At 43.3% G+C, this 62,915-nt stretch overlaps 2 protein-coding genes across 2 annotated transcripts; one reads left to right on the forward strand and one right to left on the reverse strand.

Moving 5' to 3' along the window:
* Positions 1-16,103: 16,103 nt before the first annotated feature.
* Positions 16,104-31,678, reverse strand: LOC311115906 (carbohydrate sulfotransferase 3-like). The gene is made up of 4 exons (XM_084191028.1): positions 31,524-31,678; positions 21,815-22,047; positions 21,224-21,403; positions 16,104-18,700 (listed from the first exon to the last, which is right to left on the reverse strand). Exons 2-4 carry the CDS (start codon positions 21,892-21,894, stop codon positions 17,623-17,625), a joined length of 1,338 nt encoding a protein of 445 aa, XP_084047154.1. The 5' UTR covers positions 21,895-22,047; positions 31,524-31,678; the 3' UTR covers positions 16,104-17,622.
* Positions 31,679-32,418: 740 nt separating this feature from the next.
* Positions 32,419-57,264, forward strand: LOC311115908 (growth hormone-inducible transmembrane protein-like). The gene is made up of 9 exons (XM_084191030.1): positions 32,419-32,488; positions 34,251-34,407; positions 41,047-41,149; positions 41,389-41,500; positions 42,468-42,609; positions 43,221-43,329; positions 43,715-43,903; positions 45,153-45,324; positions 56,545-57,264. The coding sequence occupies exons 2-9, from the start codon at positions 34,273-34,275 to the stop codon at positions 56,627-56,629; spliced, it is 1,047 nt and encodes a 348-aa protein (XP_084047156.1). The 5' UTR covers positions 32,419-32,488; positions 34,251-34,272; the 3' UTR covers positions 56,630-57,264.
* The last annotated feature ends 5,651 nt before the right edge of the window (positions 57,265-62,915 follow it).

Raw genomic sequence — 62,915 nt, forward strand, 5'->3', positions numbered from 1 at the left:
GATTAAGGTCCTTATAGACATTCAGCTGTTCCTGAATATTTTACTGTAACCATGCTATATTGCACCATCTTAATCTTTTGTAGATTATAGAGGATGTTTTAACAGGCCTATTGTAGATTATAGAGGATGATTTAGCAGGCCTATTGTAGATTATAGAGGATGTTTTAACAGGCCTATTGTAGATTATAGAGGATGTTTTAACAGGCCTATTGTAGATTATAGAGGATGTTTTAACAGGCCTATTGTAGATTATAGAGGATGTTTTAACAGACCTATTGTAGATTATAGAGGATGTTTTAACAGGCCTATTGTAGATTAATGAGCATATTTTTATTCTGACCAGTGTAATTCACTATGAGCTCATATTACTGAGCTCATATTACTAATCCTTTTGGAGCTCATCATTATCATCTGAATGGAGCTGTCCATAGCCAGAAACATGTCATGGTTAATGTAGTAGTAGTCATGTAGATACCGATGCTGGGTTTCTGGGTCTCATCCTGATCAAATGTCCATGACATTCTGTTATCCTAACTCTATCTCGCCACCCAAAACCAGATGTCGTGTGTTGCTGAAAGTTATTTCAATGTGTGGCTTTCATACCAATTCTCTGCCCTGTATTTACAGAGTGATCGGTGCCCACAGACTTTCAAAATAGATTCAATTGAACTCTACTCATTCTTTCCAAGACTTTCCTTTAGACAATATATAGGGAACAGGGTGCAATTTTTCGACGCAAACCATTGACTTAGTCATACTATCTAAGGCTTGGTGGGATGGATTACAAAGATCATTGCTTCCTTTATTATGACAACAGAATGTGGAGCGACATTGACATGGCATTACATTACAGTCTGTAATTATTATTCAACTTCAACTCTAAATAAAATGTGGTTCCGTCCAGCTCTCTCTCAGCCAACAGCAGCATATTTGCAGCACTGCCTCTATGTCACACTGAGGTATGCCTCACACATTTAATTTGATCCCTCTCTTGATTATCGTGAAACGGTGTAAACAAAAAAAATAAAAAGATTCTAAACAGCGTCCAAGGTGGTCTAAGTAAAGTTATTCAGTCTAAGTAAGGATTTTCTGATTTCACATTGTCACTAACGTGACATTTGTGGTGATATATATAACTACTATTGTATGTGTAAATGACAACCACTAGTACATGTTTCTAATGTCATCTGCTCAAATGGATCTACCTGTACCAATAAATTATGAATAAATGCATATGATAAATTCCTCCCATCAACTGTTGTTGACCTACCAAAGCAAAACTGCACTGGTGTGTTGTGTCCTTGAGGCCTGTGGGTGTCTCCCATCTTTCAACCATGTGAGAGTAGAGGAAGAAAGAAAGGCCTGTGATTTCAGCCAGACAGACTGCAGAGTTGGAGGCTTCATTACGTCATTTAGCAGACGCTCTTATCCAGAGCGACTTACAGGAGCAATTAGGGTTAAGTGCCTTGCTTAAGGGCACATCGACAGATTTTTCACCTAGTCGGCTCGGGGATTAGAACCAGCGACCTTTCGGTTACTGGCACAACGCTCTTAACCACTGAACCACCTGCCACTTCAGCTGTCTGACTGCAGTTCATGAATATGTTCTCAGATCTTATTGGGGAATGTTTGGGATTCCCTGTTGACTCATGATTCAAAATGCTGTTTATGTTGCCGTTCCTTTTACATATTCATTGTTAAATGGTCATGTATATTACTTATGGATTTGAACTACAGTAATTTTTCTTAAAAACTTTTTTAAAAACAACGAAATATTTGTAATGTCAATTTCACAGACTTTTCTTGATATTTCCATTCAGTTTATTTATTTTTTTGTATTTTTTTCTAAAGCTACTCAGAATAGAAAACCAAGCATGATAACTAAATATCAACCAGCTGCAGAAGATAGGAACCCTGCACTACAGGAAGCACCATCCACCTTCTCTCAATCCATTGCAAAATGTACCAGTAGCGTGGGAGATGCGGCATGAGCATTACAGGAGAAACCCATTTCTAACACGCTTTTTAAGGCCCTCTGCTCTCCTCTCTTTACAGCATGCGCTCATTGAGGTGCTGGGCTCCTAGGTAAGGAAAAGACTGGAGCTTTGTATCAACTAACAGACCTGTCAGAGTGCAGGAAACGTTTCTTAAACAAACTCCATGCCAGGGTGGGAAAAGCTGCACTACATTGTGTACATTAGAAACACTGGAGACTTTAGAGTGTTATTGGTAATACTTTAAAAAATCAACAGACGGAGACTGAGGCCTTTTATCTGTTGTATTTGGCTGGTACAACTGGATTTAACTATCATAATATCCTGTTTAAGATACAAACCTTCAGTGTAATAAAATGTATGATAGACCATAAATTACTCTCAACCAATTTCAGAGAACTACCGAGGTAGTGACTAAATTACAAATTATTTGTTATTGTTAACGTGCTACAATATCAGGTATCGACAAGAGCATGTATTCATATAAAGCAATTCAGAGTAAGAGTGCTGATCCAGGATCAGCTTTGTCTTTTAGATCATAATAAGATTCCATGGACAGAGGGGGAGGGACCGGATCCTAGATCAGCACTCCTGCTCTGAGACGCTTCATGAATACAAGCCCAGGGAAGTGTCTGGAACATGAGAGTGTGAAGTTTGCCTGGCTGGTTTCCTGAGGAATGGCTGGGACCAGCAAAGATAACAGAACAGATGCGTCTGGGTGCAGAGTAGACTTCTAGAGACCAGAACACACACTGAATGTGCCCTGTTCTGAACAAATGTCATGGGCTAGTCCCACGGAGACTGACTGAACACCATGTGACAGTAGGTGCGTTCCTAGTTCTTCACAGTCCACACTGTGTGACAGAATGTGTGTTCCTAGTTCTCCACAGTCCACACTGTGTGACAGAAGGTGTGTTCTTAGCTCTCCACAGTCCACACTGTGTGCCATAAGGTGTGTTCCTAGTTCTCCACAGTCCACACTGTGTGACAGAAGGTGTTTGGTTCTCCACAGTCCACACTGTGTGACAGAAGGTGTTTGGTTCTCCACAGTCCACACTGTCTGACAGAAGGTGTTTGGTTCTCCACAGTCCACACTGTGTGACAGAAGGTGTGTTCCTAGTTCTCCACAGTCCACACTGTGTGACAGAAGGTGTGTTCTTAGCTCTCCACAGTCCACACTGTGTGCCATAAGGTGTGTTCCTAGTTCTCCACAGTCCACACTGTCTGACAGAAGGTGTGTTCCTAGTTCTCCACAGTCCACACTGTGTGACAGAATGTGTGTTCCTAGCTCTCCACAGTCCACACTGTGTGACAGAATGTGTGTTCCTAGTTCTCTACAGTCCACACTGTGTGCCATAAGGTGTGTTCCTAGCTCTCCACAGTCCACACTGTCTGACAGAAGGTGTGTTCCTAGTTCTCCACAGTCCACACTGTCTGACAGAAGGAGTGTCCCTAGCTCTCCACAGTCCACACTGTCTGACAGAAGGTGTGTTCCTAGTTCTCCACAGTCCACACTGTGTGCCATAAGTTAAATATTTAAAGGAGGGGTAGCTACATAATAGAATATGTAGCTACCATTCAGTGAAGGGTGTTGGGGAGAATGGGCTCTTTATTCCTGACCTGGGATCAGTTTTTCCTTTAAACTCATAATGAATAAGAAGGGGGACCTGATCCTAGCTCAGTACTCTGAAATGCTTTGTGCTTTGTGAAAGGAAGTCCAGTTCTTTGTCCACATTGTTTATGTGGTACCACCTGATTAAGCCTACCCTGGTTATTTACTTTAGACAACCCTCGTTTTTCTGAAACAAAACAACCCTCATTCCTAACATTCTGTAGGAACATTAGTAGATTGGTCAAAAAACAAATAAGCTGTTAAAACATTCTATGTTTGGAGAAAATGTATTTCTCTCATTTCAATGTGTCAGAACACTTCAATGCCCCCAACAAAGGTCTCTTGGATAGTTAACTTCCTGCTAGTTTGAAGAAACCCTGTGAAAATTATGATCATTTAAGTCACCGAGTTTGTTCTTTTCAGACCTGGAAGAGAGTCTAAATTAAATTGTTATTTTCCAAAAAGGGAAATCCCATACCACAGACAGGTTGGCATGGCACGGGTGTTAAAACATGATCCAACACAACCTACATTCATTAACAGTCTGAGGTCATGTGGGCGACAGGGAGATAAGCGTTGTGCTGAAAAACATTCTCAAAATGGTCAAGGTAATTGGTACAACACATGCCACAACAAGACCAGGCAGAGTGGAGGAACAAAATATATCATTAGAACAAGTTGGAAAGTTGGTGGGAAGTCATGTGTCATATGTCATCTGATGGACATGAACCTCTCTCTGGGACCCTGTAGTTATCCAGTTATCCAAAGCCCTGTTCGCACGGGACTCGAATTACTATAGAAGTTATCCAAGGCTACCCAAGAATAACAGCAGCCTCATCCAGTCCAGTCCAAAAAACCCTCGACCTGAATGCAACACTGTAGTTACTCAGCATACTTTGATGCCCTGAAAAATCACAAGACCTGAATGCAGCAGTAGGTACTTACTTTACTTTAATGGCTAAATAAGCTAATTTAGACTAGTTATACATCGACTGTGGGACGGGGACACACTCTCAAAATACTAATGAACAACATATAATATTAATAAGTGAAAACACTGCAGGCTACAGAGAAACAAGTCTCATAAAAGACAACAATGGGCCAGATATATCGTCACAATTCACGGTAAAGACAAAACAGTATGTGTAACACACCTACGGGTTGTTGAACCGGTGCCTGCCCCCTCAATCCACTTCTCTTCTAGCAGCTGCGTCCCAAATGGCACCCTATTCCCTTTATAGTGCACTAATATTCACCAGGGCTCTGGTCAAAAGTAGTGCACTATATAGGGAATAGGGTGCCATGTTAAGAGTTGCGGGCTGCAGTAACATTTCTACAACCGCCACAGGCACCTCAGATCGTGTTGTTGTTCTTTGACAAATGTACTTTTGAAGCTGTGTTAGTCAGCCTGTTTGAGTCACAGTACTGAGTAGACAGAGCCCACAACTCCTCCATGGCATTTTCCCCCTTGTTTTGCAGAATCTAAAGACAGCAGCAGCAGCAACAATATAGTCTATGGGAATTCACTTCCATCTATATACATTGACTTCCATGTCAGCAGGTTTGTACAATTTGGTCTGCCATAGTGGACAGAGACATCAAGTCAGTTAGAACATTCAGTGGAGAATCTCCATTGAAAATGCTTTTTAGTCCAGGATTAGGTTTAATCTGTGTCCGGGAAACCGTCCCTGTATGTTTATGTTCAGTTTGGGGTCCAACAGAAAATATAAAATATACAGTAAGCTAACAAAGTTGAGGGGTTTGTATATGTGGTCCAACTAAGATAGAAAATAAGATTCACACTTATTGTAAATATGCGTTAAGCTAAGGAAGTGGTTGGGTTTATGTATTTAAGGAGTTAGCACTGAATGAGAGATCAAAAATAAGTTTCAGCAACCACTTATTGTTAAATATACAGTAAGCAAACCTACAGTAGTTATTATGTATGTTTTAAGACGTCAGCAGTGAAAGGCTTGATATAGTTTTACAGTCCTTCCTGCACGCACAGCACAGACACTGAGAGGTGACCTAAGTTAGCTTCCTGTTGTACCTTGTACTGTCATGTTCACTTGTGTTCAGAAAAACACCCAAGCACTGTGCTCTCTCTCTCTCTCTCTCTCTCTCTCTCTCTCTCTCTCTCTCTCTCTCTCTCTGTCTCTGTCTCTGTCTCTCTCTCTCTCTCTCTCTCTCTCTCTCTCTCTCTCTCTCTCTCTCTCTGTCTCTCTCTCTCTCTCTCTGTCTATGTCTCTGTCTCTCTGTCTCTCTCTCTCTCTCTCTGTCTCTGTCTCTCTGTATCTCTCTCTCTCTGTCTCTCTCTCTCTGTCTCTCTCTCTCTCTCTCTGTCTCTGTCTCTCTGTATCTCTCTCTCTCTCTGTCTCTCACTCTCTCTGTCTCTCTCTCTCTGTCTCTCTGTATCTCTCTCTTGCTCTGTCTCTCACTCTCTCTGTCTCTCTCGCTCTGTCTCTCTGTTTCTCTCTCTCTTTCTCTCAAGTGGTTGCAACCACAACAACACTTTTCTATTCCTGTTCATGCCACAATTCAGGTCTGCAACTCTGCAACTAAAGGAGGTCGATTTTTGTTTTTACAGAAAAATGTCCTCAGACATTTACTGTGACTGCAAATGAAAGTGTGAACCAGTGTAACACTGATAACTCCATTTCTAGACATTTGATCTAAGAGTACGCTAATGAGATACTATTGTAATGAAACTTGATGTGATTTACTATCGCCATGGCTTTCGCTTAAAGCGGTATAAGAATAATCAAAGATGGGCCAATCTGGCTCATTAGCCCGGGCTTATAACTTACAGTACTTTATAAAAAATATTAAAAGTTTGATTCATTTAAAGATTTAACACAGTTGCTGTAAACAAATACCATTTCATTTCCAGGCTTGACATCAAATTGGCACGTCTGGCTTTAATAATATGTTAATAGTAAGACAGTAGCTCGCAAGATACTCGACTCTGAGTGATAAAAACCGACAATGAAAAACAGGTTTCATTGCCAAGCACTTTATTTGAAGCTACAGAGTGGCAGCCAACAATGACATCCAATGTAAAGGGTTCACAGTAGGCTCTAGCCTACATATTTCTAAGCTCTATAGTCTGATTCTGTCTATTCAAACATGACTTTATCATGTTTATAAACCTTTAATTAGCCTACTATTCTTCAAACAGTAATTATCTCTACAAAAACCCGGGCCCCTGTAATTTCATTATGTGCCACAAGTATTTGTCTGACGTGAGTCTAGCCAAGTCTAGATTTCCCCTCCATTTTGTATCCCTGTGACACAGATGCCAGAGGATGCTATGATTTTGACGTAATCCACCCCCTTCTCCTCCTAACCCAACCCCTTCTCCTCCTAATCCACCCCCTTCTCCTCCTAACCCACCCCCTTCTCCTCCTAACCCACCCCCTTCTCTTCCTAACCCACTCCCTTCTCCTCCTAACCCAACCCCTTCTCCTCCTAATCCACCCCCTTCTCCTCCTAACCCACCTCCTTCTCCTCCTAACCCACCCCCTTCTCCTCCTAACCCACCCCCTTCTCCTCCTAACCCACCCCTTCTCTTCCTAACCCACCCCCTTCTCCTCCTAACCCAACCCCTTCTCCTCCTAACCCACCCCCTTCTCCTCCTAACCCACCCCCTTCTCCTCCTAACCCACCCCCTTCTCCTCCTAACCCACCCCCTTCTCCTCTTAACCCACCCCCTTCTCCTCCTATCCCAACCCCTTCTCCTCCTAAACCCACCCCTTCTCCTCCTAACCCACCCCCTTCTCCTCCTAACCCACCCCCTTCTCCTCCTAACCCACCCCCTTCTCCTCCTAACCCACCCCCTTCTCCTCCTAACCCACCCCCTTCTCCTCTTAACCCACCCCCTTCTCCTCCTAACCCACCCCCTTCTCCTCCTAACCCCCTTCTCCTCCTAACCCACCCCTTCTCCTCCTAACTCACTCCCTTCTCCTCCTAATCCACCCCCTTCTCCTCCTAACCCACCCCTTCTCCTCCTAATCCACCCCCTTCTCCTCCTACTCCACCTCCTCCTCTTACTCCTCCACCTCTCCCTGCTCCTCATCCTCCTCCTTTTCCTACTCTTCCTCCTCTAGTTGCTTTGAGGAGATATAACCATATAACAGGGAGGAGGAGATATAACCATATAACAGGGAGGAGGAGATATAACCATATAACAGGGAGGAGGAGATATAACCATATAACAGGGAGGAGGAGATATAACCATAAAACAGGGAGGAGGAGGAGATATAACCATATAACAGGGAGGAGGAGGAGATATAACCATATAACAGGGAGGAGGAGATATAACCATATAACAGGGAGGAGGAGGAGATATAACCATAAAACAGGGAGGAGGAGGAGATATAACCATATAACAGGGAGGAGGAGGAGATATAACCATAAAACAGGGAGGAGGAGGAGATATAACCATATAACAGGGAGGAGGAGATATAACCATATAACAGGAAGGAGGAGATATAACCATATAACAGGGAGGAGGAGATATAACCATATAACAGGGAGGAGGAGATATAACCATAAAACAGGGAGGAGGAGGAGATATAACCATATAACAGGGAGGAGGAGGAGATATAACCATATAACAGGGAGGAGGAGATATAACCATATAACAGGGAGGAGGAGGAGATATAACCATAAAACAGGGAGGAGGAGGAGATATAACCATATAACAGGGAGGAGGAGGAGATATAACCATATAACAGGGAGGAGGAGATATAACCATATAACAGGGAGGAGGAGGAGATATAACCATATAACAGGAAGAAGGAGATATAACCATATAACAGGGAGGAGGAGATATAACCATATAACAGGGAGGAGGAGATATAACCATATAACAGGGAGGAGGAGGAGATATAACCATATAACAGGGAGGAGGAGGATATATAACCATATAACAGGGAGGAGGAGGAGATATAACCATATAACAGGGAGGAGGAGGAGATATAACCATATAACAGGGAGGAGGAGGAGATATAACCATATAACAGGGAGGAGGAGGAGATATAACCATATAACAGGGAGGAGGAGATATAACCATATAACAGGGAGGAGGAGATATAACCATATAACAGGGAGGAGGAGATAAAACCATATAACAGGGAGGAGGAGGAGATATAACCATATAACAGGGAGGAGGAGATATAACCATATAACAGGGAGGAGGAGATATAACCATATAACAGGGAGGAGGAGATATAACCATATAACAGGGAGGAGGAGGAGATATAATCATATAACAGGAAGGAGGAGATATAACCATATAACAGGGAGGAGGAGGATATATAACCATATAACAGGAGGAGGAGATATAACCATATAACAGGGAGGAGGAGGAGATATAACCATATAACAGGGAGGAGGAGATATAACCATATAACAGGGAGGAGGAGATATAACCATATAACAGGGAGGAGGAGATATAACCATATAACAGGGAGGAGGAGGAGATATAACCATATAACAGGGAGGAGGAGGATATATAACCATATAACAGGGAGGAGGAGGAGATATAACCATATAACAGGGAGGAGGAGGAGATATAACCATATAACAGGTAGGAGGAGGAGATATAACCATATAACAGGGAGGAGGAGGAGATATAACCATATAACAGGGAGGAGGAGGATATATAACCATATAACAGGAGGAGGAGATATAACCATATAACAGGGAGGAGGAGGAGATATAACCATATAACAGGGAGGAGGAGGAGATATAACCATATAACAGGGAGGAGGAGGAGATATAACCATATAACAGGGAGGAGGAGGAGATATAACCATATAACAGGGAGGAGGAGATATAACCATATAACAGGAAGGAGGAGATATAACCATATAACAGGGAGGAGGAGGAGATATAACCATATAACAGGGAGGAGGAGATATAACCATATAAGAGGAAGGAGGAGATATAACCATATAACAGGGAGGAGGAGGAGATATAACCATATAACAGGGAGGAGGAGATATAACCATATAACAGGGAGGAGGAGGAGATATAACCATATAACAGGGAGGAGGAGATATAACCATATAACAGGGAGGAAGAGATATAACCATATAACAGGGAGGAGGAGGAGATATAACCATATAACAGGGAGGAGGAGATATAACCATATAACAGGGAGGAGGAGATATAACCATATAACAGGGAGGAGGAGATATAACCATATAACAGGGAGGAGGAGGAGATATAACCATATAACAGGGAGGAGGAGATATAACCATATAACAGGGAGGAGGAGGAGATATAACCATATAACAGGGAGGAGGAGATATAACCATATAACAGGGAGGAAGAGATATAACCATATAACAGGGAGGAGGAGGAGATATAACCATATAACAGGGAGGAGGAGATATAACCATATAACAGGGAGGAGGAGATATAACCATATAACAGGGAGGAGGAGATATAACCATATAACAGGGAGGAGGAGATATAACCATATAACAGGGAGGAGGAGATATAACCATATAACAGGGAGGAGGAGATATAACCATATAACAGGGAGGAGGAGGAGATATAACCATATAACAGGGAGGAGGAGGATATATAACCATATAACATGGAGGAGGAGATATAACCATATAACAGGGAGGAGGAGATATAACCATATAACAGGGAGGAGGAGATATAACCATATAACAGGGAGGAGGAGATATAACCATATATCAGGGAGGAGGAGGAGATATAACCATATAACAGGGAGGAGGAGATATAACCATATAACAGGGAGGAGGAGGAGATATAACCATATAACAGGGAGGAGGAGATATAACCATATAACAGGGAGGAGGAGATATAACCATATAACAGGGAGGAGGAGATATATCCATATAACAGGGAGGAGGAGATATAACCATATAACAGGGAGGAGGAGATATAACCATATAACAGGGAGGAGGAGGAGATATAACCATATAACAGGGAGGAGGAGGAGATATAACCATATAACAGGGAGGAGGAGATATATCCATATAACAGGGAGGAGGAGATATAACCATATAACAGGAAGGAGGAGATATAACCATATAACAGGGAGGAGGAGATATAACCATATAACAGGGAGGAGGAGATATAACCATATAACAGGGAGGAGGAGATATAACCATATAACAGGGAGGAGGATATATAACCATATAACAGGAAGGAGGAGGAGATATAACCATATAACAGGGAGGAGGAGATATAACCATATAACAGGGAGGAGGAGATATATCCATATAACAGGGAGGAGGAGATATAACCATATAACAGGAAGGAGGAGATATAACCATATAACAGGGAGGAGGAGATATAACCATATAACAGGGAGGAGGAGATATAACCATATAACAGGGAGGAGGATATATAACCATATAACAGGAGGAGGAGATATAACCATATAACAGGAAGGAGGAGATATAACCATATAACAGGGAGGAGGAGGAGATATAACCATATAACAGGGAGGAGGAGGAGATATAACCACATAACAGGGAGGAGGAGATATAACCATATAACAGGGAGGAGGAGATATAACCATATAACAGGAAGGAGGAGATATAACCATATAACAGGGAGGAGGAGGAGATATAACCATATAACAGGGAGGAGGAGATATAACCATATAACAGGACATGGAGGAGGAGATATAACCATATAACAGGGAGGAGGAGGAGATATAACCATATAACAGGGAGGAGGAGGAGATATAACCATATAACAGGGAGGAGGAGATATAACCATATAACAGGAAGGAGGAGATATAACCATATAACAGGGAGGAGGAGGAGATATAACCATATAACAGGGAGGAGGAGATATAACCATATAACAGGGAGGAGGAGATATAACCATATAACAGGACATGGAGGAGGAGATATAACCATATAACAGGGAGGAGGAGGAGATATAACCATATAACAGGACATGGAGGCAGGAGGGGGGAGTTTGGAGTGAGATGCCATTATTTCACTTGAACTCATTCTAGGGAGGAAGAGATCTTTAATTGAGTGGAAAGCGGTTGTTTCTGTGCTATATTTGCCCCACCCGACCTTACAGTGGAGGACTCCACCCTCCCCACATAAAGCCACAGCTGTAATATAACAGTTTATGAATGCCTTGCTTCACCTTATTACGTTTCCCCCAAGAGGACTCAGGTCTCTGATTCCACGGGAATGGTGTGTGTTTGTGTGTGTGTGTGTGTGTGTGTGTGTGTGTGTGTGTGTGTGTGTGTGTGTGTGTGTGTGTGTGTGTGTGTGTGTGTGTGAGAGAGAGTGCTTGAGCTAAGGGAGGGATACATAATCAACCAGTCTACTTGAGATAGACCTACAAAAGGACCAGTGATTTTGTGAATGTGTGGTTGCATTGATTTAGGAGTGTTGCTCTGGTAGCCTATATATGTTATGGTGTACACAGGAACAGGCTGTCTATGACTCCATGTGTATGTGTCCTTGCCTGAGTGGTCCTCTGTAGCTCAGCTGGTAGAGCACGGCGCTTGTAACGCCAAGGTAGTGGGTTCGATCCCCGGGACCACCCATACACAAAAATGTATGCACGCATGACTGTAAGTCGCTTTGGATAAAAGCGTCTGCGAAATGGCATATTATTTTATTTGTGTGTGTGACCCTGCATGTGCATCTGTGTGGAATCAGTGTCCCAGACGACAGCCTCCCAGTGGTCTTTGTAGGCAGGCGTGGTCAGGTGGAGGCAAAATCAGTTATATGTAAAGCTGGAGGAAATTGCTAGGTTGGGAAGACTTAAATAGCTATGCCACCACCATAGTAAACATGCTGTTAGCTGAGCAGCTGGCTCCTACAACCATCATGCTTCCAGCTTCCTCGAAGGCAACGTTGGAGGGTTGGTTGGAGGGTTGGGCTAAGTACAAGCACATGCAGTGGACAGAGCCCAATAGAAGTGTGCCACAACCCCAAACTGTCAAGTCTCCTGTACCGGTTTTTACAGACCTCTTGGTCTGGGTTTCTTTTCTAGATCTTCCATAAAATTACATGTGATTACAATATTAGGCTACTGTTTGGTTCTACAACTTAGTCATAATAGGAAATGAATTGTATGGCTGAATCAGAGCCATATATTTAGAATGTATGTATTATTATTTAGAATGTATATATTATTATTTAGAATGTATATCTTCTAAATATATTGCTCTGATTCAGGGCTCTCCAACCCTGTTCCTGGAGAGCTACCGACCTGTAGGTTTTTGCTCAAACTAACCTGATTCCGCTTATTAACCAGCTAATTATTAGAATCAGGTGCGCTAGATTAGGGTTGGAGTGAAAACCTACAGGATGGTACAGGGTTGAAGAGCCCTGCTCTGGGATGGAACAGGGTTGGAGAGCCCTACTCTGGGATAGAACAGGGTTGGAGAGCCCTGCTCTGGGCAGGAACAGGGTTGGAGAGCCCTGCTCTGGGATGTAACAGGGTTGGAGAGCCCTACTCTGGGATGGAACAGGGTTGGAAAGCCCTGCTCTGGGATGGAACAGGGTTGGAGAGCCCTGCTCTGGGATGGAACAGGGTTGGAGAGCCCTGCTCTGGGATGGACCAGGGTTGGAGAGCCCTGCTCTGGGATGGACCAGGGTTGGAGAGCCCTGCTCTGGGCAGGAACAGGGTTGGAGAGCCCTGCTCTGGGATGGACCAGGGTTGGAGAGCCCTGCTCTGGGATGGACCAGGGTTGGAGAGCCCTGCTCTGGGATGGAACAGGGTTGGAGAGCCCTGCTCTGGGATGGAACAGGGTTGGAGAGCCCTGCTCTGGGTTTAATGAAAGGCTAGTTTGCTTCCAATCGGTTTGAGCTTTCTCCAAATGAATAAGCATTAGTACGCTACACATAGAATACATACAGTGCATTCGGAAAGTATTCAGACCTCTTGACTTTTTCCACATTTTGTTATGTTACAGCTTTATTCTAAAATTGATAAAATAAATTGTTTTCCTCATCAATCTACACACAATACCCCATAATGACAAAGCGAAAACAGGTTTTTAGAATTTTTTGCTAATGTATTAAAAATAAAAATACGGAAATACCTTATTTACATAAGTATTCAGACCCTTTGCTATGAGACTCGAAATTGAGCTCAGGTGTTTCCATTGATCATCCTTGAGCTGTTTCTACAACTTGATTGGAATCCACCTGTGGTAAATTCAATTGATTGGACATGATTTGGAGAGGCACACACCTGTCTATATAAGGTCCCACAGTTGACAATGATGGCGACGGAGAAGATGGCTGCTGTTTTACAGCCTTCTAACCAATTGTACTATTATGTGTGTTTTTTCGTGTTATTTGTAACTTATTCTGTACATAATGTTTCTGCCACCGTCCAAAAATAGCTTCTGGATATCAGGACAGAGATTACTCACCTCGTATTGGACGAAGATTTTTTATTCAACGAGTCGGACGCGAAGGATATCCTACAGACACCCGACAAGGCCCAAAGCCTATTCCCCCTCAGGAGACTGAAAAGATTTGGCATGGGTCCTCAGATCCTCAAAAAGTTCTACAGCTGCACCATCGAGAGCATCCTGACTGGTTGCATCACCGCCTGGTATGGCAACTGCTCGGCCTCCGACCGCAAGGCACTACAGAGGGTAGTGCGTACGGCCCAGTACATCACTGGGGCCAAGCTTCCTGCCATCCAGGACCTCTATACCAGGCGGTGTCAGAGGAAGGCCCTAAAAATGGTCAAAGACTCCAGCCACCCTAGTCATAGACTGTTCTCTCTGCTACCGCACAGCAAGCGGTACCGGAGCGCCAAGTCTAGGTCCAAAAGGCTTCTTACCAGCATCTACCCCGAAGCCATAAGACTCCTGAACAGCTAATCATGGCTACCCGGACTATTTGCATTGCCCCCCCACCCCATCCCCCTCTTTTACGCTGCTGCTACTCTGTTTATTATTTATGCATAGTCACTTTAACTCTACCCACATGTACATATTACCTAAATTACCTCGACTAACAGGTGCCCCCGCACATTGACTCTGTACCGGTACCCCCTGTATATAGCCTCCCTACTGTTATTTTATCTTACTGCTGATCTTTAATTATTTGCTATTGTTTTTTTGTTTGTTTTTTACTGCATTGTTGGTTAAGGGCTTGTAAGTAAGCATTTCACTGTAATGTCTACACCTGTTGTATTCGGTGGATGTGGCAAATAAAATTTGATTTGATTTGATTTGACAGTGCATGTCAGAGTAAAAACCAAGCCATGAGGTCGAAGGAATTGTCTGTAGAGCTCCGAGACAGGATTGTGTCGAGGCACAGATCTGGGGAAAGGTCCCAAAAACGTTCTGCAGCATTGAAGGTCCCCAAGAACACAGTGGCCTCCATCATTCTCAAATGGAAGAAGTTTGGAACCACCAAGACTCTTCCTAGAGCTGGCTGCCCGGCCAAACTGAGCTATCGGGGGAGAAGGGCCTTGGTCAGGGAGGTGACCAAGAACCCGATGGTCACTATGACAGAGCTCTAGAGTTCCTCTGTGGAGATGGGAGAACCTTCCAGAAGGATAACCATCTCTGCAGGACTCCACCAATCAGGCCTTTATAAAGTAAAAGTAAAAGTAAAAGGCACGACAGACCGCTTGGAGTTTGCCAAAAGGCACCTAAAGGACTCTCAGACCATGAGAAACAAGATTCTCTGGCCTGATGAAAGCAAGATTGAACTCTTTGGCCTGAATGCCAAGTGTCACATCTGGAGGAAACCTGGCACCATCCCTAAGGTGAAGCATTGTGGCGGCAGCATCATGCTGTGGGGATGTTTTTCATCGGCATGGACTGGGAGACTAGTCAGGATCGAAGGAAAGATAAACAGAGCAAAGTACAGAGAGATCCTTGATGAAAACCTGCTCCAGAGCACTCAGGACCTCAGACTGGGGGCAAAGGTTCACCTTCCAACAGGACAACGACCCCAAGCACACAGCCAAGACAACGCAGGAGTGGCTTTGGGACAAGTCTCTGAATGTCCATGAGTGGCCCAGCCAGAGTCCAGACTTGAACCCGATCGAACATCTCTGTAGAGACCTGAAAATAGCTGTGCAGCGACGCTCCCCATCCAACCTGACAGAGCTTGAGAGGATCTGCAGAGAACAATGGGAGAAACTCCCCAAATACAGGTGTGCCAAGCTTGTAGCATCATACCCAAGAAGACTCAAGGCTGTAATCGCTGCTAAAGGTGTTTCAACAAAGTACTGAGTAAAGGGTCTGAATACTTATGTAAATGTAATATTTAAGTTTTTTATTTTTAATAAGTTAGCAAACATTTCTTACAACCTTTTTTTTTGTCATTATGGGGTATTATGTGTACATTGATGAGGGGATTTTTTTTTGATCCATTTTAGAATAAGGCTGTAACGTAACAAAATGTGGAAAAAGTCAAGGGATCTGAATTATTTCCGAATGCACTGTTTTTGAAGAAATGTCACCTTACAGTTTAAAATACATCTGACAGCAAAACAAGTAAACGTGTCAATATTCAATTTACTTGTACAGTAAAAGGCCAAACAATCACACAACAATTGAAAATTCCACTGAAATGAAAAGCAAAGGATTTAACTTAACAACAGAAGGAGAAAAGACATTGACATACATATAGACAAACCCATCCTGCCTCCCAAATGGCACTCAATTCCCTACGTAGTGGACTACCTTTGACCAGAGCCCTATGTGGCCTGGTCAAAAATAGTGCACTGTATAGGAAATAGGATGCCATTTGGAACGTAGCCCCAGTCTTTTAGTCCCCTGGTCCTCTTCTCTTCCATTATCACCAGCCAGGAGACTAGTGTCAACGGACAGAAAGCTGCTGATAAACCTCACACAATTCTGCAAACCAGCTGCAGGAGGAATGTCTGTGTCTATTCCCTATAGTGCACTATGGGGAATAGGAAGCCATTTGGGATGCAGTCTGTCTGTACATACAAAACCACTGTAGACATCTGTTTCTACAGAATGAGTCGCTACACTCACCGTCGACTTCCACAATGTGAAACACTAACAGCCAATTAAAACTAAAACAGTAACATGCATGTACAGCTACTCAGCCACCTAGCCTATGTGTGCGTGAAGCAGACCTGGGTTCAAATAGTATTCAAAATAATAATATTATTTTGGCTAGGCTTGATTGAGCTTGCCTGGTGCTATTAACCAATAGACTAATCGCAATACTGCAAACACCGCTCCTGGCAGGCTAAAGCAAATGCTAAAAGTATATGAAAGATTTCTAATACTATTTGAACCCAGGTCTGGAAATATGGGTCCCATCAGTTAGCGGGGAGAAAACTACTATGTAGCATGTGCAAAAGCCATAGCCATAATCTCTCAATCTCAATACAAATAAAATAATATATTAAATTAACATGAAAGAACATCCCTTCTTTATGGTAAATGATATAGAAAATACAAGACCAAAACCTTGGAATGCCCTACTAGTATCCTGCTATCCACACACACAGAGCAAGTCATTCATTTAGCTACCTTCTCTACAGCTCAGTTCAAAAGCAGCTACTGTTATTAACCCATGGCTAGCTTGACAGAAAAAAAATACATTTCAATTGGCAAACTGTTCAAGGACTCAAGCTTGGCCACTCTACAACCAGATTTGGTTTAAAAAGCATGACTTGGTTTGGGGTGACAAGGTGACAAAGGTGCGTAACAAACAACTTTTATACCATCTAGTACTCATAAAACAAGGGTTTTCTTTTGTTAAATATCCCTGTAAAGCGTTAAAAGGTAGTACCTGTTTTTGTCTTCATTCAATCGTTTTTTTCTACAATTACACACATAAATGTGTATTTCTTTCTACACCCTGGAGTGTAACATGTTATCATTTAATATATATATATATATATAAAGGGTCTTATACATTACTCTGTTGTAGACTAGTACAGTCCCCAATAAATATCCTCACAACAATCACTTCATAATCGTATCTGTATGTCCACTTTGTCTGTTGAGCAGAGTTCAGAGTTACAGTAAAATGTCTATGAAAAGTTTTGTATGAAAACCTTTTCTTCGATCAAACTGATAGACTTGTCCGTCAGCATCGCCTCGCTGTTCACAAACCTGTACCCAAACAGTTTCATCGTGGGTCCACAAACTCTCTGCACCACCTGGGCTAGTTTGTACGGTATGCTGAACCTCCATTTCTCTACTTGCTCGGAGGAGTTCTTCTGTGTTGAATAAACTCCGCTTGTCTCATTGGAAGCCTGGGTGTTCTTTAGTACCCAGTCTTTCACCTGAGGAGTGAACGGGATCCCGGTGAACTTGTACATCTCCGCTGCCTTCCTCATAGGGAATCTAGCGATATCCTCGTACCGCACTAGCATGTACCTCCGCCTCAGCCACGACGGCTGCCTCAGGCCCACCTCCGCAGACATCCTGATGTTGTCGCAGTTCCCTTTCAGCTTCCTCACCTCGTCGTCGTCAATGGGCACGTCCCCGTCCACGGCCCACTTCTTCCAGTTGTTGTACTTTGCAGAGAATGCCACCATGCGCGAGGCCAGAACCGCCCTGGGGTCCCTCACCAGCTGGATGAACTTGATATCCAGACGAGGGTCCTCAGCGAGGGGTCTCAGGGTCTCCAGCTGACGCACCCGGACGGATTTAATGGCCCTGTGCTCCTTCTGCTGGCATGACTCGGACGCCATGGTCAGGTTGAGGGGACCACACTTCCTGGTCCGGCAGTGGTAGCGCTCAAATACTTTCTTAACAAACGGGCTACAGACGGACTCCTCACAGAGAGAGCTGCTAGATTCTCTCCTGAACAGGGCTGAGGTGACGTGGTCTACAGGAAGTGGGTCAATAAAGCTCTCCAGAGGGGTGAAGTCGCACAGGAAGAGCCCCTGGAGGACTTCTCGGTAGGCCCGGGCGGCGGCCGTGGCATTGGTCCCGCCGGTCTCTAACGTCAGCGATCTCTCGACGTGCCACAGCGGCTCGAACAGGTAGAACATGTTGTCGCCCTGCTGGTTGAAGAACTCGCCCACGAAGGAGGAGCCTGTCCGCGTGGTGGCCAATAGGAGGATGTGCTTTCTGTTTCCTGCTGATCCTATGACCTCTGACCTACAATACAGTACAAATTACAAAAATGTATTGTCCAATGTCAATCGGATCGGATAATTTTTTTAAAACGTTATTCCCAACCCCTTGGACACCACACATATAAATACAGATCAGGAGTGGGGACACCGTTATGCTAGCTTAAGGAACATCTTTACTGAGACAAAACAGGATATGTTACACACAGCATTATAGGTAATGTAGTATCAATCAATCAATCACATTTATTTGATGAAGCCCTTTTTACGTCAACAGTTGTCACAAAGTGCTTTACAGATACCCAGCCTAAAACCCCAAAAAGCAAGCAATGGAGAGGCAGAAGCACAGTGTCTAGGAAAAACACCCTAGATGGCAAGAACCTAGGAAGAAACTTAGAGAGGAACCAGGCTCTGAGGGGTATCCAGTCCTCTCTTGGCTATGCAGGGTAGAGAGGAACCAGGCTCTGAGGGGTGGCCAGTCCTCTCCTGGCTGTACTGGGTAGAGAGGAACCAGGCTCTGAGGGGTGGCCAGTCCTCTCCTGGCTGTACTGGGTAGAGAGGAACCAGGCTCTGAGGGGTGGCCAGTCCTCTCCTGGCTGTACTGGGTAGAGAGGAACCAGGCTCTGAGGGGTGGCCAGTCCCCTCCTGGCTGTACTGGGTAGAGAGGAACCAGGCTCTGAGGTGTGGCCAGTCCTCTCCTGGCTGTACTGGTTAGAGAGGAACCAGGCTCTGAGGGGTGGCCAGTCCTCTCCTGGCTGTACTGGGTAGAGAGGAACCAGGCTCTGAGGGGTGGCCAGTCCCCTCCTGGCTGTACTGGGTAGAGAGGAACCAGGCTCTGATGGGTGGCCAGTCCTCTCCTGGCTGTACTGGGTAGAGAGGAACCAGGCTCCAAGGGGTGACCAGTCCTCTTCTGGCTGTACTGGGTAGAGAGGAACCAGGCTCTGAGGGGTGGCCAGTCCTCTCCTGGCTATGCAGGGTAGAGAGGAACCAGGCTCTGAGGGGTGGCCAGTCCTATCCTTGCTGTACATGGTAGAGAGGAACCAGCCTCTGAGGGGTGGCCAGTCCTATCCTGGCTGTACTGGGTAGAGAGGAAACAGGTTCTGAGGGGTGGCCAGTCCTCTCCTGGCTGTACTGGGTAGAGAGGAACCAGGCTCTGAGGGGTGGCCAGTCCTCTCCTGGTTGTACTGGGTAGAGAGGAACCAGGCTCTGAGGGGTGGCCAGTCCTCTCCTGGTTGTACTGGGTAGAGAGGAACCAGGCTCTGAGGGGTGGCCAGTCCTCTCCTGGCTGTACTGGGTAGAGAGGAACCAGGCTCTGAGGGGTGGCCAGTCCTCTCCTGGCTGTACTGGGTAGAGAGGAACCAGGCTCTGAGGGGTGGCCAGTCCTCTCCTGGCTGTACTGGGTAGAGAGGAACCAGGCTCTGAGGCGTGGCCAGTCCTCTCCTGGCTGTACTGGGTAGAGAGGAACCAGGTTCTGAGGGGTGGCCAGTCCTCTCCTGGCTGTACTGGGTAGAGAGGAACCAGGCTCTGAGGTGTGGCCAGTCCTCTCCTGGCTGTACTGGTTAGAGAGGAACCAGGCTCTGAGGGGTGGCCAGTCCTCTCCTGGTTGTACTGGGTAGAGAGGAACCAGGCTCTGAGGGGTGGCCAGTCCTCTCCTGGCTGTACTGGGTAGAGAGGAACCAGGCTCTGAGGGGTGGCCAGTCCTCTCCTGGCTGTACTGGGTAGAGAGGAACCAGGCTCTGAGGGGTGGCCAGTCCTCTCCTGGCTGTACTGGGTAGAGAGGAACCAGGCTCTGAGGCGTGGCCAGTCCTCTCCTGGCTGTACTGGGTAGAGAGGAACCAGGCTCTGAGGGGTGGCCAGTCCTCTCCTGGCTGTACTGGGTAGAGAGGAACCAGGCTCTGAGGGGTGGCCAGTCCCCTCCTGGCTGTACTGGGTAGAGAGGAACCAGGCTCTGAGGGGTGGCCAGTCCTCTCCTGGCTGTACTGGGTAGAGAGGAACCAGGCTCTGAGGCGTGGCCAGTCCTCTCCTGGCTGTACTGGGTAGAGAGGAACCAGGTTCTGAGGGGTGGCCAGTCCTCTCCTGGTTGTACTGGGTAGAGAGGAACCAGGCTCTGAGGGGTGGCCAGTCCTCTCCTGGCTGTACTGGGTAGAGAGGAACCAGGCTCTGAGGGGTGGCCAGTCCTCTCCTGGCTGTACTGGGTAGAGAGGAACCAGGCTCTGAGGCGTGGCCAGTCCTCTCCTGGCTGTACAGGGTAGAGAGGAACCAGGCTCTGAGGCGTGGCCAGTCCTCTCCTGGCTGTACTGGGTAGAGAGGAACCAGGCTCTGAGGGGTGGCCAGTCCTCTCCTGGCTGTACTGGGTAGAGAGGAACCAGGCTCTGAGGCGTGGCCAGTCCTCTCCTGGCTGTACTGGGTAGAGAGGAACCAGGCTCTGAGGGGTGGCCAGTCCTCTCCTGGCTGTACTGGGTAGAGATTTAAGAGTGCATGTGACCATTAAGGCCAGACTGTTTGTCTTAATGTATGATAAATAGTATATGATGCTACACACACAGACCTCTGCTCGGTGTAGTTCTCCAGACGTCTCTTCATGAGGGTGAAAGCAGGGTCCAGCTTGCTCAGCGTAGTGAAGGAGGAGCCATTGAACTTCAGGAGACCCAGGGCTGAGGCTGGGGCAGAGTTACTGGGCTGGAGGGGTGTCTGGGGGGTCTGCTTTGGGGTGAGCTTGTCTGAGACCCTAAAAGACAGTGTTAAACAATGTATTTATATTTTTTTATGTTGTATAGTTTAGAAGACCATCTTATCCTCAGACAGTGAATTCAATCAAAGTAAGTAAACAACCAATGCAATTGAAGCCTTGACAGCATGACTACTTCATCCAATCAGACAAATTGGAAAAAAACCAGCATGTGAGTAGCTGAAACAAATGTTCCAAACACACAGCTCTGAATAAAGGTGAGTCTGTTCCAATCTGAGGGAGATCAGTACAACAGGCAGGCTTAACACACACATACACACTCTCTTTCTCTCTCTCTCTCTCTCTCTCTCTCTCTCTCTCTCTCTCTCTCTCGCTCTCTCTCTCTCTCTCTCTCTCTCTCTCTCTCTCGCTCTCTCTCTCTGTTGATCATGGAGATGGGCTTAGGTTTACCGTGAGATAATATTGTTTTCCTTCTCAATGATGACCAGTGCCACAATGAAGACAAGGGAGATGGAGTACTTCAACCTCATTCTGTGATGTAGCTGTGCTGGGATATGCTGCTGTCACGGACTGTCTTCTTAATAGGTTCTGCCAATCCTCTTCTCCAGACTCCAGCTGCCTGTTCATAGAGTCCTCCACTTGTTCGTTGTTGTATTTCCCATCGTAAAGACGGCTGTTTCATTCTGCAAAATGAAATGAGCATTAATAAACTGTCAGTCACACTTTTCAACGCTATAGTACTGTAAAATAGAACACAAACCTTAAATGACTTAAATTGTTATAGTAAAGATGACTTAAATTGTTATAGTAAAGTTGTGTTAGATTAAATCTAATCTGTTGATAACCAGTCAAATGGAGGAGAAAGTAGCACAGGTTCTACATATATAGCTTGATGTAAATGTATCAGTGCCTTGTTGCTTAGTCAGCATGTTGTAGCCTATAATAATAATATGCCATTTAGCAGACACTTTTATCCAAAGGGACTTACCGTCATGCGTGCATACATTTTGTGTATGGGTGGTCCCGGGGATCAAACCCACTACCCTGGCGTTACAAGCGCCGTGCTCTACCAGCTGAGCTACAGAGGACCACTAAGCCTGTGTAGCCTTAGTCAGCATGTTGTAGCCTTAGTCAGCATGTTGTAGCCTTAGTCAGCATGTTGTAGCCTTAGTCAGCATGTTGTAGCCTTAGTCAGCCTGTTATAGCCTTAGTCAGCATGTTGTAGCCTTAGTCAGCATGTTGTAGCCGTAGTCAGCATGTTGTAGCCTGTGTCTCCCGAGTGGCGCAGTGGTCTAAGGCACTGTGTCACTAGAGATCCTGGTTCGAATCCAGGCTCTGTCATAGCCGGCCGCGACTGGGAGACCCATGGGGCGGCGCACAATTGGCCCAGCGTCATCCAGGGTAGGGGAGGGACTGGCCGGCAGGGATGTAGCTCAGTTGGTAAAGCATGACATTTGCAACACCAGGGTTGTGGGTTTGATTCCCACGGGGGGCCAGTATGATAAAATAATGTATGCACTCACTAACTGTAAGTCGCTCTGGATAAGAGCGTCTGCTAAATGACGTAAATGTAGCCTTAGTCAGCCTGTTTGAGGTGGGGTTTTAATAGCTATTCTTTTTTTTGTGTCATGCTAGCTTCCCATCCATCGGTGTAAGACCCCTTTTCCGGGAGAGGATAATATAATTTCATATTTCAGTGGTGTAAGAATAGAAAGTGGCAGAGTGGTTTCACCGGGGGAATTTAATCTGCTACTTCCCTTGGGTCGGTCTGTGTTATCTTTAGGGCTACAGGGGGATTTCAAGAACATGCTTACAGTGGGCCACCCACCATGCTAGTGTTGAAAGCTGGTGACCCCCCAGAGATAAAACAATGTTCGCTCAGACTGAGTCTCTCTCTGTCTCTCTGTCTTGCATCTAATGGCGATAATAGCATAAAAATGTGTTTGTAACATGATCCATACACAGCGGAACAAAATATCTTGGCTTTGAATGCAACCAACACTGCCAAACACAAAAGGATGTGCTCGTCGAACATCTCATTTCAAAATCATGGGTGTTAATATGGAGTTGGTCCCCCCTTTGCTGCTATAACAGCCTCCACTCTTCTGGGAAGGCTTTCCACTAGGTGTTGGAACATTGCTGCGGGGACTTGCTTCCATTCAGCCACAAGAGTATTAGTGAGGTTGAACACTGATGTTGGGCAATTAGGCCTGGCTCGCAGTCGGTGTTCCAATTCATCCCAAAGGTATTCAATGGTGTTGAGGTCAGGGCTCTGTGCAGGCCAGTCATGTTCTTCCACACCCATCTCAACAAACCATTTCTGTATGGACCTCACTTTGTGCACGGGGGCATTGTCATGTTGAAACAGGAAAGGGCCTTCCCCAAACTGTTGCCACAAAGTTGGAAGCACAGAATCGTTTAGAATGTAATTGTATGCTGTAGCGTTAGGATTTCCTTTCACTGGAACTAAGGGGCCTAGCCCCAACCATGAAAAACAGCCCCAGACCATTATTCCTCCTCCATCAACCTTTACAGTTGGCACTATGCATTGGGGCTAGGCGCTTCAGCACTTGGCAGTCCCGTTCTGTGAGCTTGTGTGGCCTACAACTTCGCGGCTGAGCCGTTGTTGCTCCTACACGTTTCCACTTCACAGTAACAGCACTTACAGTTGACCGGGGCAGCTCTAGCAGGGCAGAAATTTGACGAACTGACTTGTTGGAAAGGTGGCATCCTATGACGGTGCCACGTTGAAAGTCACTGAGCTCTTCAGTATGGGCCATTCTACTGGCTGTGTGCTCGATTTTATACACCTGTCAGCAACGAGTGTGGCTGAAATAGCCAAATCCACTCATTTGAAGAGGCGTCCACATACTGCTGGTCAAGTAGTGTATGTCACCAAGGTACCCAACCCACTTCAGTCTACCGGCGGCTCCTTTATGTCAACACTCAATGAGGTATTTTCAGAGAAGACTCAAGAGCCACTCAGTGACATGTTCAGCCGGCTACTGGAATAAACCACCGTCTGGTGAAGACATACTGTAGCCTGGTCCCAGATCTGTTGGTGCTGTCTTACCACCTCCTAGTTGTTCATTCAATGACAATGAAAATAGGAGTTCATAAGTTAGCACCAACAGATCTGGCATCAGGCAGGTAGGAGCGTTGGGCCAGTAACTGAAAGGTTGGCTGGATCGAATCCCCGAGCTGTCAAGGTAAAAAAAAAAAATCTGTCGTTCTGAGTAAGGCAGTTAACCCACTATTCCCTGGGCTCTGATGATGTCTATTAAGGCAGCCCCCCCCCCCCCCCCCCCCCTTGCAGCTCTCTGTTTCAGAGAGGTTGGGTTAAATGCGGAAGACACATTTCAGTTGTATAACTGACTAGGTATCCCATATTCATGGGTTGCATGTTTCGTCACAATAATGTTTTGGACTGATGCCCGACTGAGCATTCTACTCAATGCATCGTCAATGAGCGTTGATAAAGATTTCATCACAAGTGCATTACAGTCGCTTGGAAATACAATAATGACATTCAAAAGGAGGCAAATAATTAGTAAAAAACCTTTTGTCATCATTTTGATGTTGCCAGATTGACTTTAAATGCAGTATAACGTTAGCTAGATAGCTAAGATTGAGGGGAAGCCACCGGATTTTAGCTAGCTAACGTTAGCATTGACAGCAATTTTTTTAAGGACTTTGCTAGCTAATGACAACACTGCCATCCATCTAAAGTAAATTTGACGACATGATAATGCTGGCAAAGATGTTTCCTACTAAATATTTGATTACTTTAGCATTGTAATTGTATTTCCAGACACTATAGTGTAATTTAGACTAAATAGTATTTAGCCTCCGTCCAGAAGGACTGGGTTTATCACCACTTTAGGGCACCACTATGGCGCCACCGGCAGAGGGCGGCTTGGGAATGTTCTTAACAATGGCATGACGCAACCGAGTGAAGGAGGTGAAACCTATGAATAGTGAAGAAGGGCTTTCAGTATTCCAACAGAGAGCTCCCAGACTGAGCCCCTTAAACAGTGACCTAAAACTGCACTAAAACAGCACAGAGGCAAAAGTAAACAGAAACTGAGGGGGAAAACCTGCTTGTCACAGGGCCATAAATTGTAGCCATTATGAGACTGTGAGAGTGTGAGCAAGCAGGACTGCAGTAGGATATGAAACCTGGTCTACGTCCCAAATGTTACCCAATACCCTTCATAGTGCACTACTTTAGATCAGGTCCCATAGGGGGAATATTGTGCCATTTGGGACGCACCCCTAGCTGTACCTGCTTGCAGAGTAGGTAGGGTCTATCCATTGAAGACAAAGACGGATTTAATGGGGCCTATTTAGGGATATCCTGCCCATTCTGTTGAAGGATTACTATAATGTTACTTTTGGGATAATGTCAGCTTGGCTTTAATCCCTGACTAATGCTCCAGGATGAAAGGGGCATTCTGGGATTCTAAGTAAACAAAAGCGGTCAACCCGCCACTCATTTTTTTGTAAACAACTGAAGGGTGTGGGCTGGAGAAATGTAACCACTCTTAAATGAAGTTATATTCTTCAAATATCAATGGCTATATATAATTCATCTAAAAATCCAAAAATGGATGTACCAATCCCAGATTGCCACTTTAAACAGTAGAAAGGGTACCTTACATGACGAGAGACTGTGGCCATTCACCCACAGTAACAAGTACTACATTGATTGAGGTGATGATTGAGGTGAAAATGTACATCACTATTGAACCGGTTTGATATAATGACCCATTCAATGAGAAGACACAGGTTAACCGTTGCTTATGTGTCTGCCACCACAAAACCAGCTGTAGACCAACAACACTATGGTATCTTTCTATTCAAATGTCCATCTACTATCGAGTCAGGAAAAGTGTATAAACATGAAGCAGAACTTGTAAACCATCTGATTTAACCGTATATATAGCTGGTGTTAATACATTTTTCAAAAGGCACATCTGTGTCTGTGACAAGGTCAGTTCATTAGGACCCTCTAATGGTAGCTACAGTAGCCTGTGATCATTAATACTGCATCCCAAGTGGCACCCTATTCGTTACCTAGTGCACTACTTTAGACCAGAGCCCTAAAGGCGCTGCCCTGGTCAAAAGATGTGCACTATATATGGAATAAGGTGCCATTTGAGCCACATGATGTGGAAAACGTCTGCCGGCTCCCGAGTGGTGCAGCGGTCTAAGGCACTGCATTTCAGTGTTTGAGGCGTCACTACAGACCCCCTGGTTCGATTCCAGGCTGTGTCACAATCCGGCCATGATTGGGAGTCCCATAGGGCGGCGCGCAATTGGCCCAGCGTCGTCCGGGTTTGGCCGGGGTACACCGTCATTGTAAATAAGAGTTTGTTCTTAACTGACTTGCCTAGTTAAATAAATAAAAACAATGAGGTCCCTCTAACAGTGGCAACAGTAAAAGGCTGTGATCATTAAAGATCCTGAGACCATTAAAGATCCAATGACCGGCTCAGAGATCAAACCGCTCCCTATATACGGCACTACTTTTGACCAGAACCTCTTAGGTACGGGATTACAATGATGACAGAACTACGCCAGTTTGTATTTTGAATTTTGTGGTTGCACGTTGAGATTCGTGGTTGCAAGTACGATTCACAAATGTGTAATTAAATTTTGCAAGCTTGTATCATGATGTGTGAAAGATTAAACAGCGGTCGCAAACTTGTAACTTGACATTTGTAACTTTACATTTTCAGAATTATTACAAATCCATTTACAAAAATGAATATTCTGCTGTGAATCAAAAATACACTTGCAGATTTTGAAACTGCGCGCGCTCTGAGTTCTCTCAATGTTGTCACGTCACCAAGAGATTCATAAGCTTGTAGAAAGTGCCTCTGCTGTAGCCAGTCCAAAAGACTGCAAATCTAAACTCCCAAAATGACTAGACAGCTTCTGTGAAATTCTCTCAAAAAGTGAATGAGTTATAGGACTTACAGTAAAAGTTTTGAATTGGAACTAGACCAAGCACTCACTGTTGACGTGGACTAGTCAGTAATCACAGTACACTGAGTCTGTGTTTTCCCCAGAGAGGAAATCTCCCTCTGAACATCTCCGTATTTACACCGCATGCCACAGACACAAAGGTCTCTCACAGAGTTCAGACTGTAAAAAACCTTCTGGCCTGAGATCACAGCACTATAGCTCCCAGGGTTGCATGGTTGACGTTTATTGTCATGAGTCTTGCCCTGGAGGCAGAACTGAGTGGGTTCCGCTAGATGGGCCAGCTGCAAAGTCAAAATTGCCGATATTGTAAATTTAAGGTTAGGGTTAGGAATTAGGGTTAGCAGTGTGGTTAAGGTTAGGGTTGGGTTTAAAATCAGATTTCCTGACTTTCTGTCTGTGCCAGCTAGTGACCACTGCAGAGCTGCCTTCAGTACATGAGTCATCCCAAGAAATGCCAACCTGCCCCAGGTCACTCACACGTCAGCTGGTCAGAGACTGACACCGCTCCACCCTCCCGGCCTGTTTGGATCCCTGCCATGCCAAGACCTGAGATGTAACATTTTACTCATTGGAAAACCATTGTACTCTCCCAAAGGGTTTTCTTTGTCGGTGCGTAAAAATCAGTTAGTCACAAGAAATACAGTACGTCCGCACAGCGAGGGCCCAGTGTCCCTTACACATAAATTGGTCAGTGACTAAAGATCCCAACCCAGTCCTTTTTTTTTATTCACTCTGTGGCTCTTTCACAATTCATCCTGTCTCAATTCCCTGCGGCCTTTCTCCTCAAAATACATTGGAGGATTAGGTCATAGGGGATGGACCTTGGATCTTTTCCTCCAATGCTGTTTCAGAAGGAAGCGAAGAAAGGGGACGCTAGGAATCATGGAAAGACTAATTGAGGAGGACATTTGAGTGCATGCATGAGCGGTGCTCATCATCATATAGCCACAGACCACAGACAATGGGAGAAATGCCAGGGGAAATGAGAAGGGAAATACATTGAGAGCTTCATGTGGTCCTCTGTAGCTCAGCTGGTAGAGCACGGCGCTTGTAACGCCAAGGTAGTGGGTTCAATCCCCGGGACCACCCATGCACAAAAATGTATGCACGCATGACTGTAAATCGCTTTGGATAAAAGCGTCTGCTAAATGGCATATTTTTATTATATTATATGACGATTGCTTAACAATTGCTCATAGCTGGATGAAGATTGCTTCATTTGTTATTTGTCATACTGGTGATTTTTGGCATAGTTCAATAACACCATGTAACAATGTTGGGTCCAATGGTTGTTGTCTAACACGCTGTATTTTTACCTTCAGTGAAATCTGTACTACACTACATATACAGCAGTCCCATAGCATGAGCTATACGGAACGGATCACTGTGAAAACCATCAAAAGAACATCCACGAAAATAGTATTTTCTTTCAAATGGATTCATGATTTATAATGTAAGCCAGTACACACCAATTATCTGAGCTTATTATCCCATAGAAGCGTGGTGTCAGAAAGAGCTCATCTTTATAGAGCTGCCATCGAAACATTCACAACCCACTGAGGCGTATGACACATTTGATGATCAGCTCATGAAGGAACCACCATCTCCCCATTTATCATCACGTTACAAACGCTTTTAATGGATGCCTCCTTCTTAAGGCTCAAATATGATCGGTTTTTTTTGCATGAAAGGGGACTGAAGATAGAAGAGCCAGTGTGACAATCACATTTGTATCCATTTCTCTGTGTGAAATTTCAATTAATGAAGTCAGTGAAGCTTGAACAACATATGGTTTTATTTTCACCTGATCTGGCGGTGCAAAGCAGTGTATCAAGTGAAATCTTGAATAATTTCAGAATAGAAGCGATCTGCAGTTGTTGTTTTTTTACTCTACCTTGACAAAGTAATTAACATTGCAGGTATATTAGGCTATCACAGGCACCACAGACGTACAGCAACATGACATCAACTCAGGTGATTTTGCCTTACCCCTATCAACAGACGTTTAGCTTGACATACTGTAATACTGTAAATCCACAGGGCTATTTAAAGCGTGATACTCTAGTCTACATGATAAAGTAGAGGCTGTGCCCCATTGTGGAGTCTGGGGGATCGTGGCCCCATGGCAGGTTGGCTCATATTTACAGAGAGCAGTTCAGTGGTTCCTCTGTAATGGATCTAGCCTGGACTCAGATCTCTTTGTGCTGTCTTGCCAAACCCTGTGGCCATTGGCAAGAAAGTACAAACAGATCTGGGACCAGGCTAAGATTAAGATAAAGATGACTTTATTGGTCAATTGCACACAAGGTCCAACTGAAATGTTACTTCCGCTTTTAACCCAACCCCTCCGAAAGACACACATACAGTGCATTCGGAAAGTATTCAGACCCCTTGACTTTTTCCACATTTTGTTACATTACAGCCTTATTCTAAAATATATTAAATATTTGTTTTCCTCATCAATCTACACACAATACCCCATAATGACAAAGCAAAAACAGGTTTTTAGAAATTTTTGCAAATGTATAAAAAATTTAAAAACAACAGGAACAACTTATTTACATAAGTATTCAGACCCTTTGCTATGAGACTCGAAATTGAGCTCAGGTGCATCCTGTTTCCATTGATCATCCTTGAGATGTTTCCACAACTTGATTGGAGTCCACCTGTGGTCAATTATATTGATTGGACATGATTTGGAAAGGCACACACCTGTCTATATAAGGTTCCAAAAATCTAAGTGAGTGGCGCAGTGGTCTAAGGCACTGCATCGCAGTGCTAACTGTGCCACTAGAGTTCCTGGTTCGAATCCAGGCTCTGTCGCCGCCGGCCGCGACCGGGAGACTCATGGACGGCACACAATTGGCCCAGCATCGTCCAGGGTAGGGGAGGGAATGGCCGGCAGGGATGTAGCTCAGTTGATAGAGCATGGCGTTTGCAACGCCAGGGTTGTGGGTTCGGTTCCCACGGGGGGCCAGTATAAAAAAAATATGTATTCACTAACTGTAAGTCGCTCTGGATAAGAGCGTCTGCTAAATGACTAAAATGTAAAAAATGTTCCACAGCTGACAGTGCATGTCAGAGCAAAAACCAAGCCATGAGGTTGAAGGAATTTAAATCAAATCAAATCAAAAACCTAGCCATGAGGTCGAAGGAATTCAATTAAAATCAAAAACCTAGCCATGAGGTCAAAGGAATTCAAATCAAATCAAAAACCTAGCCATGAGGTTGAAGGAATTCAATTCAAATCAAATCAAATGTTATTTGTCACCTGTGCCGAATACAACAGGTGTAGACCTCACAGTGAAACGCTTTCTTACAAGCCTTTAACCAATAATGCAGTTTTAAGAAAAATAAGTGATAAGTAAAAAATTTAAATTAAAATTTAAAAAGCAGCAGTAAAATAAAATAACAGTAGGGAAGCTATATACATGTGGTACCGGTACAGAGTCAATGTGCGGGGGCACAGGTTAGTCATGGTAATTGAGGTAATATGTACATGTGGATAGAGTGTATCCGTTGTCCGTAGAGCTCAGAGACAGGATTGCGTCGAGGCACAGGTCTGGGGAAGGGTACCAGAAAATGTCTGCAGCATTGAAGGTCCCCAAGAACACAGTGGCCTCCATCATTCTTAAATGGAAGACGTTTGGAACCACCAAGACTCTTCCTAGAGCTAGCAGCCCGGACAAACTGAGCAATCGGGGGCTGTATTGGATCCTGACAAGCTGGCACATTGACAGAAGGCAGCGCTGGCATCATATCACTGTGGCTTGTTTGATACCCTAGAAGCCCTCATCCATTGGTGGTGCTTCCAGCTCATGCAGGTATACCCAGCCATTAAAAAGATGGCATTTGGTCTTTAGAAATGAATAGCCACGAGCTATCAGGTGATATACAGCACAAACCTTGTCTAGTCATCCGCACTGGATACAATACATCATTTATACAGCAGGAAGTCCTCATACAGTAATGAGTTAATAGGCTAGTAATAAAGTAGTAATACATCATCAATAAAGTCATCAATAGAGCATGCCATGTTATTTATTCTCAAATAATGAAAAGTAGCAAACACTTTTTTTAAATAATGAAAATAATAAAGCAACAACTTTTTTTATTTTATGAAAACATTTATAAAAACGAACTTGGTTTAAAACTGAGCATTCCTTACCATTTTATTTTGAAGCTCTCAAGCAACCAGTCGCCTAATCGACAGTTGTGCGCTCGATGGGTTCCCTCATGGTCTAACCCTCCAAAAGCACGCTGCCTTATTCATGAACAAAAGGCACCTTGTGTGGGAAAAGTTCATAACCCACTCCATGTCCGTTAGGCTATTTCTAATATCCCCAAGATGATTCCATAGACGAAGGTAGGCTACTAAAATACGCAAGCAAACGTTGACATTTTAGAAAGAAAAGTTTAGAAATAAAAAAAAGTATCTCAAACTGTCCACACGAAATATAAAGAAAATAAACTCAGATCAATAATGACAAGAAATTAACTGGGGGAAGATATGTGTAACAAAAAAACAAAACATTAACGTTTGGAAAATAATAATTTTACACCTCTAATCCCAACGAAAGGGCAGGAACTCCAACCGTGACCGAGTGTGCCGCTCTGCCTCTAAAAATGGACACAGCAGTCACATGTGGAGAGGTTGGCCCCTCACCCGTCGTGGTTTTTGCATAGCCGAATATAGAGGGCCACTCTTTCTCTGTCTCGCTCGCACTCGCCTCCCTCACTCCATCTTTCCCTCTCTCAATTCATTTCAGAGTGCTCTCTCTTTCTCTCTTTCTATATCAACGTAATGGCCCATTTAAAACAAAATTGATCTCCAAAGCCTCATAAGCAAGTTGAAACTGAAAGATATGCTATCCTCAAAAGTTGAGTTGCAAACGTTGCAGCACTTTTTGGTGGATGAAGATGTGCCGCCACCTGTTGGAATTCATTTTACACGTCTTTAGAATCTCTAGAAATAAAAAACAACCTAAGAACTACAAGTCACATAATTTCACTGAAATTCGTCCCCTAATGATGATGACATCGGTCAGAACTTTCACGAAATTGCGTCATACTACGTCAGTGAAGTGCGCACTTATCTCAAGGAAGGTGAACAGAAGTCTAGCTACACGCTTGGTATGTAATATATAGAGTTTTGACTTATCTTTAAAACATTGTAAATAGGAGTACTGTGTTTTATTGTTGACATGATCTATCAATATCTAAATTTGTAGCAACGCTTTTAAGGAGGAAACGATGTTAACTTGTCAGCTCGATGTGATTCACAACAGCGACTAACTAGCAAGCAAGCCGCTTTCTAACGTACGCAATGGTTACAAAACAAGGAACATTCTCTGACAAATTCAGCCAAATTCAATCAAATAAACGTTTTTATGACTATAAAAGATAGCTGTGGTACTTTTGTGTTCATGATCCTCGTTATTTCATTTAACTTTTTCCCAGCTTTGGGATTCTGCAGTTAGGTAACGTTAGCTAACATACTGTGTTATGAAAACCAGAATGATCAGCTAATTTAGTAAGCTAGCTATGTTTTTCACTCGTCTTTGTATAGTGAACAAAAATATAAACGCAACAGTTAAAACGATTTTACTGAGTTACAGTTCATATAAGGAAATCAGTCAATTGAAATACATTCATTAGGCCATAACCTATGGATTTCACGTCACTTGCAGGGGCACAGCCATGGGTGGGCATAGGACCAGCCAATCAAAACTATTTTTTCCTCACAAAAGGGCTTTATTACAGACTGAACTACTCCTCAGTTTCATCAGCTGTCCGGGTGGCTGGTCGCAGACGTACTGCCAAATTCTGTAAAACGATGTGGGATCTTTTATTTCAGCTCATGAAACATGGGACCAACACTTTACATGTTGTGTTTATATTTTTGTCCAGTATAGAAAGCGAGTTAGTTGCCTGACAATGACTGTGATAGCAAAGATTTTTTATAACTAACCCAAGATAGACCAGAGCCTTTCGTTTCCAATGGGAGCAAATTAATCATCGTTTTGGAAACAAACTGTATGGAGATCAAATGTTTCATAGATGAGAACATTAACAGAATGTCGGCCATAATCCATCTCGCTCCATCTTCTCCCACTTCCGGCCAATGCACAAAGAAAAATAACCTGAGTATGTCTACCTCTGCTAAGCCTCCCAGTAAAGCAAGAAAAATAATCAAGCATCACAGAAAAGTGTTAGAAATAGCCCACGTTAACATATGTAGCTTAAGAAACAAGGTTCATGAAATCAATAATCTGCTAGTAACAGATGCCGTTCATATTCTGACAATCTCTGAAACTCACTTAGATAATACCTTTGATGATACAGTGGTAGCAATACAAGGTTATAACATTATCAATCAACCTACCAGGGTAGTTACAAACAGTACAGGAAGGAAATCATCAACATGTAACGTTAGCTACCGTTAGCTGCTTTTAGCCACACGGTTGTATTTACATAGACAAGCGTTGCTCCTTATTGTATTGGGTTGCACAAAAACAGTCAGCGGGAAGCCAGATATTAAATACAATTCAATCAACTTACTGTGCCGGTGGGCAGGACAGTTGGTCATTATGATGGGGAATTTGAGACAAAATATCTAAAGGAACGTATTATTAAAGACTGTTGTCGACCCATTTCCTCTCTGCTTACCTCATGTCAAAATAAAAGTCCTGCACGTACGCCATATGTGCACAAAAAATGAATAACTTGGAGGCGACTTAAAGCACCTGCAAGCGAGTTAGCTAGCTAGAACATGAGCATGAATGCCATATCATATTTTATTAGTAATGAACACATGGATACTACATATTACCACATGTATTCTAGATGTCATTGTTGTGGTTGCTGACTGTCTGATCTTTTGAACTGTTTTCAGATTGTAATTCCAGAGCTTTATCATGACCATGTTGGTGAGGCTAGCATGCCTGCGCAGTCTCCCTGTGTCCGGGCTGCGTCCTATGTTGACCCAGGGCTCTCCAGCCCTGAGGAGCTCCACCCTGAAGAGCTGCCCACCCCTCCTCAAGGCTCACCAGGTAACACATTAGGGATGGGCTTTTGACTTTGTTTGACTGTTCCAGCACTCACATAATTTTTACTCCAGTACTCAAATAAAATAAAATAAACCTTTAGAACACAAGGCCCGCACTGGAAAAAATATGCATTTATCTACATGCCAACAGTGCGCAAAAATGTATAATTTAACATAACCATTACAGATGACAAATCCTAATTGCTAAATTGCCTCATATTTAATCAATAAAAAGACAAGTGCCATTTTAAGATTAATTTATTGAAACCGTAATATCAACTGGTTATATTATATTGTGGAACACAGTCTTCAAAAAGGCAGTAACCTCAGAAGTGGTGCTTGCTTGCTTGTAGAAGCCTGTGGCTGTACAACGGTGTGGCCTTGTTTTGTTAATTTGGCAGACAAGACGCTCTTATTTCCCGAGGCCTTATCACAGTCAAGACACGCCTATTTTATAGTAAAAAACATGATGTAATATAACAGAATAAAATAGAACAGAATAGTGTGAAGTCGTCACACATCTGGAACAGTTATTCCCAGTGATCATTTTGAAACTGGGCTCAATTTGGAATGTTATTATTTATTTTTTTCTCCAGGGTTACAAAACAAAAATTGTTCTTTTTGATATACAGACGTTCAATGTAGTTTATTCTGCTTGTTCTTTGGAATTTTCCAAATGGATTAACAATTCCATATTGAACACTGCATGGGGATGAATTATTTTCACGACATCTGTCTGGCGAGTAGGCCTAGGCTTAATGATTCTGATTAAAATACGCTCTTTGTCTTTATCAAACTAATGTTTTAGTATATTTTCAGTGTGGAACCTGTCTGTGTTTAGTAGGGTTATAGCCTAGGCCAGGAGTAGGCAACCCTGTTCCTGGAGTGCCGCAGGTACTGCATGGCTTTGTCCCAACTAGGCGCCACACCTGACCAACTGAGCTCATTGATCAGTTCAGTGTTTGCCTAAATTTAACACACACGGTCTTCCAGGTCGGTTAAATAAAAAACGTAAGGCCGGGGTGTCGCAAAGTAGGGTCGTCACTAGTTACCACAGCCACAAAGTCATAAACCCCGCCTATTTCTACCAATTTATCTTCTTAAACCTAACCTTTGACCATAACCTTAACCACGCTGCTAACCTTATGCCTAACCCTGACCTTAACCACGCTGCTAACCTTATGCCTAACCCTGACCTTACCCACGCTGCTAACCTTATGCCTAACCCTGACCTTAACCACGCTGCTAACCTTATGCCTAACCCTGACCTTAACCACGCTGCTAACCTTATGCCTAACCCTGACCTTAACCACGCTGCTAACCTTATGCCTAACCCTGACCTTAACCACGCTGCTAACCTTATGCCTAACCCTGACCTTAACCACGCTGCTAACCTTATGCCTAACCCTGACCTTAACCACGCTGCTAACCTTATGCCTAACCCTGACCTTAACCACGCTGCTAACCTTATGCCTAACCCTGACCTTAACCTTAACCACGCTGCTAACCTTATGCCTAACCCTGACCTTAGTGATCTCTGGTTAAAGATATCGTTTTGACATCCGTTCGAGTACACAATTACTCTTGCCCATCCCTAACACACACACATACCCCCCCCGCCCCACACACACACGCCCTTGCTTAAGCCTCATCAGGTACAGTCATCCCTGACAGAGATGCTGAAATACACACTTGTCCAGTCAGAGCTCAAAACTGCGACCAAAACACTTGCATTGGACTTGGCAGTGCAACACCAATTGTTTATTGGTCGCTATGGTGCCAGTAATATTTTTTGTGTTCTGTTCACAGTAGTTTTTGGTTCACAATTTGCTTTTCAGCAATGGGTATTCAAAAACGTTTGGTCCAAAGTCTTAGGTTGAATCTTGGCGAGGCGCAATTCAATCATCATGCGCTGTTTGAATGAACATTTCTAAAGGCGTTCATAAAAAAACTTCCCAATGAAATGTTGACTGTAAAGTAGGCCTACCTGGCAGAATGATATCATGATGACTTGTATCAATCGTGGGGCATTGGTTTTCCAAACTCTGCCATCACATGTAGCCTACATTATACAGTACAAAAACACAGCTAGCCAAATACAACAGTCTCCAATCAAAATGGATTGGTCACATGCTTCGTAAACAACAGGTGTAGACTAACAGTGAAATGCTTACTTACTGGTCCTTCCCAACTATGCAGAAGAAAAAAATATAAAATTATATAACACAAGGAATAAATACACAAGTAATGATAACTTGGCTATATACACGGGGTACCAGTAGCGAGTCGATGTGCAGGGGTACGAAGTAATTGAGGTAGTTATGTACATATAAGTAGGGGTAAAGTGACTAGTCAACAGGATAGATAATAAACAGTAACAGCAGCGTATGTGATGAGTCAAAAGAGTTTGTACAAAAAAGGTCAATGTATAGCCATTTGGTTAACTATTTAACTAACTATTTAGCAGTCTTATGGCTTGTGGGTTGATGCTGTTCAGGGTCCTGTTGGTTCCAGACTTGGTGCATCGGTACCGCTTGCCCTGCGGTAGCGGAGAGAATAGTCTATGACTTGGGTGGCTGGAGTCTTTGACAATATTTAGGGCCTTCCTCTGACACCGCCTGGTATAGAGGTCCTGGATGGCAGAAAGCTTGGCCCCAGTGATGTACTGGGCTGTACACACTACCCTCTGTAGCGCCTTGCGGTCCGATGCCAAGCAGTTGCCGTACCAAGCGGTGATGCAGCCAGTCAAGATGCTCTCAATGGTGCAGCTGTATAACATTTTGAGGATCTGAGGGCCCATACCAAGTCTTTTCAGCCTCTTGAGGGGAAGAGTCCTTGTCGTGCCCTCTTCATGACTGTGTTGGTGTGGACCATGATAGATCCTTAGTGTACACAGAGGAACTTAAAGCTCTCGACCCGCTCCACTACAGCCCCGTCAATGTGAATGTGGGCGTGCTCGGCCCTCCGTTTCCTGTAGTCCACGAACAGCTCCTTTGTCTTGCCGACGTCGAGGGAGAGGTAGTCGTCTCTGGCACCACACTGCCACGTCTCTGGCACCACACTGCCACGTCTCTGGCACCACACTGCCACGTCTCTGGCACCACACTGCCACGTCTCTGGCACCACACTGCCACGTCTCTGGCACCACACTGCCACGTCTCTGGCACCACACTGCCACGTCTCTGGCACCACACTGCCACGTCTCTGGCACCACACTGCCACGTCTCTGGCACCACACTGCCACGTCTCTGGAACCACACTGCCACGTCTCTGGAACCACACTGCCACGTCTCTGGCACCACACTGCCATGTCTCTGGCACCACACTGCCACGTCTCTGGCACCACACTGCCACGTCTCTGGCACCACACTGCCACGTCTCTGGCACCACACTGCCACGTCTCTGGCACCACACTGCCAGGCCTCCCTATAGGCTGTCTCGTCGTCGTCGGTTATCAGGCCTATGACCGTCGCGTCGTCAGCAAACGTAATGATGGTGTTGGGAGTTATGTGTGGCCACGCAGTCGTTGGTGAACAGGGAGTACAGGAGGGGACTAAAATGGCAGAATTGGTCAGGAGCCTGTAAAACGGCATCTATCCATTGCAGCGTCATTCTGTCTCTTGCTAGTCCCGCACTTGAATTAAAGGGCAACTACACCCTCCAAATAAATTTTTTATATATTGTTCCCAGACCTCAAAAGTTGTCTCCTGATGTGGTTTTTAAGCATTGTTGTGGACTTAAAACATCAATTTATCTTTTAGTTTTTCTATAAAAAGTGTGATTTTGAGTGAACCTCAAACAACTCGGAAACCTTAAACAAAACTGGGAAAACTGATTTTATAGGGCCATACAACTGTAGACTAACAATAACACCCTTTTTGAGATTGTTCCAAACAATCAATGTAAATATGATATTGTCAAATTGAAATGTCATTTTTTGGTGTATGGATTTGTATTTAGTATGGATCCCCATTAGTTCCCGCCAAGGCAGCAACTACTCTTCCTGGGGTCCAGCAAAATTAAGGCTGTTATACATTTTTAAAAACATTACAATACATTCATAATAGATTTCACAACATATTAAGTGTGTGCCCTCAGGCCTCTACTCTACTGCCACATATCTACAACATAAAATCCATGTGTATAGTGTGTAAAGTGTGTATGTTATCGTGTGTTTTGTAGGCATGTGTCTATGTTTGCGTTGCTTCACAGTCCCCGCTGTTCCATAAGGTGTATTTTTATCTGTTTATTTTTTTCTCTGATTCTACTGCTGGCATCAGTTACCTGATGTGGAATAGAGTTCCATGTAGTCATGGCTCTATGTAGTACTGTGCTCAGGCTCAGCCTGCAAATTAAAGATGTGCGCATCATCCGTTTTCCCGGACCAGTATTCTTTTCAATTGGGACAGTAGTTTAACGTTGCCACTGGCAAATCTACTAAGTTAACATATGGAATTGTTTTAAGATGGTCATTCAAAGGATCATTTAGCTATTAGATTTTTAGGACCCTTAAGGTGTGTATATATATATACACACACACACACACACACACACATACACACACACTACCGGTCAAAAGTTTTAGAACACCTACTCATTCAAGGGTTTTTCTTTATTTTTACTATTTTCTACATTGTAGAATAATAGTGACGACATCAGAACTATTAAATAACACATATGGAATCATGTAGTAACCAAAAAAGTGTTAAACAAATCCAAATATATTTTATATTTGAGATTCTTCAAATAGCCACCCTTTGCCTTGATGACAGCTTTGCGCACTCCTGGCATTCTCTCAACCAGCTTCACCTGGAATGCTTTTCCAACATTCTTGAAGGAGTTCCCACATATGCTGAGCACTTGTTGGCTGGTTTTCCTTCACTCTGCGGTCCGACTCATCCCAAACCATCTCAATTTGGTTGAGGTCGGGGGATTGTGGAGGCCAGGTCATCTGATGCAGCGCTCCATCATGCTCCTTCTTGGTAAAATAGCCCTTACACAACCTGGAGGTGTGTTGGGTCATTGTCCTGTTGAAAAACAAACGATAGTCCCACTAAGCCCAAACCAGATGGGATGGCGTATCGCTGCAGAATGCTGTGGTAGCCATGCTGGTTAAGTGTGCCTTGAATTCTAAATAAATCACAGACGGTGTCACCAGCAAAGCACCCCCACACCAAAACACCTCCTCCTCCATGCTTTACGGTGGGAAATACACATGTTGAGATCATCCGTTCACCCACACCGCGTCTCACAAAGACACGGCGGTTGGGACCAAAAATCTCCAATTTGGACTCCAAACCAAAGGACAAATGTCCACCGGTCTAATGTCCATTGCTTGTGTTTCTTGGCCCAAGCAAGTCTCTTCTTATTGGTGTCCTTTAGTAGTGGTTTCTTTGCAGCAATTCGACCATGAAGGCCTGATTCACACAGTCCCCTCTGAACAGTTGATGTTGAGATGTCTGTTACTTTGTGAAGCATTTATTTGGGCTGCAATTTCTGAGGCTGGTAACTCTAATGAACTTATCCTCTGCAGCAGAGGTAACTCTGGGTCTTAATTCCTGTGGCGGTCCTCATGAGAGCCAGTTTCATCATAGCGCTTGATGGTTTTTGCGACTGCACTTGAAGAAACTTTCAAAGTTCTTGAAATGTTCCGTATTGACTGACCTTCGTGTCTTAAAGTAATGATAGACTGTTGTTTCTCTTTGCTTATTTGAGCTGTTCTTGACATAATATGGACTTGGTCTTTTACCAAATAGGTATATCTTCTGTATACCCCCCCCCCCCCCAAACTTTTCACAACACAACTGATTGGCTCAAACGCATTCAAGAAATGTACTTTTAAGAAGGCACACCTGTTAATTGAAATGCATTCTAGGTGACTACCTCATGAAGCTGGTAAAGAGAATGCCAAGAGTGTGCAAAGCTGTCATCAAGGCATAGGGTGGCTATTTGAAGAATCTCAAATATAAAATATATTTGGATTTGTTTAACACTTTTTTGGTTACTACATGATTCCATATCTGTTATTTCATAGTTTTGATGTCTGCACTATTGTTCTATAATGTAGAAAATAGTTTTAAAAAATTAAGAAAAACCCTTGAATGAGTAGGTGTGTCCAAACATTTCACTGGTACTGTATAAATATATAATAATATGCCATTTAGCAGACGCTTTTATCCAAAGCGACTTACAGTCATGTGTGCATACATTTTTACGTATGGGTGGTCCCGGGGATCGAACCCAACTACCCTGGCGTTACAAGCGCCATGCTCTACCAATTGAGCTACAGAGGACCACATTATTTATTTATTTATATATATATATATATATATACACACAAAATATTTGATGAAACATTGAATTTGGCCTTACTGCTATTAGCCCATAGAAACGCATTGAATAACAGATTCATACATGGATAAACAGATAGCCCGTGCAAAAAACAGATCTCTATCTTAAACTGACAGATTTATATGGGGATTTTTCATCATGCTAATAAGATTCCCATGGGGCTGCGGCCATTGTCAACATTTTTTTTAAAGACCCTACCTGTGGACAATTTGTATGTCTTCAGTTGTAGGTCAGCATGCTGTAATAACTGCTGATGTATGTAATATTTTGCTTTATCTTCCTCTTTCATCAGGGCTATTCCACCAAATCCAGATTGGGCTTCCGTCGTGGGAAAACTGCCAAGGACCAGCTCCAACAGGCAGCTTTCGAGCCAGCCACTGATACTGCCATCAGAAGTGAATATAATGACTTACTAAAGCACTTCAATCTCACCTCACAACACAAACATCTGCGTGCCGGGGGGGGCCGGGGAATGATGTACCTCACGTGTAAACATAGCTGAAATCAGCATAGGCCCATCTCACCCCCCCCCCCCCCCCCCCCCTCCACAGTTACATAATGAAGTCAGGACCATTACATGTGCTAGTCAGCACCAGGTTGTAACTGGTATGTATGTACTATGTATTCCTTCCAGTGGATAACATGGGCAGGATGTTCCTGGCTGGAGGGGCTGCTCTAGGCCTGGGAGCGCTGTGCTACTACGGACTCGGCATGTCCAATGAGATCGGTGCCATCGAGAGAGCAGTGTAAGTGCAGCTGCTTCCACGGTAGTGTGTGTGTTGTACTGGTGTTATCCCATGGTAGTGTGTGTGTTGTACTGGTGTTATCCCATGCTAGTGTGTGTTGTACTGGTGTTATCCCATGGTAGTGTGTGTGTTGTACTGGTGTTATCCCATGGTAGTGTGTGTTGTACTGGTGTTATCCCATGGTAGTGTGGGTGTTGTACTGGTGTTATCCCATGGTAGTGTGTGTGTTGTACTGGTGTTATCCCATGGTAGTGTGTGTGTTGTACTGGTGTTATCCCATGGTAGTGTGTGTGTTGTACTGGTGTTATCCCATGGTAGTGTGTGTGTTGTACTGGTGTTATCCCATGGTAGTGTGTGTGTTGTACTGGTGTTATCCCATGGTAGTGTGTGTGTTGTACTGGTGTTATCCCATGCTAGTGTGTGTGTTGTACTGGTGTTATCCCATGGTAGTGTGTGTGTTGTACTGGTGTTATCCCATGGTAGTGTGTGTGTTGTACTGGTGTTATCCCATGGTAGTGTGTGTGTTGTACTGGTGTTATCCCATGGTAGTGTCTGTGTGTTGTACTGGTGTTATCCCATGGTAGTGTGTGTTGTACTGGTGTTATCCCATGGTAGTGAGTGTTGTACTGGTGTTATCCCATGGTAGTGAGTGTTGTACTGGTGTTATCCCATGAAGTTACAGTGGTTTAACGATTCACTGGTATCAAGTACATGTGTCTTTGTCATTACTGTAGCTATTGCTGTGTAGTTCCATGGTATAACCACAACTTAAAGGAAAGTGTTACCTTCTCTGTGTCCCAAATGGCACCCTATTCCCTACATAGTGCACTCATTTTGACCAATGCCCTATGGGTCCTGGTTGAAAGTAGTGCACTCTGTTGGGAATAGGGTGCTGTTTTGGAGGCATATCAACAAGCGTTGTCCTCTGTAAAAATGTTTCTGTTCTTTTCCCTGGGTCTCGGCCCAGTATCTGGCCCCAGTACGTGAAGGACAGGATCCACTCCACCTACATGTACTTTGCAGGCAGTGTGGGGATGACAGCTCTGTCGGCTGTAGCAGTCAGCAGGACCCCAGCCCTCATGGGTCTCATGATGAGAGGATCCTGGCTGGTGATACACCTTTTTATTGAACCTTTATTTAACCAGTCAAGTCAGTTAAAGGTAGACTCAGCGATATGACGTTGCCACGAGCAGCACCGCAGATATTGAGATGAGCGAGATGCAAGACTTCGCTCTCACACAGTCACACACACAGATCTGTACATTTGCATGCGTTTGCTTCACGCTGTAACATCATGGTAGCCACCGGGGACCAAAACAGCGGAGAAGTTGAGCCTCACGATTCAACGCTTTTAGTTGTTGCGGAAATGGACCCACTATGCTGTTTACTTTCTGCATCTACGTCATATCGCTGAGTCTACCTTTAAGAAAATATTCATATTTACAATAACCACCGCCACCGGGCCAGTGACTTATGACTAAAATTTGCTTCCAGTATTCTTCAAGTATATCTGCATCCACTGTATATTATTAACCCTTTAAAAAGGAAATTAGTCATTTGAGGGCCCACCAAACCTCAGGGTTTTGTATTGATAAATCTGGTGCTGATTGTCAATGGCAAACCATTGTGTATGATTTGGAGACACTTGCATTACACCTCAATAGCCACATTAGACATTTTTTTTTAAAAATATAACAGAAATGTGTACATTTTTCACCAGGCAATTGGAGCTACCTTTGCAGCCGTGATTGGAGCAGGCATGCTGGTCAGATCTATCTCCTATGACCAGAGCCCAGGAACCAAACATCTAGCCTGGATGCTACATGCAGGTGCTGGACTGCTTTACCTGCTCACTTTACCAAGCATTTGTCAATTGAAATGTCCCACTTGCTTCTTTTCACCACTAGAGGGCAGTACTATAGAGTTTCAGAATACCAACACTATGCAGCAGCAGTTTACATGAATGGATCAGGTTTTTCTAGTGCTTACAACACTGGTGCTGTGCCTGTGAGAATATTCAGAGAAGACTGTTAAATACCAGATCCTTTTTCTTTAAATATAACATCTTGTGATATATAACCGCTTTATTTGGACCTCAGATGAGAAATAGCTGTGTAGCTAAAATCTGGTGCTTTTTCACGTTTGGGGTACGTACATGGTCCCTTTTAAACTAACCGAATAAATAAATCAATCCGTTTGTTCCTGTGTTTCCAGGTGTGATGGGAGCGGTCATAGCCCCCATGACTCTGCTAGGTGGGCCCCTGATGATGAGGGCAGCCTGGTACACAGCGGGCATCGTGGGGGGTCTGTCCACCGTGGCCATGTGTGCCCCCAGTGAGAAGTTCCTCAACATGGGAGGACCCCTGGCGGTGGGCTTCGGAGTAGTCTTCGCCTCTTCCATCGGTTAGTACGTTTAGATCAATAACCCTGGCTGTGGGCTTCGGAGTAGTCTTCACCTCCATCAGTTAGTACCTTTAGATCAATAACCCTGGCTGTGGGCTTCAGTGGTCTTCACCTCCTCCATCGGTTAGTACCTTTAGATCAATAACCCTGGCTGTGGGCTTCAGTGGTCTTCACCTCCTCCATCGGTTAGTACCTTTAGATCAATAACCCTGGCTGTGGGCTTCAGTGGTCTTCACCTCCATCAGTTAGTACCTTTAGATCAATAACCCTGGCTGTGGGCTTCAGTGGTCTTCACCTCCTCCATCGGTTAGTACCTTTAGATCAATAACCCTGGCTGTGGGCTTCAGTGGTCTTCACCTCCTCCATCGGTTAGTACCTTTAGATCAATAACCCTGGCTGTGGGCTTCAGTGGTCTTCACCTCCTCCATCGGTTAGTACCTTTTAGATCAATAACCCTGGCTGTGGGCTTCAGTGGTCTTCACCTCCTCCATCGGTTAGTACCTTTAGATCAATAACCCTGGCTGTGGGCTTCAGTGGTCTTCACCTCCTCCATCGGTTAGTACGTTTAGATCAATAACCCTGGCTGTGGGCTTCAGTGGTCTTCACCTCCTCCATCGGTTAGTACCTTTAGATCAATAACCCTGGCTGTGGGCTTCAGTGGTCTTCACCTCCATCAGTTAGTACCTTTTAGATCAATAACCCTGGCTGTGGGCTTCAGTGGTCTTCACCTCCATCGGTTAGTACCTTTAGATCAATAACCCTGGCTGTGGGCTTCAGTGGTTTTCACCTCCATCAGTTAGTACCTTTAGATCAATAACCCTGGCTGTGGGCTTCAGTGTTTTTCACCTCCATCAGTTAGTTGCCTTTTCTTCACAATCTGTTTATTATGGTCAAATTCACAAAGGAACATGGACATAAAATGCAGGGTTGTAAATGTCATACTTTTAGAAGACAACTAAATGGTTATTGCATTTTAAAATGTTTATCAATGAAAAACAACATGGTAGACAGACATCAATGAAGTCTATTGGACCGTAACCTTTGGTTCCAGGAAACCCAGTAAATTGTTAATGGATTGTTCAAGATACTAGTGTGCTGGAGTTTCTTCTTTTTCAAGTAGCATTATTTAGGATTTGTCTCTCTGGTGACAAACACCCTTGAGCCCTCGTTAGATCATTTCCCCTCAGTTATTAATTGAACTTGAGGACATGGTATTAAACAATGTCCTCTCCACTCTCTCTGTCCCCAGGCTCAATGTTCCTGCCCCCTACCTCAGCGATGGGAGCAGGCCTGTACTCCATCGCTATCTACGGAGGTCTGGTCCTCTTCAGCTTGTTCCTGCTTTACGACACCCAGAAGGTCATCAAGAGGGCAGAGACATACCCCATGTATGGGATGCAGAAATACGACCCCATCAACTCGTAAGTGACGTCTGCAGAGTCATCTTTCCTGCTATGTCTGATTTCTGTACCTTACTGTTCAAACAGATAGAAAGACAACTAGTCCTTTCTGTACCTTACTATTCAAACCGATAGAAAGACAACTAGTCCTTTCTGTACCTTACTATTCAAACAGATAGAAAGACAACTACGGTAGTCCTTTCTGTACCTTACTATTCAAACAGATAGAAAGACAACTAGTCCTTTCTGTACCTTACTATTTAAACTGATAGAAAGACAACTAGTCCTTTCTGTACCTTACTATTCAAACAGATAGAAAGACAACTAGTCCTTTCTGTACCTTACTATTCAAACAGATAGAAAGACAACTACGGTAGTCCTTTCTGTACCTTACTATTCAAACAGATAGAAAGACAACTAGTCCTTTCTGTACCTTACTATTCAAACCGATAGAAAGACAACTAGTCCTTTCTGTACCTTACTATTCAAACAGATAGAAAGACAACTACGGTAGTCCTTTCTGTACCTTACTATTCAAACAGATAGAAAGACAACTAGTCCTTTCTGTACCTTACTATTTAAACTGATAGAAAGACAACTAGTCCTTTCTGTACCTTACTATTCAAACAGATAGAAAGACAACTAGTCCTTTCTGTACCTTACTATTCAAACAGATAGAAATACAACTAGTCCTTTCTGTACCTTACTATTCAAACATATAGAAAGACAAGTCAATTTCTGTACTTTACTATTCAATCAGATAGATAGAAAGACAACTAGACCATTTCTCCTGTTATTTCTAATTTCTTTATCCTGCTTTGATATACACTGCTCAAAAAAATAAAGGGAACACTAAAATAACACATCCTAGATCTGAATGAATGAAATAATCTTATTAAATACTTTTTTCTTTACATAGTTGAATGTGCTGACAACAAAATCACACAAAAATTATCAATGGAAATCAAATTTATCAACCCATGGAGGTCTGGATTTGGAGTCACCCTCAAAATTAAAGTGGAAAACCACACTACAGGCTGATCCAACTTTGATGTAATGTCCTTAAAACAAGTCAAAATGAGGCTCAGTAGTGTGTGTGGTCTCCACGTGCCTGTATGACCTCCCTACAACGCCTGGGCATGCTCCTGATGAGGTGGCGGATGGTCTCCTGAGGGATCTCCTCCCAGACCTGGACTAAAGCATTCGCCAACTCCTGGACAGTCTGTGGTGCAACGTGGCGTTGGTGGATGGAGCGAGACATGATGTCCCAGATGTGCTCAATTGGATTCAGGTCTGGGGAACGGGCGGGCCAGTCCATAGCATCAATGCCTTCCTCTTGCAGGAACTGCTGACACACTCCAGCCACATGAGGTCTAGCATTGTCTTGCATTAGGAGGAACCCAGGGCCAACCGCACCAGCATATGGTCTCACAAGGGGTCTGAGGATTTCATCTCGGTACCTAATGGCAGTCAGGCTACCTCTGGCGAGCACATGGAGGGTTGTGCGGCCCTCCAAAGAAATGCCACCCCACACCATGACTGACCCACCACCAAACTGGTCATGCTGGAGGATGTTGCAGGCAGCAGAACGTTCTCCACAGCATCTCCAGACTCTGTCACGTCTGTCACGTGCTCAGTGTGAACCTGCTTTCATCGGTGAAGAGCACAGGGCGCCAGTGGCGAATTTGCTAATCTTGGTGTTCTCTGGCAAATGCCAAACGTCCTGCACGGTGTTGGGCTGTAAGCACAACCCCCACCTGTGGACGTCGTGCCCTCATACCACCCTCATGGAGTCTGTTTCTGACCGTTTGAGCAGACACATGCACATTTGTGGCCTGCTGGAGGTCATTTTGCAGGGCTCTGGCAGTGCTCCTCCTGCTCCTCCTTGCACAAAAGCGGAGGTAGCAGTCCTGCTGCTGGGTTGTTGCCCTCCTACGGCCTCCTCCACGTCTCCTGATGTACTGGCCTGTCTCCTGGTAGCGCCTCCATGCTCTGGACACTTCGCTGACAGACACAGCAAACCTTCTTGCCACAGCTCGCATTGATGTGCCATCCTGGATGAGCTGCACTACCTGAGCCACTTGTGTGGGTTGTAGACTCCGTCTCATGCTACCACTAGAGTGAAAGCACCGCCAGCATTCAAAAGTGACCAAAACATCAGCCAGGAAGCATAGGAACTGAGAAGTGGTCTGTGGTCACCACCTGCAGAACCACTCCTTTATTGGGGGTGTCTTGCTAATTGCCTATAATTTCCACCTGTTGTCTATTCCATTTGCACAACAGCATGTGAAATTTATTGTCAATCAGTGTTGCTTCCTAAGTGGACAGTTTGATTTCACAGAAGTGTGATTGACTTGGAGTTACATTGTGTTGTTTAAGTGTTCCCTTTATTTTTTTGAGCTGTGTACACTGAACAAAAATAGCAATAAAATGTTTCATGAGCTGAAATAAAAAATCCCCAAAATGATCCATACGTACAATAAGCTTTATTACTCGAAGTTTGTGCACAAATTTGTTTACATCCCTGTTAGTGAGCCTTTCTCCATTGCCAATGTAATCCATCCACCTGACAGGTGTGGCATATCAAGAAGCTGATTAAACAGCATGATCATTACACAGGTGCACCTTGTGCTGGGGACAATAAAAGGCCACTCTGATATGTGCAGTTTTGTCACACAACACAATGCCACATATGTATCAGGTTTTGAGGGCGAGAGCAATTGGCATGCTGACTGCAGGAATGTCCACCAGAGCTGTTGCCAGATAATTTGTTCAGTTCTCTACCATAAGCCGCCCCCAAAGTCGTTTTAGAGAATTTGGCAGTATGTCCAACCGAACTCCCAACCGCAGACCACGTGTAACCACTCCAGCCCAGGACCTCCACATCCGGCTTCTTCACCTGCGGGATGGTCTGAGACCAGTCACCCGGACAGCTGATGAAACTGTTAGTTTGCACAACCGAAGAATCTCTGCACAAACTGTCAGAAACCATCTCAGGGAAGCCCATCTGCATGCTCGTCGGCCTCACCAGGGTCTTGACCTGACTGCAGTTCGGCGTCGTAACTGACTTCAGTGGGCAATGCTCACCTTAAATGGCCGCTGGAGAAATATGCTGTTCACGGATGAATCCCGGTTTCAACTGTACAGGGCAAATGGCAGTCGTGTGGGCGAGCGTTTTGCTGAAGTCAATGTTGTGAACAGAGTGCCCCATAGTGGCGGTGGGGTTATGGTATGGGCAGGCATAAGCTACAGACAACGAACACAATTGCATTTTATCGATGGCAATTTGAATGCACAGAGATAACGTGATGAGATCCTGAGGCCCATTGTAGTGCCATTAATCCGCCCCATCACCTCATGTTTCAGCATGATAATGCACGGACCCATGCCACAAGGATCTGTACACAATTCCTGGAAGCTGAAAATGTCCCAGTTCTTCCATGGCCTGCATAATCACCAGACATGTCACCCATTGAGAATGTTTGTGATGCTCTGGATCAATCTGTTCCAGTTCCCGCCAGTATCCAGCAACTTCACACAGCCATTGAAGAGGAGTGGGACAACATTCCACAGGCCACAATCAACAGCCTCATCATTTCTATGCGAAAGAGATGTGTCACGCTGTATGAGGCAAATGGTGGTCACACCAGATACTGACTGGTTTTCTGATTCCCACCACTACCTTTTTTTTAAGGTGTCTGTGACCAACAGAGGCATATCTGTTATCCCAGTCATCTGAAATCCATATATTAGTGCCTAATGAATTTATTTCAATTGACAGATTTCCTTATGAACTGATTTCCTTATACAAACATTAACTCAGTAAAATCTTTGAAATTGTTGTATGTTGTGTTTACATTTTTGTTCAGTGTAGAATACCATCACGATACAGTGTAATTCTATCAATACTATCATGATGCAGTATAATACTATCAATACCATCATGATGCAGTATAATACTATCAATACTATCAAGATGCAGTATAATACTATCAATACCATCATGATGCAGTATAATACTATCAATACCATCATGATGCAGTATAATACTATCAATACCATCATGATGCAGTATAATACTATCAATACCATCATGATGCAGTATAATACTATCAATACCATCATGATGCAGTATAATACTCAATACCATCATGATGCAGTATACTACTATCAATACCATCATGATGCAGTATAATACTGTCATACTATACAGTAGAATACTGTCCTACTATACAGTAGAATACTGGCCTACTATACAGTAGAATACTGGCCTACTATACAGTAGAATACTGGCCTATCATACAGTAGAATACTGGCCTATCATACAGTAGAATACTGGCCTAATATACAGTAGAATACTTGCCTAATATACAGTAGAATACTGGCCTACTATACAGTAGAATACTGGCCTACTATACAGTAGAATACTGGCCTACTATACAGTAGAATACTGGCCTACTATACAGTAGAATACTGGCCTACTATACAGTAGAATACTGGCCTACTATACAGTAGAATACTGGCCTATCATACAGTAGAATACTGGCCTACTATACAGTAGAATACTGGCCTACTCTATAGTAGAATACTAGCCTATCATACAGTAGAATACTGGCCTACTATACAGTAGAATACTAGCCTACTATACAGTAGAATACAGGCCTACTATACAGTATAATACTGGCCTACTATACAGCAGATTACTGTCCTACTATACAGTAGAATACAGGCCTACTATACAGTAGAATAGTAGAATAATAGCCTACTATACAGTAGAATACTGGCCTACTATACAGTAGAATACTGGCCTACTATACAGTAGAATAGTAGAATAATAGCCTACTATACAGTAGAATAATAGCCTACTATACAGTAGAATACTGGCCTACTATACAGTAGAACAGTAGAATACTAGCCTACTATACAGTTGAATACTGGCCTACTATACACAGTAGGATACTGGCCTACCATACAGTAGAATACTGGCCTAATATACAGTAGAATACTGGCCTACTATACTGTAGAATACTGGCCAACTATACAGTAGAATACTGGCCTACTATACAGTAGAATACTGGCCTACTATACTTTAGAATACTGGCCTACTATACAGTAGAATACTGGCCTACCATACAGTAGAATACTGGCCTATCATACAGTAGAATACTGGCCTATCATACAGTAGAATACTGGCCTACTATACAGTAGAATACAGGCCTACTATACAGTAGAATAGTAGAATACTAGCCTACTATACAGTTGAATACTGGCCTACTATACAGTAGATTACTGTCCTACTATACAGTAGAATACAGGCCTACTATACAGTAGAATAATAGCCTACTATACAGTAGAATACTGTCCTACTATACAGTAGAATACAGGCCTACTATACAGTTGAATACTGGCCTACTATACAATAGAATACTGGCCTACTATACAGTAGAATACTGGCCTACTATACAGTAGAATACTGGCCTACTATACAGTAGAACAGTAGAATACTAGCCTACTATACAGTTGAATACTGGCCTACTATACAGTAGGATACTGGCCTACTATACAGTAGAATACTGGCCTACTATACAGTAGAATACTGGCCTAATATACAGTAGAATACTGGCCTACTATACTGTAGAATACTGGCAAACTATACAGTAGAATACTGGCCTACTATACAGTAGAATACTGGCCTACTATACTGTAGAATACTGGCCTACTATACAGTAGAATACTGGCCTACTATACAGTAGAATACTTGCCTACTATACAGTAGAATACTGGCCTACTATACAGTAGAATACTGGCCTATCATACAGTAGAATACTAGCCTACTATACAGTAGGATACTGGCCTACTATACAGTAGAATACAGGCCTACTATACAGTAGAATAGTAGAATACTAGCCTACTATACAGTTGAATACTGGCCTACTATACAGTAGATTACTGTCCTACTATACAGTAGAATACAGGCCTACTATACAGTAGATTAGTAGAATAATAGCCTACTATACAGTAGACTACTGGCCTACTATACAGTAGAATACTGTCCTACTATACAGTAGAATACTGGCCTACTATACAGTAGAATAGTAGAATAATAGCCTACTATACAGTAGAATACTAGCGTACTATACAGTTGAATACTGGCCTACTATACAGTAGAATACTGGCCTACTATACAGTAAAATACTGGCCTACTATACAGTAGAATACTGGCCTACTATACAGTAGAACAGTAGAATACTAGCCTACTATACAGTTGAATACTGGCCTACTATACAGTAGGATACTGGCCTACTATACAGTAGAATACTGGCCTACTATACAGTAGAATACTGGCCTACTATACAGTAGAATACTAGCCTACTATACAGTTGAATACTGGCCTACTATACAGTAGGATACTGGCCTACTATACAGTAGAATACTGGCCTACTATACAGTAGAATACTAGCCTATCATACAGTAGAATACTGGCCTACTATACAGTATGATATTGGCCTACTATACAGTAGAATACTGGCCTACTATACAGTAGAATACTGGCCTACTATACTGTAGAATACTGGCCAACTATACAGTAGAATACTGGCCTACTATACAGTAGAATACTGGCCTACTATACTTTAGAATACTGGCCTACTATACAGTAGAATACTGGCCTACTATACAGTAGAATACTGGCCTATCATACAGTAGAATACTGGCCTATCATACAGTAGAATACTGGCCTACTATACAGTAGAATACAGGCCTACTATACAGTAGAATAGTAGAATACTAGCCTACTATACAGTTGAATACTGGCCTACTATACAGTAGATTACTGTCCTACTATACAGTAGAATACAGGCCTACTATACAGTAGAATAATAGCCTACTATACAGTAGAATACTGGCCTACTATACAGTAGAATACTGGCCTACTATACAGTTGAATACTGGCCTACTATACAATAGAATACTGGCCTACTATACAGTAGAATACTGGCCTACTATACAGTAGAATACTGGCCTACTATACAGTAGAACAGTAGAATACTAGCCTACTATACAGTTGAATACTGGCCTACTATACAGTAGGATACTGGCCTACTATACAGTAGAATACTGGCCTACTATACAGTAGAATACTGGCCTAATATACAGTAGAATACTGGCCTACTATACTGTAGAATACTGGCAAACTATACAGTAGAATACTGGCCTACTATACAGTAGAATACTGGCCTACTATACTGTAGAATACTGGCCTACTATACAGTAGAATACTGGCCTACTATACAGTAGAATACTTGCCTACTATACAGTAGAATACTGGCCTACTATACAGTAGAATACTGGCCTATCATACAGTAGAATACTAGCCTACTATACAGTAGGATACTGGCCTACTATACAGTAGAATACAGGCCTACTATACAGTAGAATAGTAGAATACTAGCCTACTATACAGTTGAATACTGGCCTACTATACAGTAGATTACTGTCCTACTATACAGTAGAATACAGGCCTACTATACAGTAGATTAGTAGAATAATAGCCTACTATACAGTAGACTACTGGCCTACTATACAGTAGAATACTGTCCTACTATACAGTAGAATACTGGCCTACTATACAGTAGAATAGTAGAATAATAGCCTACTATACAGTAGAATACTAGCGTACTATACAGTTGAATACTGGCCTACTATACAGTAGAATACTGGCCTACTATACAGTAAAATACTGGCCTACTATACAGTAGAATACTGGCCTACTATACAGTAGAACAGTAGAATACTAGCCTACTATACAGTTGAATACTGGCCTACTATACAGTAGGATACTGGCCTACTATACAGTAGAATACTGGCCTACTATACAGTAGAATACTGGCCTACTATACAGTAGAATACTAGCCTACTATACAGTTGAATACTGGCCTACTATACAGTAGGATACTGGCCTACTATACAGTAGAATACTGGCCTACTATACAGTAGAATACTAGCCTATCATACAGTAGAATACTGGCCTACTATACAGTATGATATTGGCCTACTATACAGTAGAATACTGGCCTACTATACAGTAGAATACTGGCCTACTATACAGTAGAATACTAGCCTACTATACAGTAGCATACTGGCCTACTATACAGTATGATACTAGCCTACTATACAGTACGATACTGGCCTACTATACAGTAGAATACTGGCCTACTATACAGTAGAAAACTGGCTTAATACTGGCCTACTATACAGTATAATACTGGCCTACTATACAATAGAATACTGGCCTACTATACATTAGAATACTGGCCTACTATACAGTAGAAAACTGGCCTACTATACAGTAGAATACTGTCCTACTATACAGTAGAATTCAGGCCTACTATACAGTAGAATACTGGCTTACTATACAGTAGATAACTGGCCTACTATACAGTAGAATACTGGCCTACTATACAGTAGAATACTGGCCTACTATACAGTAGAAAACTGGCCTACTATACAGTAGAATACTAGCCTACTATACAGTAGAATACTGGCCTACTATACAGTAGAATACTGGCCTACTATACAGTAGAAAACTGTTCTACTATACAGTAGAATACTGGCCTACTATACAGTAGAATACTGGCCTACTATACAGTAGAATACTGGCCTACTATACAGTAGAATATTGGCCTACTATACAGTAGAATACTAGCCTACTATACTGTAGAATACTGGCCTACTATACAGTAGAATACTGGCCTACTATACAGTAGAATACTGGCCTACTATACAGTAGAATACTGGCCTACTATACAGTAGAATACTGGCCTACTATACAGTAGAATACTGGCCTACTATACAGTAGAATACTGGCCTACTATACAGTAGAATACTGGCCTACTATACAGTACGATACTGGCCTACTATACAGTAGAATACTGGCCTACTATACAGTACGATACTGGCCTACTATACAGTAGAATACTGGCCTACTATACAGTAGAATACTGGCCTATCATACAGTAGAATACAAGCCTACTATACAGTAGAATACTGGCCTACTATACAGTAGAATACTGGCCTACCATACAGTAGAATACTGGCCTACTATACAGTACGATACTGGCCTACTATACAGTACGATACTGGCCTACTATACAGTAGAATACTGGCCTATCATACAGTAGAATACTAGCCTACTATACAGTAGAATACTGGCCTACTATACAGTAGAATACTGGCCTACTATACAGTAGAATTCTAGCCTATCATACAGTATGATACTGGCCTACTATACAGTAGAATACTAGCCTACTATACAGTAGAATACTGGCCTACTATACAGTAGAATACTGGCCTACTATACAGTAGATACTGGCCTACTATACAGTAGAATACTGGCCTACTATACAGTAGAATACTAGCCTACTATACAGTAGAATACTGGCCTACTATACAGTAGATACTGGCCTACTATACAGTAGAATACTGGCCTACTATACAGTAGAATACTGGCCTACTATACAGTAGAATACTGGCCTACTATACAGTAGAATACTGGCCTACTATACAGTAGAATACTAGCCTACTATACAATAGAATACTGGCCTACTATACAGTAGATACTGGCCTACTATACAGTAGAATACTGGCCTACTATACAGTAGAATACTGGCCTACTATACAGTAGAATACTAGCCTACTATACAGTAGAATACTGGCCTACTATACAGTAGAATACTGGCCTACTATACAGTAGAATACTGGCCTATCATACAGTAGAATACTAGCCTACTATACAGTAGAATACTGGCCTACTATACAGTAGAATACTGGCCTATTATACAGTACGATACTGGCCTACTATACAGTAGAATACTGGCCTATCATACAGTAGAATACTAGCCTACTATACAGTAGAATACTGGCCTACTATACAGTAGAATACTGGCCTATCATACAGTAGAATACTAGCCTACTATACAGTAGAATACTGGCCTACTATACAATAGAATACTGGCCTACTATACAGTAGAATACTGGCCTACTATACAGTATGATACTGGCCTACTATACAGTAGAATAGTAGGCTACCTGGCCTGCGCACAAATGCAGGCCATTGAGAATGACAATAGTTCCTCAACGTAGCCTACTTGAAAAATATTTCGGTCTCTCTCCCTTTCAATTAACCACTCAGCGTGAAAGGGGAAAAAAATTTCATGCTCTGATCTGGTGGAAACTTCATAAAATAGGCCTACCTGATTACGTCTTATCCCTTTCTCAAATAGTCTACAGCTGTGTCTGTCTGTCCGGAGCTCACTGGCGCAGGAAACAGAATATTTTATACAATATTGCAAGTTTGCTAGCACGATCGGGCTAGACCAAGTTAATAGTTGATACAATGTTTTAAGTTCCTTGCAGACAGGCTATGCATAGCCAATGTTATTTATAGGATATTTATTTTATCATGATATTTTCTACCTGCAGGCTGCAATGTTTTTATGTGTTGATTTATGTAGGCTATTTTTACGTATTGGCAATGGCAATATAAGATACTTTTTAGATGTGTATCGTTTTCATTTAGGTAAAATGTTGATTAACCACATGACATTGATTTTGAAATATGAAGACTTTTTATTATAAATGAAATGAAACTGTTCCACATAAATGTGCATATAAAAATCAGAACTGGCACTCAGAAATGGTACGATAACTTGGCACTCCAAATGGAAAAGGTTGCCAACCGCTAGTGTAGCCTATTACCAGCAACTTTAGGAGCATAACGGCAGAATCTGTGAAGGGCAGCGGGAGGAAGAGGGTCAGGAACAGGTTTTTTCTTCTTCTGGTTAGGCTATATTGATCTCTGGCTCCCTCTTTAGTCATTTGTGTCTTCATTTTTAATCGCAGTAATTAAAGCATCAGACAAGCTCAGTAGCCAAACTATAGTTGATTGTATTGAAACAGAGGGTGTGTCTATATATGGAAAAACACACGTTTAAAAAATGTAGACCAGTCGATAGAATAGACGACTCTCGGTCGACCATGATGAATATTTTTTGTCGGGGACAGCCCTAATGGTGTTATCCTGTCTTGTATTGCGTTATGAAACTGACGGTTGGTGCTTTGTGGTGTTATCCTGTCTTGCATTGCGTTATGAAACTGACGGTTGGTGCTTTGTGGTGTTATCCTGTCTTGTATTGCGTTATGAAACTGACGGTTGGTGGTTTGTGGTGTTATCCTGTCTTGTAGGTGCATGGGGATCTACATGGACACTCTGAACATCTTCATGAGGATGGTGATGATTCTGTCTGGTGGCGGAAACAGAAAGAAATAAAGACTTTCCAGTCTGACTTTCCATCTTTAATCTTCCAGAGTTGAACAACAACGATCTGTTCTACAATTAGCACCATACACCAGCTGTTATATACTTTTAGTTTGAAAACGTATTGTCAACTGGCACAATAAAAAATGTTGCTTTTGTGTGAAGAAGGGGATTGCAATTTCCTAGTGCATATTGCCACTCATACAAGTAAAGAAAGAAGAAGACTTGCTCTGTTCTATATTCAGAATGTTAAAGAAATGCTTTTGTCTTGATTCTGAGGGAGGCATATTTTGATTAAAGTCAGGATTGCTCATGGTGATATCAGTCAACATCACATATCTCCCCTCAGTCTTCTTCTGTAATTGATCCTTATATTTTATATATATTTATTTACACTTGAGGTGGGTGTTCCCATTTCTGACAAGCAAAACAAAGTTGGGCATACAACAGCTATTTATGTCATGCCTCGACACATACAATACATGTGAATGTGTGGTTAACTCCTGGACAAACACTGAACTTGCATGTGTTGTATATGCCGAGCCTTGGAAGGGTGGGACTTTTGAGATTTGTTTCTGTAAGAATGAAAGTGATTGAAAGTGATCAATGCTGTTATGGTATAATTCAATAAAGTGAAAGCGAATGCAGTTGGTGTTGGTATGTTGTTGAGGTATTTAATGAAAACAAATGGACATTTTGAAGCATGTTGATCAGTTTTATTCACTGAACAATTTGTGGATACTGTCAAGGCTCACCTGACTAATTTCAGTAACATCTTGGTCAGGAGAATCTCCAGTGAGTAACAGTACTAGGAAAATTATCAGAATCACCTTTATTCACCATTTACATGTACCAGGAGGAAAGCCTAACCCGTCTGGATAAAGATCACTGACGGGAGGAAAGCCTAACCCGTCTGGATAAAGATCACTGACAGGAGGAAAGCCTAACCCGTCTGGATAAAGATCACTGACGGGAGGAAAGCCTAACCCGTCTGGATAAAGATCACTGACAGAAGGAAAGCCTAACCCGTCTGGATAAAGATCACTGACGGGAGGAAAGCCTAACCCGTCTGGATAAAGATCACTGACGGGAGGAAAGCCTAACCAGTCTGGATAAAGATCACTGATAGGAGGAAAGACTGGTAACACTGGACTTATAACTATGTTATAACAGCTGACATAACATGTCATAATTTGGTCATAACACTGTCATGACCCATATATTTACACCTGTTGTGACATATATTACGTTATGTTATGGCTGGTTATGACACCAACATAAGTGTAAAAATCCACATTTCATCAAATGCGTTATTTCCCTTTCAAGAAGTTTCCTTTCGTTTGAAAGTTTAAGTAATTTGTTTTGTTACTGTCCATATGTAGCTTATTTTTGCTAGCAGGTTCAGGAATGGCTGAAGAATTGCAACATTCACCTTGAGCTAACTCTGCAAATAGCACTGCTGGGTGATTTAAAAAGTCAGTCAATCGATCAATAATATATTACTCTTCGCCAAAAAAATGTCTCTTTAATTTACAATATGTATAATCTATGAGAATAGAAAGGTTCAGAACTTTTGTGAAACATCATATATTTACAAAACAAATATGGGGGATTGAAAATGCTGCAGACAATTACATTGATGGAAGCCACAATCTATCTACAATATTAAAGCTGATCTACCCCCTAAAAAAAAAGGCGTTTGTTGTAATGAATTCTTTACAGTCATGTTTTTCTTTCATCACATTTTAAGTAACTTGTAGAAAATACACTATATGAAACTGTCGTGAAGCATTGACCGTCCTTTACTTGGACTAAGAAAATGCACTTCATGACACTGTCAATAGGCATTATAAACATTGTGTGTCACTTTACTTGGACTAAGAAAATACGCTTTATGACAGTGTCAAGAGGCATTATGACCATCATGATCATATAAGCCAGATAGGCCTATCACGTACAGTGGGGAAAAAAAGTATTTAGTCAGCCACCAATTGTGCAAGTTCTCCCACTTAAAAAGATGAGAGAGGCCTGTAATTTTCATCATAGGTACACGTCAACTATGACAGACAAAATGAGCATTTTTTTCTCCAGAAAATCACATTGTAGGATTTTTAATGAATTTATTTGCAAATTATGGTGGAAAATAAGTATTTGGTCAATAACAAAAGTTTCTCAATACTTTGTTATATACCCTTTGTTGGCAATGACACAGGTCAAAGGTTTTCTGTAAGTCTTCACAAGGTTTTCACACACTGTTGCTGGTATTTTGGCACATTCCTCCATGCAGATCTCCTCTAGAGCAGTGATGTTTTGGGGCTGTCGCTGGGCAACACGGACTTTCAACTCCCTCCAAAGATTTTCTATGGGGTTGAGATCTGGAGACTGGCTAGGCCACTCCAGGACCTTGAAATGCTTCTTACGAAGCCACTCCTTCGTTGCCCGGGCAGTGTGTTTGGGATCATTGTCATGCTGAAAGACCCAGCCACGTTTCATCTTCAATGCCCTTGCTGATGGAAGGAGGTTTTCACTCAAAATCTCACGATACATGGCCCCATTCATTCTTTCCTTTACACGGATCAGTCGTCCTGGTCCCTTTGCAGAAAAACAGCCCCAAAGCATGATGTTTCCACCCCCATGCTTCACAGTAGGTATGGTGTTTGGATGCAACTCAGCATTCTTTGTCCTCCAAACACGACGAGTTGAGTTTTTACCAAAAAGTTCTATTTTGGTTTCATCTGACCATATGACATTCTCCCAATCCTCTTCTGGATCATCCAAATGCACTCTAGCAAACTTCAGACGGGCCTGGACATGTACTGGCTTAAGCAGGGGGACACGTCTGGCACTGCAGGATTTGAGTCCCTGGCGGCGTAGTGTGTTACTGATGGTAGGCTTTGTTACTTTGGTCCCAGCTCTCTGCAGGTCATTCACTAGGTCCCCCCATGTGGTTCTGGGATTTTTGCTCACCGTTCTTGTGATCATTTTGACCCCACGGGGTGAGATCATGCGTGGAGCCCCAGATCAAGGGAGATTATCAGTGGTCTTGTATGTCTTCCATTTCCTAATAATTGCTCCCATAGTTGATTTCTTCAAACCAAGCTGCTTACCTATTGCAGATTCAGTCTTCCCAGCCTGGTGCAGGTCTACAATTTTGTTTCTGGTGTCCTTTGACAGCTCTTTGGTCTTGGCCATAGTGGAGTTTGGAGTGTGACTGTTTGAGGTTGTGGACAGGTGTCTTTTATACTGATAACAAGTTCTATTAGGTGCCATTAATACAGGTAACGAGTGGAGGACAGAGGAGCCTCTTAAAGAAAAAGTTACAGGTCTGTGAGAGCCAGAAATCTTGCTTGTTTGTAGGTGACCAAATACTTATTTTCCACCATAATTTGCAAATAAATTCATAAAAAATCCTACAATGTGATTTTCTGGAGAGAAAAAATTCACCACACACCAGGCCGTGGACACCACACACCAAGCCATGGACACCAGACCATGGACACCACACACCAGGCCGTGGACACCATGGTCGTGGCCAGGTCGGGGCAAGCATCAGTCAAAACCACACTCAGCTTAGAGGAGGTGGTGCAACCCGAGGGGCTGGTTCCTCGCTGGCCTGTACCACGTTTCCTTGGCCTCCTATCTGAAAGGACTGGATAGGACAGCCTTATCACTTATTACTATGGACTGCTGGAGGGCAACTGACTAATTAGTCATTGTATAGGTTTTGTAATGCACACACATTTTTGTGCACAAATGGGAGTTTATCAATTTCAGTGTCTGGATTTCAATAATACAATCAGATGGAAGGAAAAAGCAGGAAATACACTTCAATCAGAACATCACAACAGAACATCACAACATCAGAACATCAGAAGGTGATGTCAATGCTGATCAGACATGTCACCATGTTTAGAGAGTAGATCATTGGGTGGGTTTGGTTGGAAGTCTCTGTCTTGTTTCTGTCAACTTCAACTAACTAACTTTAAAGCCTCCATTGACGTGCAGTGCTCTCTTCCTGGAAGTTCATTTGGTAACAGCGTATTTAACGCTCTCAGTCTCTAGTTGCCTCTGGGGCAGTTGAGATCTTTGTTTCTGACTGCGTTCTAAATGGCACCCTATACCCTACATATAGTGCACTACTTCTGACAGAGCCCTATGGGTAACAGGGTACCATTTGGGACGTAGACTTGGTCTTCATTTAAAAACATTCAGCAACAAATCAGTTCGTCCCTCTAATCAATAGCAGGAAGTAGTGATGTACTGTATGCTGGTTCCCCAGGAATGACATCTTTTCATCTTTTCCACAACTTTCCTCTTCTCGCCGTCTGTCTGTGGCCCAGATTACTGGTGACATTTGTTTAGCTGAGTTTCCTTCTTCCTTCGTCTCTTACTTTTTCACTTGAGTTGTTGATTCTACTCAGTTTAACGAAGTGTGTCAGTCCTCAGCCCGCCTCACGGTTGATCCAGGTCACATTCCAAATGGCACCCTATTCCCTATGTAGTGCACTACCTTTGACTGGGACCAATAAGCAATAGGTTGCCATTTGGGATACACACCAGTCTGCTCATAGGGCCTACATACATACCAGCATATTGGAAAAAATATGGATTTAATTTGTCTGCCTCTGAAGTCCCACTCCTTCCTCCATACCTCCTAGTGCTCCATGTGCTCAGTTTAGAAGGCATTAGGTCACTAACCAGGCATTTCAGTAGAAGCAAATTTGAACAAACAAACAGCATGTCAAACGGCATGAGGTAACAAGCTCCATTCTAGTTCTGTTTATTGAACCAGTCTGTTTGGTATAGGAGCAGAGCGCTAGGCTAGCTATATGGCTAGCTATACTGTAGTGACAGAGAGAAGGGTTAGGTAATAGATTATTGAACCAGTCTGTTTGGTATAGGAGCAGAGCGCTAGGCTAGCTATATGGCTAGCTATACTGTAGTGACAGAGAGAAGGGTTAGGTAATAAATTATTGAACCAGTCTGTTTGGTATAGGAGCAGAGCGCTAGGCTAGCTATATGGCTAGCTATACTGTAGTGACAGAGAGGAGGGTTAGGTAATAGATGATTGAACCAGTCTGTTTGGTATAGGAGCAGAGCGCTAGGCTAGCTATATGGCTAGCTATACTGTAGTGACAGAGAGAAGGGTTAGGTAATAGATTATTGAACCAGTCTGTTTGGTATAGGAGCAGAGCGCTAGGCTAGCTATACTGTAGTGACAGAGAGAAGGGTTAGGTAATAGATTATTGAACCAGTCTGTTTGGTATAGGAGCAGAGCGCTAGGCTAGCTATATGGCTAGCTATACTGTAGTGACAGAGAGAAGGGTTAGGTAATAGATTATTGAACCAGTCTGTTTGGTATAGGAGCAGAGCGCTAGGCTAGCTATACTGTAGTGACAGAGAGAAGGGTTAGGTAATAGATAGTGATACCTTCAGGGTAACTGACCTCCCAAACCTGAGGGGGCAGCGGGAAGTTTTCTATCAGAGTTCAGCACAGAATCGTTTCACTCAAATAGAGTTTCTATATTAAAAAAAAAAAATTATAACTACCTTAGACAAACGTCAACAAATGTGGGAGGCTGTTGACCTAGCTGAAAAATAAGTAGTTGCTTTGGCCGGTGTACTTAAGGGTTGGGAGGAAATGTGCTTTTACGGCTTGATTTCTGCGAATGCTGTTCTAGCAAGTCTGCCTTAAATTTCACAATCAGCCAGACCAGGGCTGTTACTTCACAATCAGCCAGACCAAGGCTGTTACTTCACAATCAGTCAGACCAAGGCTGCTACTTCACAATCAGCCAGACCAAGGCTGCTACTTCACAATCAGCCAGACCAAGGCTGCTACTTCACAATCAGCCAGACCAAGGCTGCTACTTCACAATCAGCCAGACCAAGGCTTCTACTTCACAATCAGCCAGACCAAGGCTGCTAGTTCACAATCAGCCAGACCAAGGCTGCTACTTCACAGTCAGCCCGACCAAGGCTGCTACTTCACAATCAGTCAGACCAAGGCTGCTACTTCACAATCAGCCAGACCAAGGTTTCTACTTCACAATCAGTCAGACCAAGGCTGCTACTTCACAATCAGCCAGACCAAGGCTGCTACTTCACAATCAGCCAGACCAAGGTTTCTACTTCACAATCAGTCAGACCAAGGCTGCTCCTCACTTAACCCAAACCACTTAGACTCAACGTTTGTGGACTCAGGTATCGAGTCTAATATTCCTATTGTACAGGAAGTGAACAGGTGACTACAATGGAGCAAAGTGAGCAAAAATAAATACATCTCTGTTTTGTTGAG

Source organism: Coregonus lavaretus (assembly GCF_964263955.1).
Source record: "Coregonus lavaretus genome assembly, contig: HAP1_SCAFFOLD_857, whole genome shotgun sequence".
Taxonomy (NCBI): Eukaryota; Metazoa; Chordata; class Actinopteri; order Salmoniformes; family Salmonidae; genus Coregonus; species Coregonus lavaretus.

Excerpts from the sequence above, each read along its gene's own strand:
- LOC311115906 (XM_084191028.1), bottom strand. The coding sequence starts at position 21,894 with ATGAGGTTGAAGTACTCCATCTCCCTTGTCTTCATTGTGGCACTGGTC. Across the intron at positions 21,404-21,814 it reads GAAAACAATATTATCTCACG|GGTCTCAGACAAGCTCACCC; the intron begins GTAAACCTAAGC and ends ACTGTCTTTTAG. Across the intron at positions 18,701-21,223 it reads GAGAACTACACCGAGCAGAG|GTCAGAGGTCATAGGATCAG; the intron begins GTCTGTGTGTGT and ends ACTGTATTGTAG.
- LOC311115908 (XM_084191030.1), top strand. The coding sequence starts at position 34,273 with ATGACCATGTTGGTGAGGCTAGCATGCCTGCGCAGTCTCCCTGTGTCC. Across the intron at positions 34,408-41,046 it reads CCCTCCTCAAGGCTCACCAG|GGCTATTCCACCAAATCCAG; the intron begins GTAACACATTAG and ends CTCTTTCATCAG. Across the intron at positions 43,904-45,152 it reads AGTCTTCGCCTCTTCCATCG|GCTCAATGTTCCTGCCCCCT; the intron begins GTTAGTACGTTT and ends CTCTGTCCCCAG.